The following is a 72089-nucleotide window of genomic DNA, read 5'->3' on the forward strand; positions in this document are numbered from 1 at the left end:
GCAACTCTGCAACCTCAGCAAAAGACATATAATCAAGGACAAACAATCCCACTATATGAAACTCCAAGCCAACCACTCCAAAAACCCCAAACAATTCTGGAACTCCATCAACTCACTCCTTAACCCAGCCACCAAAAACAACCCTTGCCTTGACACTACTAAAACTGATCCAGAAATTGCCACTCTTCAACTCCTTCTTTATTAACTATATAGCTGAACTAAAAAAAGTCCTTCCCAAATACCCCACCCACACAAGTTAGTCAGTCTACCCCAGCCTCTAAACCTAACTCTCCCCCTACTTTTGAACTTAAACCAATTTCAACCTCCTACATAAAAACTCCTTAGCAAGCTGAAACCATGCTCCAATGCCCCATACAACATTCTATCTAACTTCTTAAAAATTGCTGCAGGTGTCATCACCCTCCTCATTAGCATCTTAATCAACAGATCCATACAAGATTCTTATGTCCTCAAACTTTGGCGTGCTGCCTTTATACATCCTCTCCACAAAGGTGGTAAAAATAATAATACCTCAAACTTTCGCCCCATAGCCATCCTCTCCCAAATATCAAAAATATTGGAAAAATGCATTCATACCAAACTAATGCCCTTCCTAAACATAAACCATCTAATCTCTCAAACCCAACATGGCTTCTGCCCTGGCCATAGCACTATTACTGCTCTTCTCTCATTCCTAGATATAATCAACCATGCCCGTGACTCTGGAAAAAATGTTTCTACAGTTTTATTAGACCTCTCCAAGGCTTTCGACACAATCTCCCATACCCATCTTCTCAGCCACCTTGCTAAACTAAACCTTTCTTACAAGACCCTGTCCTGGTTTTCAAGTTACCTATCAGATAGATCTCAAGCTTTAAAATGGAGGAAAGGCACCTCAAATTTCCTTCCCACTCCTGCTGGAGTTCCCCAAAGATCCATTCTTGGCCCAGTGCTGTTTAACATATTTGTCAATGATTTCCACTCTGCCATCCCAAATACTAAAATAGTACAATATGTTGACGACTCCACTTTAATCTGCTGTGCCACCAGCCTCCCAGAACTTCAATCATACACACAAACTGCCTTCTCATGAACTGAGGACTGGATGCTGCAAAACCATCTATCTCTAAATGCTAACAAATCCAAAATACTACTATTCACTCAGTCAAAATCCTCCCCTCATGATAAAAATTCTTTCCAAATTAGAAGTCACAACAATTCTTCTATAGAAATGGCTCCCTATGCCAAACTACTTGGGGTTACCATAGATGAACACCTAAAATTTGACACCCATATTCAAGTAAGCATCAAGAAAGCACATCACAAACTCGGCCTGCTTTACAGAAACATCCACTATCTCGCTTCTTCCACTAGAAATACCCTCGCCACTACCTACCTTCTCCCCTCTCTATTGTATATTGCACCTATACTAATTAACTTATCTGCCTCCATCTCTTCCAAAATGGAAAGTTGTTGCAATAAAATCTCCAAAGTTTCTATAAAAGCCAAATACTCCTCCTACCATTGCTCTGCCCTCCACTTACTTAACTGGCTAGAACTTCTCAACCATCTCAACTTCCTCCAACTTACTAATGTCCATGGGCTGTTATTTAAACCTACTATATGCCCTGCTCTTTCCAACATCCTACAACCATACACCCCTAGCAGGCCACTTAGATCTTCTCACCTAAACCTTATCACAGTCACCAAACCAACCTGCTGGACGACACCTCCTGTCCTTCTCCTTAGCCAAAAAATGGAATTCTCTCCCTCCTTCTCTATGAACTATTGAAAACTTTGACAGCTTCAAATCCCATCTCCATTCCTACTTTTTCTCTAACTGGAAGTGCAATTGCACCTTCCCCACCTAGCCTTCTTCTCTCCCCATTCTAAATTGTATTTTCCTTACTTCCCCTTTGCCTACTACTTAACTCCCCTGGAAATGACTTCCTCTTCAGTGTTATCTCGTGTACATTTTGTATATATTGTATATAGTTTGTTCTCCCTTTTCTCCTCTCCCTATCATTTGTATTTGTTCTGCCATAACTGCCCAAACAAGACACATTTTCTATATAACCATTGAAAATTTTCATCTCAACATACGACTCATATGTTACCAGTTCATGTCTCTGATTTTATAATGTATCTGCATCCTCAATATTAACTGTAATTTGCTTATCTTAATGTATCTGCATCTTGAATTGTAACTTTTTTGTTCAAATAATTTTATTCAGAAAAAAAAACTTTTTTTTTAAAACAATACATAGTAAATATAACAGATAAAATAAAAGTGAATTGAATGAACTATTTACAGAATATACAATGGCCTCAGGTCAGACAAAGTCAAAAGGAATACAATCATAGATACACAGACAAATAATAAAGGTTATTGTACAAGCATTAACAAATTATAACTTGCATTCTTGCTTCCCCTTTTCTTATGAAGATAAAATTGTGTCCATTTTGAGTGTCTCTATTAGGGAGAGAACTTTCTCCCAAGGATTGTTAGTCCATTTCTTCAGAAAGATCCTCATTTCCTTGACTTTAATTTCCAACAGTGTTACTTCTTTCAACAGAGTGAGAAAATCATCAATTGTTGGGGTGATAGATGAGTTCCATTTCCTAGTGATGCATTTTTTTGAGATAGCCATTATAGTCCAAAGAAGATAAAGTTCCTTCTTTTTCATAGTAGTGGTTTCAATTTTATTCAGAAGAATTAATGACTTTGACAAAATGAAAGAGTCAGTAAAAATAGCTTGCAGAAATTCACCAATATCCTCCCAGAATGTTTTTAATATGAATACAGTCATATATAATATGTGACCAATCAGCATTACATTTTAGATTACATCTCCAGCATATTGCCTCATTAGTATTTTTAAATCCAGCTATTTTATTAGGGGTGTAAAAGGCTCTATGCAAGAATTTCCATGCAAAGATTCTCTAACTTTGCATATTTGAAGTTAACTTAATAGAATATAGTATGTTTATTTTTGATTCCTTAGATAACAACAGTGAACAATCTTTATTGATAAAATTCCAAAATTTCTGGTTAGAATTTGTTTTGTAACTAATAATAATTTTATATAACTCTGAAGTTAAATTTGTCCAGTTAAAGTCTCTGTATAATACTTCATGTAGATGAAATATAAATTTAGGTACGGAGTTAAATGAAGAATTTTCTATTGTTCTACACATATCTTGCACATATGGTACCAGACTATTAAAAACTAACCAGTCACCACTTGATAGATTGAATGTATTAATTATCTGATTGACATTCATGACTGTTAGATTTTCTATACATTGATAACAACATGAGAAACTATTTCCTTTCCATGAATTGAGTATTTATGGAAATGTTATTAACAAAGTTTTTTGTAATATTAAAAGGAGTTAATAACTGAAACCATAATTTAATTTCAATATTATTGTTTATGAAGTTCCAGAAAATGTTATAAATGTAATTTATATAATTTAGGTTACTAGGCTTGGTGAAATTGTAATGTAAGTTGATACAGATGATATTCCAGAGTACATTGTTCTGTCCAAGCAGTTGTATATTTTTTGCTAATTTATTTTCTTCCTGAAAAATAGCAGTATGTAATGTTTTCTAAGTGGAAGAACTTTTTGGATCTATCCTATTTATAACTGTTTTAAGAATAGATGCTTTAATGTAAGATTCTAAATCAAGAAAGTTTATGCCCCCCATTTCCCAGGGTCTAATATGGTTTAGGAAAGCAATCCTATTTTTTTGGGATACCAAAGGAATCTTAAAAAGATTCTATTTAATTCTTTTAAAACTTTTTTACTAGGCATAATAGGTATTGCTAAAGTGATGTAGTTTACCTTTGGGAGAAGTACCATCTTTATTAACTGCAATCTGTCTTCAAATGATAGGAACAATTTATTCCATTTCACTATTAATGATTTAAGTGTACCCAAAATATTATTATGATTTGTAGATAAAGTTAATTCTAACGTTTCACATAAAACAATTCCTAAGTAATCTAGAGAAGAAACCTGTTTCCCAACAATTGGATTTATGTTAGGAATTGAATTATTTTTATTATTTAATAACGTGTTTCGATTTCGAAGCATTAATCTTTAAACCTGAGATGTGATAACATTTTTCAGCTAATAAATTTAGTTCACATAGTGACTGTTCTGAATTTAATAAAGTGAGTAGAATATCATGAGCAAAGAGCATAATTTTGGAATGAATTTGATTATTAATTTCAATACCTTTAATTTTAGGGTTAAGAGGAATAGTCGAAGAAAAAAGTTCAATTGCTAATGCAAACAACAGTGGTGACATAGGGCATCCTTGTCTGGTACCCTTAGTAATTTTAATCGCATCTGATGTGAAACAGCCTAATTTTACATAAACTAGATTATCCTTATAAATGTTTTTTATTAAATTAATGAATCTTGAGGGGAAGTTATAAATCTGTAGTATTTTGAAAAGATAATCCCAATTTAGTGAGTCAAATGCCTTTTCAGTGTCTAATGTTACTATTAAAGCTTCAGCTTTATCTCTATTTAAGAGATCTGTAATGGTTAAAATTCTTTGTATGTTGTCTTGAGTGTGTCTATTGTGAATAAACCCCGTTTGATCCTGATTAATGACTTGAGTTAGAGATTTTTTAATCCTGTTAACCAGAATAGACATAACAATTTTATAATCATTATTTAGAAGTGAAATAGGCCTGTATGAACTACACAAGTTGGGATTTTTATTTTCTTTTAAAATAGGTGTAATCAATGCGTATCTCCATGAAGGTGGAATAATGCCTTGTAAATTAATTTAATTTAATACCCTCTGAAGTACTGTTATGACTGATGATGGAAATAATTTATAAATTTCTATAATGATTCTGTCTATGCCTGGAGCTTTGGTATGTTTACCTTCCTTAATTTTCTCTTTAATTTCTTTAAATGTTATTTGTTTCTGAATATTTATGTTTAAACTCTCTGGTATTTTATTTAAATCTGTATAATCTAGTCCTATATCTATTTTGTTATGAGGAGAATCATTAATATTATAATGCTTTGTGAAATGGAATTTGAAGGCATCTATCACCTATATCTGATACATTTTTCTTGTTTTCCCCTTCATGAATTATATTTGTAATATTGTTTGTATTGGAATGACTTTTTAATCTCATTGCAAGGCTATGCATATATTTTGGTGAAACAGCGTATGAATTTAATTTTAATTTTTCCAATGCCAGATTGGTTTTATGCATTATAATGTCATTGTATTTTGTATTCAATTCTCCAATTTCTTTTTTTTTTCAACCAGGTTCTCCACATCCTTGAGGTTAATTTCTATAATGCATTTTTAAATATTAACTAATTCAGACTCCCATTCTTTTACTTTATTGTTAGACCAGGAAATGATTTTACCGTAAAGATATGCTTTTAGTGAATCCCATAAAATAACTACATTTACGTCACCAGTATTATTCACATCTAAATAATATTTTATTTCCAAATCTAACCAAGTCTTAAACTCATTTAATTTAATAAAATATGCAGGAATTATTTTAGTAAGTGTTAGTTTCTTAAGGTTCATTTGAATTCTTAGAGTAAGTGAATTGTGATCAGATATGGGGCAGGGAATTATGGAAGAATGTGATATTTTCATTTTTAAATCTTGGGATACATATAATTTATCAATTCTTGTTTGGGTATTGAATCTATAATCACTATGAGAAAATTGTAATGAACTTTCATTTTTAAGACTAAAGGAATCTAATAACTGCATGTTATCTAACCATTTCTTCAGAGTTCTTCCTGAAGATGTTAAATAAAATGGCCATCTACTTGTAGTCTCCTGACTATCTAAGATGCAATTAAAATCCCTTCCTACAATTAGACTACCTTTTGAAGTCTTATTAATAAGTTCTATGTGCTTCTTAATTGTTCCTACTCCAATACCTGGAAACCAATAAAGATTCACCAATGTCCAAATTCTATTACTATATCTTATTATTACTATTGATAAAAGGCCATCTTTGTCTTCATAAGTATATATTACTTGAGGATTAGTAACACTTTTCCTCCACAATGTTAATACTCCTCTGTTTTTTTACTGTATGAAGAGCTAGAGAGCTTTAAGAAATCATTTGGATTCCAAATGAAATTATCATTAGCTTTAAAGTGAGTTTCTTGTAGAAATATTAATTGTGCTTTGTTTACTTTTAGATATTTAAGTAGGCTAGATCTTTTCCTTGGAATATTTAAACCATTCACATTTAGTGAGAGAAGTTCTATACTCATCCAGTTAATTTATTTATTGAAGAATTCTGATAGGAAACACTAGCAAGTTATTTTGTTACTTATTTGCTGCATATCTTCCATGCATATATTAATAATGTAGTAAATCTTCTTATTTCTGTTTGAGTTGTATAATATGTATACTAGAAGAGGCCAAAAGGTAAGACTAACAAGAGTACAATAGTTAACATGTACAGACAAATATTTAAAATGATCTTTTAACAAACATGGAATGAATATCATTCCTAATCTGAAAGAACTAAAATGTTCAGTCAGATTAACCCTCATTACTAACAATAAATCAAATAACAATGAGAAGTTAGAGGCTCCATTATATGTTATTCTGGAGATAATAAATAATCGACTCCATCATATACTTCTAGTTTGATCCATGCACATAAGTATGCCTTTATTATAAAATTAACTTAATACAAAATTTAGGCGATAACTGGAACAAAATTACTTTATGCATAGTAAATCAAATATGTATTTCAATCAAAATCAAATATTCATAAAATGTAGGTAAAATGTAGGTAAAATGTAGGTAAAATTTCAAGAGATATTTACTACACCAGTTACCTTTAAACTTTCATGAGTTTCTGTAAAGTGACTCATTCATTTAGTAATTATCTTATATAATATACTATGACCAACATTTTAAGACTTAACTACAATAGTATCAACAATCTATCTAGTGAGCCATTGTAAATCCACAAACCACTTGTTCTCTGATGCATTGGTTGAAGAGTTTAAATTGTATTGTTCTAGACATATAGTATTTCAATACATATATAAATACTGCTCCAAACAGTACTATACATAGACATTTAATGTAATAGAGCTCAATATCGTATTTGTACATTACTCCAAACTTCAGTAAAGAGCTCCTTTGCTACTCTTGATGTAGAGCATTAAAATAGAGTAGATCATAAGTGATTGTTCACAGTTATACCTAAATATTAACACAATACCATTCTAGGCATTATAAATTTAATTGAACAGCTGCCATAAATGCTAAATAAATGATACAAAATCTTAAAAATATAGGTAAGATAATCAATCTGTCAGGTTTTTGAAATAATAACTTCACAACCCCGAGCCTTTTTAGCAGTAAATTCCTTTTGAATGCATTTAATGATTAGAATGATTACCTAGATGAATGAGAATGCACAAATTGCTCTTTGTTTGTATTCTGTCACTACAATATCAAGTGAGAAGTAGTGTTACAGATATGGGTGTTCCGATAATATATACCTTCGTAAAAATCAGGTATCAGATAAGACCTCACACTTTCTTTTCATCTTCTTATTGTGAAGTCAATTCCCAATTTTAAACTATCTTCTCTCAAAACCACCACAACATATGCAATATACAGGTGCCTTAGAGTCTTGTTATTATTTATTCATTCATTAAAGAATCCAAGTTCATGAATAATTTGAAAAACCAAAGGTAGTAAAATGAGTCAACTGACGAATGCATCAACTACCCTCTCTATGTTTTAATGGTTACATATGTATATATCTTGTCTTTATATTTCATTTACCTCCGTTTTTTTTTCAAATCTTGAGCAATGTTTAACAATCACTTTTCCCTTCTTTTTTCATATGTGTCAGTACAGACATGTACACAATCCTTCATGTTAACAGATTTCAAGAGTAGAATTAGAATGAATTTGTACAAATCTCAATTTATTACTGTAAGTGCATGTCAACTAATATATTGCATGTATTGTCACCTGTTTAGAGTTCTACTAATCCAGGAATTTCAGGCCTCGTCAGCATATATTCAGTGAACTTGCAGAATATGTTCTATTAGTATACTTTTCCCATTATTACAGTTGCAAGACCAGAACTCACTTCCTTTTGTCCCATACTATAATGTTAATATGAAACTTTAAAGAATGAACCATCCAACTTGCATCTATTGATTATAAACAACTTACATATTCCTGCAGCTCTCCCGTAAGTAGTATACCTGCTATTTTCACTAGACAAACACTCCACATTTTGTCCATCTTTAAATAATTGTAAATGTGGTTCAGAATCAGTGTAAACTGATATTAGTACTAATTTCAACCATCATTGTTCTTAGCCTTCTTTATTTGGATGAGCCCTGTCCATAAATATACCATTATAGGTGTAAACATTATGGGTGTACCTAAAATTATTCTCATGACATCAGTGCAGTATAGAAATAAATAAATCAGGGACAACCTTTACATAGATAAATGAGCATGCACAAACTGCTCTTTGTTTGCATTCTGTCACTACTATATCAAATGAGAAGCAGTGTTACAGGTATGGAGTTTCTGATAATATATAGCTTTGTAAAGATCAAATATCAGATAAGACCTTATACTTTCTCTTCCTCTTCTAATTGTGAAGTCAATATCACACTATTCCTCAGTTTAAAAACGGATCTCTCATGCTTGTTATTTGTGAACGCCACATCTGTTTGCCAGCTATTGTTGTTTTTTTTAAAAGAAAGCATGAGCCCACATCACACTGTACAATTGCTATACATTAGTATTGTTTTTGAGTTAATTGTCCCTAGAGTGTTTGTAGTAGGAACTTGTTTGGTCAATGGGGCATGCATAATTCAATTTGCGTGTTCTAGGACTACTTGCGAGTTAATATGTTCTTCAAACCTGGGTGTCTCACTGTTGTATCCAGGAACTGTATTTGCTGCCATTTTTACTGTGTTACATGCTCCCCAAAGTGCCTCCCATGTAGAAATACAACCACGACCATGACCAAACTTCGTTTGATGTCTGCACTTGTGCCTCTGCTCCTCCGCTGATACACTGCCCAAAGTCCCCTCTATACTCGCTATCGGTGAGAAACACCCAGCCCTGAGTTTGTTAGTCAGGGATAATTAAATTAAAGAATAATTTCTTTCTACCCAAATGCATATCTTAAAGAATGTGTTTTTTACAATAATAATCTGGTGTAATGTCCCCTGCTACACATTTTTCTTTTGCGGTTTCTTAAGATGTAATGTTGGCTTTCTGGAGAGGATTTGATCTATACCAGTGGAAGCTGAAGTGTGTAGTTTGCTTTGCTGAATTTACGAGGCTTGTATATCTTTTGGGAAGAGGTAAGGTAGTCAAACACGTCTCAAAACTTTTTAAGCTTATGTATCTTGAACATTGTGACTGGCAAAAGTTATATCATAATAAGCTCTTTGAACCCACAATGAGAGTTTCCTCAAATTAGGAGGATCTGTCTTTGGCCTGATTGTGTGCGATAACCTCTCCTTCTGTAGACAAACTGCATGAGCACAAAAACCATTACATATGATGATGTTACAAAGAATATGGCCGCTGTTCTAATCCGTAATAAAACTATCTCCACAGTTTCATACCATTTTTTAATATACGTTATGCTGCAGTCCTCTATTAAGTGAAAAGAACTTATAGAGATAGATGTTTATTCTATATTTATAGCCTTTCTTGTTAGCAGTGTCTGTTGTTGTAAGCTGTGTAGGTATGGTGCTTTGGGTCATATTTGAAATTGAATATCTGGTGTCATGTATATTGTTTGAAATTTGTAAAATCAAATCCCTTTTACAGAACATCTGTTGACTAGACAGCCACACAAACACACACACGGTAGCTCACATGCATCATTCCCAAGTGTAATCAAAAAATCCACTCAACTGCACAACTAGGCTAGAATGGGAAAACCCACCCACTAGACCATAAATGGCTGGGGGACAATGAAGAGAGCCCCACACTGAGCTACCACCACACACCAGCACCTAGACACAGTTGTCGAATACGGGAGAGCTGGCAGGAAACCAAATATGTTCTAACGGATGACAGATTGTTTCTCCACAGCATTCTTGGAATGCTCCTTAATGTCAACAATAAAGAAAAGAACTGATCTGTACAGACATTACTGGGTGTTTTGGGAATAGCTTTTGCTCATAACTAGAGGATTTTATGTTCTTTGTCTGTGGGGAACAGGAATATCTTTTCAAAAACCTATGTAAGTCATCATTGGCCACAAGGCACATGCTACATATAAGCGTCAACAACGTTCCATGTCAACTCTGACCCAAGCAAAGACAAAGCAGGCTACTTTTAATATTCCTTCACTTTATACAATGGTGTTCGATAAGGAGACAAAATGAGATTCAAATTAGGGTAACGCTTAGCAATTCAAGACATTTTAACTCCTCAAACAAAAAATTAAAAAAAAAAAAAAAAAAGGAGGAGAAACATCCAAATAAACATTTAAATGTATCGGAAATAAATTCTATGTGATTACACTAACTAGAAGGGCAAAGTGATATTTATTTAATGTGTAGGGTTTATAGTTAGAAGTTAAATGTCAAAAGGGCTCTCTACACTCATGACAGTTTGCAAATGCACTGACAGGCTCCCGTAAAGGGAACTGAAGATTTCCCTACAAGTCAAATGCACTGACAGGCTCGCGTAAAGGGAACTGAAGATTTCCCTACAAGTCTCGTGCATTTAAAAAGCTTCACTTCTTACATTCATGACAGTTCACAAATGCACTGACAGGCTCACGTAAAGGGAACTGAAGATTTCCCTACAAGTCTCGTGCATTTAAAAAGCTTCACTTCTTCGTTTTAAAAATAAACGTTCAACTGAAATCATGAAATTGTTGGCTATAATAAGCTCCAGTGAATTTGCAAAGACTTTGTATAAATTAATCATAAAACATTATCAATGACTGAAATTAGTCATAAATACAACTAAACCCCACTAACTAGCGACTAATATTAAGAAAATTAAATTAACTAAAGCATAGCTGTTATTGTACTAAAAAGTACAATGTATATTTAGCATTTCCTACTCAGCAAATAATTTCTTTTCTCCTATAAAATACTGTCATGAACAAAAGTAGACTAACAGAGTCAATTAAATTATTGATGTAATATGTCACTTATGAACTAAACTTTGACTTTAAAGTATGCAATAGGTGTATGATAAGTTTATAACATAGAATTTACATATTTAAAGAAAGAACAAACAATATTAAATTGTTACCTTTAGCATATATTTTTAGTTTTAGTTGATACTTTGAGAGAGGTAGTGGAAGGGATACTTTTTGAGTCAGTTCTTTGCTTCTTTTTTTTACATCAATCCAGTTATTTTTTTCCGGAGATCTTTTCAGTGATGTAGTTAAAGCCCAGTCTATTTCCTCCGGGACTGTAACTATATTATTGTTTTTGACAAATGTTACTGCTTCTTCAATGTCATTAAAAGTTTTTATTTCATTTGAAGTAAAAATCCTTATTTTTGCAGGGTATGCCAGTTGTGCCTTTATTTTATTCTGTTTAAGTAATTTAACAAGTGGCCAGGCTTTCTTTCTCATTTCCAAAACTCTAGAGGAAAAGTCATTGTCAAATCTAATTATATTTTGCTTGTATTTCAGTGGGGATCTTCTCCAAGCACATTTAAGGACAAGTTCTTTATCAAGATAAGAGAGAAATTTAACCACTACTGACCTGGGAGTGGATGATGGTGATAAAGGAATAGGTATCCCAATGGCTGTATGAGCTCTTTCTATACCATAAGAGAATCCTTCTTTTAGATCTAGGATTTCGGGTAACCATGAATTAAGAAGATTTTTCAGGTAAACCAAAAATTCTCACAATAGTCCTCCTTTCTCTATTTTCCATGTCATCCAACTTGGTGATAAGCCATTTATTTTGCTGCTGAAGGACATCTCCCTGGATTTCTTCCTCCTTGAGCCTTCCATCTATGTCAGATAAAGACTCTTCAATGTTTAATATTTATTTTGATGCTGTTGAAGTAACTCTTTAAAGGATTCAGTTTGTTTGTGACAGCTTTCTCTCAAGTTTTCTAAGTTGTTATTGAAGCTGTCCATTTTAATAGATAGTTCTTGTAAAGTAGAAGACAACTGAATTTCTTTCTTCAAAGTAAATTCTGAATGTGAGTTCTTTGAGCTACTCATCTTCAGAGAGCAGTTTTAAACTCCAGATATTTCTGACAGGAAATTTTTGAAGAATATATTCCAAACTCGGTATAATGATAGCATAAATGTTAAAGAACAATAGTTAACTGTTTTTTCTGTGAAAAAATGATTATTTCCTGTTATTTTAAGTATTTTTGAGGAGCTCTATAAAAGTGCTGCTTTCAGAGTGCCATCCAGGCTCCGCCCCCATTGAATTGTAACTTTAATCTGAAAATTTTATGTTTACTATGTGATGTGGAGCTTTTCTGCCCGGGTGTCCACTGAAAATGGGCTCCTGAGCCCAGTGGACCCCCTCCCCCCAGTCATCAAACTGAAATAAATAAATAGTTTGAGTACCTGTTGAGAATACTTCAACAAAGGCAGAGCCTTCCTATGCTGAATCCAAACTATTTACTTCCTTCCAAAACTTCAGTTAATAAATGTTTACAAATAACCGATTCTTCATTGTGAAAATGTCCTCCTTTAAACGTGTTATAAAATGTAACAGTATACTACCAGCAGCCAAAACAGCTCATCTGGCAGTTTGATATACTCCTTTATTTTTGCATATTCTCAGAGGTTCCTTTCCCACTCTTAATGCTAGCACTGCAGCTTATTTTATATTCCACTTTTGTTCCCATAAAACTTCTCAGGGAAGGAGATAAGTTAGTAAGAGACTTTTCTATTCTAAGAGAAATTTTCTAAAGATCCCTGGTCCTATCATTCTCCATGAAATGTATGGGATATATTGCCAAAGCAAAATTATTGAATGTCACTCCTGTAAGGGTGTGATAAGCTCATCTGGTTTGGTGTGACATAAGTCTGTCAGGTTTCTGTTACTCAAGATTTCTACTTTATCCACATCTTTTTTATTTAAAGATCCAAGTTTAATAAACATTCAACAGGCCAGACAAGTCAACATTTGTTTAACATCATAATTAACATTAACCAAAAACAAAGAAAAGAAAGAAAGGCAGAACATACTAATTCTCATAAGTTGGGATTCCACCTAACTTTCTAGATCTCAGCTTTCCAGAACATGCTTTCATTTCCAGACTAAATAGTTGATTCATCGACTGTAGAATTATCATTATTATGGCTCTCTGTTTTCATCTTTTCATAATGTCTTTTTTGGCCAAAAACAGAAAAAATCTACCATACCTTCCGATTGCCTGTGTACATGCCATCAAGCCATGTAGTCAGAAAATATAATGCTGATGTCAACAATATCCTTTTATCCTAAATCTTGTGACTCATACTATCCAATTTAGAACATTCCCAAAAGGTAAAAGCTCAGTATCCTAACATCTTATTACTGCACTTCTACCAGTACGGAGAGGAACCGTGAGAAACCAGCCAACCTGGTTTGGATATAAAAAAAAATACATGAAAAGGCATTGATAATCAAATCTATGTTTACATGACTTTCTGGCATGTTTACTTAAATTCATAATTTTATATCAAAGGTCCTGAGGTATTTAGCAGTCCAGATATTTTTCCATATGCTTGTTTGAAAGATTTATCATCTCTTCACTTAAAACAGAGTACATCTCTATTATCAATTTCCTTAGAGGTGGCTGGTCATTTCCTGAATTCATTATCCAAATTATCTAGCGTGCTGGTTCAATGCTGTTGTAGCAAACATAATCTGTCTAGCGGGACTCTAGCCTAATTTTCAAGCAGCCTTTACCAAGACTTACCCCGCTTAGAGTGCTCATATTTAACACAAAACTCATCCTACACATATAGTCCCATATATATAAAGCACCATTATAAGGGATGAAGCACTCTATCTGAAGTCTGCTTAATTTCAAAGATGGGGCCAGGGGCCAAAAGTTCAGAACCAATACCACCCACCAGTCCCTAATATCACTAATACCTATGGCTTCCATGACTGTTATAACTAAAGCCTCTACCAAGGAGTACATCAGCTGAAAATAACCCCAACCTTGTGCATGACTCCTTTCATGTAAGCACACATCCTATAGGAGCATCATCTTTCATATATGTTGAGCTTATGAAAATCCTAGCAGATGACCTGTAAAGACCATAATGAGTGGCACACAACCCTTGTTATGCAATGAAAGTGACATTTCTCATAATCTCTGAGATTTCTTTCCAACTCATAGGAAGGAAGAAGAAAGGTTCTTCAGACTCCAGTTAGCCTGTATGAGTAGGGGGCCACCTGACACCACATAAAGCACATGAATATGAACAACTTAAGAGCTTGTATACACTGCAATATAGCCAAAAATAAATCCTTCTAGTGAGTGAACAATTCCTTAGATTTAGATACCATTCCTGGAAAAGCCAACCCTAATCCCTGGATATTTAAATTTAGAGTATTAGCTTAAGTAAGGGTACCTAGTGGTGTTATGATTGGAAGGGATGTAATTCATGCATACGTCAGTTTTCCCTAGGTTTAACTATATTGTCCCAACTTACTAAAGTTAAAATTTTCATGTACTACAAGAACCACTAATAATCCTACCTGAGGATTCCTAAGGTATAGCAACAGGTCTTCAGCATGTAGAGATTATTTTTGCTAGCAAGAATGGTAGATTATGTCCTCATGCCACCCTCCTAAACGCCTCTACTAGTGTTCAATTTACAGTGCAAAACTCAACAGAGAAAGGGGGCAGCCTAACTGAATGTTATTAATATGAAGAGGCTGGGATAACGTGGCAGTATTCTTAGTCCCAGCTTGTTATCCATGGTATAATCACCTTAGTAACTGGATAAAACTAAGGACTGATATGATAGTGAAGAGATTCTTAGCAGCATGTTCTGGTTCTTCAGTGCTTGGAACTAAAAATCACATGTCCATCTGATAAGCAGGGTCGGTACTGTTCTGAGCAATAGAAAACAAAAATGGTTGCATCTCCAAATATACAATCGACAATAGAAGAAGATATAGTAAGAGGTGGGTGCAGCCAGAGACCATGATTACAATGTTATCCCACAGCATAGCATAATTCCCATACCACTACAGATACTGATATTGTGAGTTCTTCAACTTAGTTTTTATGGAGCACTACTCTTTGAATGGCATCCATGAGTACGCTTGTTAGTCCATTATACCAGTTAGTATAAGAGTTTTAAAAATGAAAAATTTTAAAGTCTACAAAAAAAAAAACTTCAATCACTTTCATTCAGTGGATATCTAATGCCCTATGCATTCCTAATGGTAATGATTTACTGTCAACATGTATTCTGACTCTGTTATAAATATTATTTTCCAATACCTCTCAAGACTGGAAGGTACCATTTTATGAACAACACATTCCATTAAAGCACGGTCTGATGTTACTATAGGATGCTTCATCACTGTTAGCTGTACATGTTCACTCATCATTTATCATATGTCTATATGAGACCCTGTCTAGTACCAACCTGACTTCTATGTGCATTGCTCCATAGATGAGTTAATATCATACATAGATAAGTCCCATTGTCTTCATATACACCGGCACATATCTCTCCATTATTGGGGCAGATCTCTTTCCACGACCCATTCTCATATCTGCAGTGTAAATAACTACACTACAGTTCTCATGTAAATGATAAATGCTTCTTGAAATCCAGTCATTTCATTTATGCTCTTTTGAAATTCTGTTTATACAGTCACAGGCATAATATTTATACTAAAGTCACAGGGTCTATTTTATAAGATCGACATTTGAAAACATCGAACAACATGTGGTCGACACCATATGGTCGATGTCTTCAAACATTGACCTTATAAAAAGACAAAAAAAAGAAAAAGAAAAAAGCACCCTAACGGGTTTAAGCAGGCTGAGCAAGCCCCGCTGCACCCCCCACACCCCCCTGCTACTTAAATATACCAACTCAGAGACCGCACTACATTACAGTAAATGGAAATCTTCCCTTACGGCGTTTTCCATTTACATGCCAGAGATTCTGAGCGTTCGATATTCTCGTGTCGACAATGTCAGATTCTACATTGTCGGCTTTCGAGAATATAATATAGACCCAAGTCACAAGCACTGCTGTCAAGTAGTCCTTTACCCCTTTCCAACATCCCATTGGCATTCATTATAATATAATGTAAAATAGCATCACCAGAAAAGTAATATGATCATGTCCTTTTTCCTGTGCCCCCAAAGGAAGATGCCACTCCCTTTGCCTATCATTTGTATTAATGTATCATGTGTATTTTGTTCCAAGTGAGTTTCTTGTAATGTCACGACTCATGGTTCTAGCAGTGTTATGTAGAATAGTCACCAGTAATTTGATTAACTGCTTTTACCCCATATCCATATTGCTGAAAACCACTTTCAGCAATAAACAAACACATTTTGCAGGGATGAAACCCACCTTGCACCCCATTTGTACAGAAATTTAAAACAACCCCAGCCTACATTTAGTAACTCTAAGTGGGGATGCTCTACATCCTTTCAGCATCATTAATATATTTTTCTAGCCCATTAAGGTATCTATAACTTGTAGGAAAAAAAATGTATATACGAGACAGTCTGAAAAAATGCCCAATTTTAATATATACCTCACTTTACTTGTACAATTTGCCTGTTCAGTTATTCTAAGAGCTCTAACCTGCAAAAGTCACAATATTTTTTAGATACCCTCAGGATACTCTCTTCCATAAAAGTTTTCAGTTTTCAAAATTACAGTCATTAAATGTTTAACTACATATTTTAGTGCAGTTTACTAACCCTTACTGCCCATCACATGTTGAACTCCTTAACGTTTGACTTTCTAATGGAAGTCCAAATGTATTTTGATTTAGTCACAAAACTGGGATCACAGAACCTTGGAATAAGTTGACTGTAAATCACATTCAGGAGTAGTAAATAAACAAAACCATTTCTGCAGGGGTAAGCTCACCCTCTAACCTGTGAACACATAGGGCTGTATTCCCACACCACTTTCTACTTATATGTAAGAAATCTGAACTCAAATGATCTTGGGGGTAAAGAAAAATCTCTGAGATAGCCTAATGCTGATCTTAGGGAATTGCCCAGAATTGCACATTAATGATCAGTGATACATCAGTCACTAATGTAATGGTATTAAACCTGATATCCAAAAAAGTCACTGTCTGTCTAGCTGACCTCATATGTGAAAGCAAGTTTCATTACCCATCTACTCACTGATCTCAGTGTGGCTAACTTTATCGCCATAAAAATATGTGGTACCATTTCTCAGATATATAAAGGCTAACCACTACTGCTCAATACACATGAATATATTTTCAGTTTTGAAGGCAGTAATTAGCCAACAACAGATTTTTTTAATTTTTTCAACATATTAGCAAGGTAGAACAAAGTACACTTAAATTAGTTATGACCCTTTTTCCTTTCTTCACACAGACTTCTTGTGCAAACAGTTTTTCTACAGTTTGCTTAATATGATCTACACATGTTCTCGAGTCTTTTCCTTGCACTGATCTCTGATACTGCTTCAGTTTATTCCTTGCTACAGCCTAGTCATTTTCCACCCCATTCATACATCTCCTCATCATGTCTAGTCATTTCATCCCACTACATTCCTTCCATTACACTTACACATGCACTCTCTTATACACTGAGCATCTTTGTGTGATTCACTCACGGTTTAAAGCAAACCTGGAAAAGCACTCAAAGCACAGCCAGACAGATCAAATTAAATTTCAGGTTCTACAATCTGCATTCCTTCATGGACATCCCACATTGTTTTTACCTCCACATACTGCTACCACATATGCAGATTGTCATCTTCTGCCTCATCTCATTTCCAAGACTTAACCATGTAGCGACCTGCATTCCTTCCTTAATTCCCTAGGTGTTCATTGCCATCTATGTATAAGTCTTAAATACATGTCATGAACCAGACTGGTTCTTCTGAACTGCATGCTCATTTCATTGGCTTGTTTGCAAACATTGATTTCCTTCCATCTATCTATCGTCTATTTTCTTGTAACCAGGTTAGTCCCACTGGGCTAGTAGCCTTTTTGCAGGAGAGACCTGAGGTAATATTTTTACTACTATTTGTTGTGCCCATCTAGTCCTCAGTTTCTTTATCTTACTGTTTTTTTTTTCTAGCACCCACTACTTCCTTTCCCTAAAGAAGTCCATTTCTCTTCCCTTACTGCCTCTTTTGCCCCTGCCACTGGATTATTCCTTCTCTACTCTAAACTTTTGTTTATCATTACCAACCTATTTAATCCCTATCAACCTTCCTTTAATCCATATCTGTTCAGTAATATTGCAGATTTTTGGACACTCTCTTCTTCTTCTTTATCATGAAGGTCTTGCCCTTGCTCTTAACCTGCCTCCTTTCATTTTTCAGCACATCTACAATGTATTCCCAGCTCTCCTTTACATACAAGAAAATTTGCCCTTCTTTCTTCTTGGCCTTGAAAATGTTTCCCCATTAAAAGTATTGTACCTTTAAACATACCAATGTATTGCAAAGTACTCTTTGAACTGAAGCAAAATGACCATATTACTCTCTCACACTCTATTACTCATTGGCCTGTGATTTAAGAAAAGTTATGCAGTATCAGAGCCATAATTATGGTGCAGAAAAAGGAGTGACTGCTGCGGGCTTAGGTTGTTAGGGGATGATTATCAGTTTTGATAAGACATAAGTGTAGTGCTAAGATTCATTAAAACAAAGTGTGAGTGATATTGAAGAGTCTTAAGTTAATGTACTTAATAGTTTAATGTCTTACTATCTTATAGCAAAGAGCTTGCATAAGCTTTTTAGCTAAAATTATTTTTGAAAAAGCATTTCTTTATCAGTTTTGGAGGGACTTTCTTATTATCTGGTCCTCAACTTCAGCTTGAGGAAGGTTCCAGTCTCATAAGTACCAAGGGTGCCAGTTGACTTGGCTATAGCTCTTTGTAGTATAATTCTACAAAACATCATGGTGAATTACTTTGGAAGAACTGAGCCTGAGCATATTAGGGACTATTTAACTTTTTAATTGGGCGGGCTCACCAAACGCTGAAGTTCCTTTACAGAGCTGACCCCTCAAGTACATGGACATTAAGCCTCTTAGTTGGGTTCAAAGACTTTTTAAGTGGTTTGTGATTACAATCAAGCTTCACCACATTTGTAAATGATGCTGTGCTATCACTTTGACCACCCAACTCTTGCCTCTTTTTGTGTTCATATTTAGAACTTTATAATTTGTTCTTATTAATTTGCATGTTTATCTCTGGTATACTGCTTGGAATTATTCAAGATTTTTTTTTATGAATGGAAGGGCAACTATGGAAAAGGAAAGCTTGCACAATCAATTAGTGAAGGGTTAGATAATATAATGATAATATATTGCACTGCTTCTGGGGTGTGATGTTTGTATAACATGGAAATCCTCCAAATGCCTACTATGTGTGTGTGTGTGTGTGTGTGTGTGTGTGTGTGGGAGGAAAGGGGGCTGGTATCCCATTCAATATAAATTTCTCTACTTTGTGCTAGGATAAAATTCAGGTCTTCATTGACAATGAACTGAACTGAGTCATTGATATGAATGAATAAATGAAAAATAAAGAAAGCTAAACATAATGTGTTTCCTCAATTTCCTTTAATGAATGACCATGAAACATTGGAACCCAAACATCAAAGGCATCATAATCTAAGAAAAGGTACCAAGTCTATATACATGAACATATATATGTGTGTGTGTGTGTGTGTGTGTGTGTGTATATATATATATATATATATATATATATATATATATACATATATATATATATACATGTGCATGTATATACATATAATTACACATCAAAAGATAGATATACATATATATCTGTACATATATAAATTGGAAAAAGGGATTGTGGATGGTTTGATATATATATTAACTAAAATTAGAGCATGTTTTTATCAGTGGAAACCTAAAAATGAGAACAAAACTGCTGGTAAGCAAAGATATTTTAGAACTGAAATAAAACACAAACTAAAGGCCAAGTGAGAAAAAGACAAACTGATATATATGCTCTCTTGCTATGCCTCTGTTTCCCACCACTAACTCTACTGTGTTAAGCATACGCACACAGACTGGAAAACTTGAAATTCAGAGCTACAAGCTCAGAGCAGCTGCTGTTCCTCTCATCCTTTGTAACTCGTCTGATTTCTAACATTTATGAAGTGTGTCAGGCAAATGAAAGTACGACAGGCAGCACATGGTAGCAAACAGAAACAAAATGACAGCGAGCCATAACAGCAGTTCTGTGAATGAATATTCTTCAGTTGTTGCTGTCTTTTGTCATATTGTTTAAGAAGGTGACATCTACACAACAGTGCTAATTCAAGAATGTAATTACTCTTAATAACATGCAAATCTAATAAGAGATGCAGTTTTACAGTGGTTACAGTTTACTGCACATATGCACACATGTATCCGTGTATATGTTGGCAGCACCATGTGACTAGCTTGCCGATGCTGCACATAATATTTCATTGATCACGTGTGCTGCACTGATAAATAATTTTCTTTGCAAGTATATCACGACTGATGTACTGAAGTGGTGTTTCAGTGAATCTTAAGTCTGTTTCAAATTATACTATATTATGATATTTTAAACATTGCTTTATGTGCCAATAATTATCAAATTCAACTGTAAATGAAACAGAGATATCACAACAGTAAAAAATGAAACTGTAACAGGAAGTTAGTCTGATGTCTTTAAAAATAGCATAGTTTCCAACAGTTTAAAAATTGCAGCTTGTTATAATCAGCATAACATTTTCACTTGATAGCATGACTTATTATTCTAATTTTAGGATCAGTGTTATTTTTGCTCATGCTACCTTTGCCCTGATGCAGTTCTCTCTCTGAGAGGAGGAAACAGGCATAATGTCTCTCCACTGAAGTGTGAATTAAACAACACTCTGTTGGGACTGCTAAGACTCTTAAATAATTGAGCGGTCAACAGATTGGTTATTTCGGGTTTGATTGCCCATATTGATTTAGGTGTAGTTAATCCTTTCAAATGTCTGTGGTACACTAAGCTTGATGACTCTCTTTAGAGCAATATTGTTCTTCAGCATAGATTATTTGACATCAGACATGGGAAGATCTCACATAAATCCATCACATTTACTGCTCTTCAGAGGAAAATTCCAAAAACATTTTTTAACTCTTGCACTGAACCACTGTTTATTCAATCTCTACAACTCTGCATTTTTGCATACATTTTTATCAGACTTTGTTGCTGAAACAGTGGACTACACTGCCTTGTTTATGCAGTGTCATATTCTATACCATATCATATAAATAAAGTACAGAGACGGCATAAGGAAAATAATATTGTTTTATTTAGTTCTTATATAGCTGGGAGAGATGCATCTTATTTTTATAATTACATTTTTATAAAGTGACAAAAGAATGCGAATGATATGCAGACCACATTCATTGTATAGTTTAGTTATATATGTACAACTATTCCATATTTAAGCATTTCACATGTATCCAGTCTCTGTATTCATTTCTTGTTTGTCTTGATACATTTACCTTACAGAACCCCACCCCCCCCAAAAAAAAAAAAAAAAAAGATTATAACCATTTTCTGTTTGATGGGAAAAAATAACAGGAAAGCATTCAATCATCAATTTGTTTTTAGCTTGCATACATTTGATGTGTTATATTTTGCACAAAGTAGAAAAAAATCTTTCCCCTGGAAGTAGCAGAAGAAAGTAAGTCTTGGAAATAATGTACAATATTTTTTGCTATGCAATACCTGAGTTTTGAATAAAACAAATGTGCTGGTTAGTTTTAGGATTTGTAAGGTTCTAATGATTTCAAATACTTACAACAATAATACTGGCAAATAGTGGATTACCCTAATTTCTGCAGTTAGCATAACATAGTGTAAAATGAAACTGTGGAAGATGTATTTTTAATAGACATTGACGTGAGGTTCTTTTGCTTAAGAAGTTAAATAGAAATGTATGTCTTATTCTAATATTTTTGAAAATTCTTATTATTGACTAGTGTCTCTCCTAATAAAGATTTAACATCTATATAGCTCAATGTAGCTGAAAGGTTTCATGAAGCATGAACTTTTTTTTTCTTTTTAGAAAAACAAATGTCAACGTGGAAGTGTACTGTGCAAGTACACCCATTAATGAATAAACAGAAGCACATTTATTTTATGGCATGATCAATGGGAAAATTGGCTTTATTCATTGACTTGCAAATTGACTCTGTTTTACACAGAAAATATATTAATCAGTTGCAGTAGCATTTGTTAACATACAGTGACATCCTTTGTTAAAATACTGTACAGCCACTGCTCTCTACACATATACATTATAAGCAGAATACTTCACAATTATACTCATTTTAAACGGAACATTTTACATTTTTGTGGTCTTCTGCAGCATCACAGTTGAGTGACATAAATGTTTCCATTTGTAATTGCTTCAATAATTATTACATCTTGTATATTGTAGATTTTGTAGCATGCAGTATTACACATTATATATTACAAATGTTATAATAGATGATATAGCATATATCTTGTAAACTGTTATAATAGATATATATCTTGAAATTTTATATTAGATGATAAAACACATCTTGCAAATGTTATAATTTATTGTTATGATGAAGCTGAACTGTGAAACTAAAGGATACATGTTTGAGTCCTCTGGCAGTATGAAAGATGAAAATGTGATGTCATTCCTGACCCGTCTATGCAGTGCAGCTGCTACCTATAAAACTTAGCAAACACGTTTGTCTTAATCCTGGCATTTCTAACAGCCTGCTTCTTATATTTTCTGTGTCTGTATATGCAGTTTCAACATTGTATAAGGGCTAGTGTTACCATCACACAGCTCCCAGTTTTGTAGTTTGGGTATCAGCAGAAGTGCCTTCTGGGAAGTCTGCACGCCTCCCCGTCTCTCTCTGGGTCTCTGCTTGCTACTTTTCTTTTCTATATCACAAAGACTTGTCATTAGGTGAAATGGTGGTTTTCTAAATTGCCCCTACATGTCCACATTGTGTTTGTGTGTGTTTATACACTGCACATCTGTATGTTCATCACACCATGAACTAATAGCTATTCCAAAGCCAGTTCTGTGATATTTACTAGGATAGATAGACTCTTGCTTCTGTCTTATTACGTATGTTATTTTTTATATAATTACAAGTCTGATTCCTTTTCCTTGTTCCATGTTTAAGTTATTTTATAAATCCTGGAATCCTTATGAAGTTAATTTCCTTTTATATGTATGTGTATAGTTTTAATAGTAGAAGTAGCAAATATTTTTTAGCATACTGAATTAATTCACTTCATTAGAGTTCTCATGGCTGTCTAGATCCCTACTCATTTCAACAAAATACGTTGCAAATAATAAGACATGGAATTATTCCCCATATAAATTAGAAATTAGCATGAAGTTTATGTATTCTACACTACTCAAAACTAAAAATGTATCATGTATATTTTAAAAGAACCAGAGTTTAAGTTTGCATATTATTAATTAAATAACAATAAAGCTCTTCATATCCCTGTTGAAATGTAAAAAGCTGTAAAAACAGTGGAAACAAAAGCAATATAATCCACTGTAGAAATGATCCACTCATTTAAAGCCAAATTTGGAAAAGTTAAGTTATGAGAAATTATTTTGGAAGAACAAAGTGCTAACCCAGGTACAGAGTACCTCTGGGCTACCTTAGAGATACAAGACTTCCCAAAGCCAGCAGGAACAGGATGGTTTGCAATCCGAGTGAAGTGTTGAACTTAACAGGAACAGTATGGGATGGAATGACCCAAAAATGTATAAGCATTTATGACACGAAAGTTGATGTTGCCTGACACTATACTTGGTGTTGTCATGTGAGGTGTGATAAAACCTCTCAACTGTCCAGAATGTCAAAGAATTCCAAGATTTTTGCCTAATATTGTTTGATGTGTTCCTTGGGGCAGCCATGGTGGTGCAGTGGTTAGCGTTGCCACCTCACAGCAAGAGGTTCTCCGATTCGATCCTCGGCTGGGGTGCCTTCTGTGCGGAGTCTGCATGTCCTCCCTGTGGTCACGTGGGTTTCCTCTGGGTGCTCCAGTTTCCTCCCACTTCCCAAAGACATGCTGTAGGTGGATTGGACACTCTAAATTGACCCTAGGTGTGAGTGTGTGCCTTCTGTGGAAGGTTGGGTGCTGGGCTGGCAACTCAATATGTAAAACTTCACTGACAATCATGATAGGTGATCTGCTGTGGCGACCCCTAACCGGGAAAAGCCAAAAGAAGATTGTTTGATGTGTTCCTTTTAAAAGTCATGTTTTTAGACAAGTCATTATGGAGTGAAGTCACTAAATAATTACAGACATTTGAGTTTCAGACTTCATATTCTTAGAAATGCATGATTCTGTTGACTTTGGATCTTTGTCCCCATTACTTTTTACTTTTAATTTTGTTCAGAATTCTTGCAGTAAGAAGTTAATAAGTATGTGTAAAGCATGGCAAGGCAGAACAGATTTGTAAGTGCCCAAGCATGGATGACTACTTAACTGTCTATACTGAGAAACATAGTACAGAAACTTTAGAAGTCCAACAGTATATGCTGTTGTAAATGGCAGACATCTGTCTTTAGGCTGCTTGGCTATAGCACATTAGGGGCATATGTCCCATACAAAGTTTGTTTTTTCTAAAAGTGGGGGTGGCTGTGCTATGTCACACACTGGTGTGGCTGGTAAAAGTATACCTGTGGAGTGATAGCATCAGTGTGGCAGTTCATGCATTGTTTTGGGGGGGGTCTCCATAAATGCTTTTGTTTCAGTTTCCCTCACAATGTTACTGTAGCACCCTAATCTGAACATGAACTGCTTTGTAACCAGGCTAATAATTTTGCTGTAATATGCCTGAATGTGTGGTATGCCTTACAATCCATGGAGTTTGCATTGCCTTAACAAATATTTTTATAATATTTTAATGAGCAATACTGAAGAAGCTAGTATTTTGCAGTTTAATTTTCAGACTAGTTATTCTTTAAACAAATTTGCCATTTGTGTACAGAAAAAATGTATAACTACTAGGGCTAGTCAAGACTTTATATTTTCAACAAAGGTTTTATAAAGTCGGAAAACACTAAGCATTGACCCATACTGAAAACTAATGGCAGATGAAAGATTTATTAATTAATTAATTTATTTTCTATAATTAATTTAGGAGAACATGACTGGCAGACTGAAACCTGAAACTCCTAACAGCTAAAAATCTGAGCACTGTGCAAGGCATACAACCAATTTATGAAAGCACATTGTACACGTAGCTTCTCCCAGCATCCTTCATTTATCTTCTTATACCTCCCTTTAAAGCAGTAAATCACGTAACCTTCTTATCCCATCTAATACTTCATTTATTGTAGTACTTGTACTACTATACCTGCTACTTATTAGCAACACCAAGTTTCATTTCCGTCAAAACGTCTATATTAACACTTAAACTTGTTTATCCCTTCTAATTCCTCACTCTAATGTATTTCTTAAACAGCTCCTACCTATCTGATACATCTTATATCTGTAAATTCTCAGTACAATGTTTGTATATTAATTTTTGTGAACATCAATACAAATTTATTACATTGACTACTATGCTGTGTAGCCACTGAAAATGCATTATAAAAGGTGGTGTTCTAAATATTGATTGCTTTAAATTGTTACCTTGAAGCTTTCTTCACCAGGCCTCTGCTGAAAAAGGGCACCTGTGCCCTGTCAGATATTTCCAGTAAAACAAATGTTAGTTGATAAATAAAGAGATATTGTACATGCATTTGAAAATATGTATGCATATGTTATTTGAAAGAATAATTGTAACAGATTAAGATCAACTCAAGACAAAAAGTAGGGAACTGTTTTCACTAAAATTAGGGGACAGGTGTGTGTGTGTGTGTGTGTGTGTGTGTGTGTGTGTGTGTGTGTGTGTGTGTGTATTTATACACACAAAACTAAAGGACTTGTTCAAGTAAAAATAATGTAAATCACTACAGATAAACTACGTATCTAAATACTTAAACTTTTATGTGCAAAAAATCTAGACAAAATTAAAAGTAACATCAGGAAAGGTGTCAAAATCAGAGACAATATTTATATGTCGCTCTTATAAACTAAAAATGTTTCCTGTAAAATAGGTCTTCGTTAGCATGCATTTTCTGATGCAAATAGTCTGAAACTAAAATGAATGTCATTACTTTGTGAAAACCACAAATTTTACAAGAAACAGACCAAAAATAAGAAGCTGAGGTATGCCTAGATCAGTCTGTATATGGTACAACTTAAAACAACTTTGAATATTTGTGTTGTAAAAGACACTGCATTAACAATCATATATGCTTGTTCATAGTAGAAAAGTTTGCACAACCATGATGTATTTCTTTGTCAGCCATGTTTATTAAAAACATATAATACAACCTAATAGATGTATTATAGTGTTTCCCTGTCACTACATGGTTTTGTGTCAGCCAGACATTTATTAGTTAGGCCACTTGTGTTAACAGACATACTTAGCCATATACTTCTGCAAAGACCATCCAATCTATTCCCTATTAGCCAGTGATCTGCTACCCATGATACTTTAACTAGCTACTTTTTACCTTAAATACAGCATACAGTATGCTTTAGTTTCTTATCACCATTCCACCCTCCACTCCTCCAATGATGTTTATCAGCACCATAGACAGCCCACCTAGCATAACCCTGCATTTTTACATAGTGAGATATCTCTTATGCTAATTCACACTTCTATTTCCCCCTCCCCCTCTTAAGTAATCCCATTGCTTTCGGGCAGGTTGAATGAAAAGGTTTGATATTAAATGGTGTCACCTTTTTTCTTTGAAGCTCAGTAAATATCTTCATGTCTTTATAGTAATCTTTCAAAACTTAGACTGTTAGGCCCACACATTTTCTTCTTTCTTTATTTCTTTTAGATAGCTAAACTACACAAACCATTCATACATTCTAAGCTAGTATCGTCTTCTCCTTTTAGAGAATGGGTGAACTGTACATCAGCACCCTTTGTGGAGAATGAGCATTCTCCAGCAGGGTATTAATGTACAAGAAGTGCTCACTGAAAAAGGAGTCCGCTGCTTAATGGCAGCATATCAAGCTGCCATAGAGCTCAGACAGAAAAAAACAAATGGCCGCCATTATTTTACACTCACTAAGCAGCGCATTTGCTGTATAGCGAGTTTGAAGTAAAAAATAAAAAAGTTAAACTAAAAAGGTGCGTGTGTGTATGTGTGTCAGAGAGAGTGAAGAGTAATAGTGATCCCTGGCAGCAGCAGTAGTTAAAAGGTCTGTAAACCTCTCGACATACCTTTCAGCTTTACATATTTTTGCAGAATGTTTAGTTTTTTGCCTCATATGTTTGGTATGGTCCTCATAAAATTTTGTTTTTCTGTTCAATCATTGGCAAATCATTGAGAACTGAAGTAAGAAAATGACAGGCATTTGAATTTCAGACTTCATTCCCTTCAGAAAATGCATGCTAGTGCAAAACCTCTTATTCTAGCAACTTTCTATTTTTGCAAAAGCAGTATTCAAAAATTGTCCCTATTTTTTGGCCCTTTGTTGCCCCATTATTTATGGCTTTGTCCAGATTTCTTGTTCTAAAAAGCTGAGAGGTATGCTCTCAACCTCATATCTCAGCATATGTTTTTATATGTTTTTGATGTAAAATGATTCCTCCGACTGCATTAACATATACTACAGCAAGTTTGAAACATTAGGCAGAGAAACTATTTTACATCAAAAATATATAAAAAAAATATATATTGTACTTAAAGTAAGTAAAACACAACACGTTTACAGGGTGTATGTTAATGATGTGTAATTAATGCCCTTCCAGGGGTGTACAGGACCTCCACCTGCAGCATCTGGCTTCATAACAACCATGGGTGGGCGTTAATTACAAATTAGCACACACCCTGTCAGGCATTATTGCTTGCATATTCCCTCCCTTTTTTGTAATGCATTGCTTCACAATGACCAGGATGTTTTTTGCAATTATCACATTTTCTTTTAACCAAGCCATCTGTCTCACAATGTCTGGATATGAAGACAGGCTAAATAATCTTCCTGAATACCCATCTTAAGTGTGATTTATTTTCCTATTAAATGTTAAAGTAGTTGCCTTGAGATGTTTTCTTCTCTGCTAAATGAATACTAACTATAGCGAAATGTTCAGAGAAAGCATTTTAGATTTATGTGATCCATAGTCTGGTCTTGTAAACTTTTAAATGAGTATCACACACACACGCACACACAGACACACACACACACACACACACACACACACACACACACACACACACAGTCTGTCTGAAATATAGTTACCATGGTAAGTACATTAGCTGAACTAAGTTTTCCCGCTATTATTTTGGAAATTACTTTTTCAGCCAGTAAAAAAGAAGTGATGTACAGAAGTGATGTACTCCATTTTCTAGGTACAGGTGGATATCTAACATCAGTAACTTAACTCCTGTTGAAGAATTCCAGGTAGTTTGAAAGCCCAAGTAATTGTAAAATATGTTGGTCTAGTAAAAGACATTTGAGCTACATTCCAGTGTATTTCTGTAAATGTCTACTATGAACTGATCATCCCTGTGTAGTAATTTCACTCCAAATTCACACTCTTTCCTACACCTAAGATCATCTCAACTGTTTTCTCCCTTTCTGTTGTAATATTTTCCTCTGGTCTCTATTTTTAGGACACCATGCTATCTTCTCTCTCTACCATTCTATTGAATGCAAATGTCAGGCTTTTGAGAGAATATTTCTGCAGCATTAAAGATTTGACATGACCATGATTTTTTATCAAAATCAAATCCATGCAACTTTTCTTGAAATATTATTTACTTTTTGTTGAAAATGTTTCTAGAAAATCAGCAGATATCCTGATTCAGATGGAAAGCCATTAAGTACATAAGGAAAATAGAAAATTGGTACTAGACACATGGTGCAAACTCGGAGCTGAGATAAAGCAGTTATTTATGTGATGAAAGTAAATAACAGTTACTCTTAGGAGAGGGACAGCAGTAATAGTGCAGCTGCACTTTTTTCTTAATATGGTCTGTGGAAGGAATGCAAACTATCAAATTTATAAAGTAAAATTGTATCCAGTCTGTACCTGCAAATGGTCTGTATTGATCAGTGTACTACCTCAGTAAACAAACCAAAATAAATAAATAAATAACAGTTACCATTTGCAGGTAAGTTGATGCATTTCTGTTGAATAATGGTATCTGCATTGCTTACAAATTAAGGTGATAAGTAGATAGAAATACTGCATATGTGATTGTGTTGACATGATGATTAAGGTACTTATCTTGCACAGAAGGTACAGGGTTTGATTCTCAACACTGAAGGGGAACTGGTTAGGCTTAAAATGGTTTGCAAAGGCAACTTACCTAGCTCTTAACTATGAGCCTGTGTGTGGTACCTAAGCCCCTTTCATCCAAGGTCACTACTGGATTTGAGGTGCAGTACTCCTACATTTGGTCAGTAAAGCTTCAGTGAGTTGTGGGAGTTCTCCAGAGCACAGAGTTTGGTTTGCTTGTCATTAGGATGTGGAAAAGGATCTAGTACTATATGACATATTTCCCTATTCACTCATTAATTTTTCACAGTTCCAAAGCTTGCAGTTCCAGTAGTTGAACTTACAACATGAATCCATCTAACATATAGGTAATAGTTTGTATACATTCTCATGATGCTGTGATCAATCTGCTAACATTTGTACAGCTACACGCTATTTGAGGTGCAAATATGCTGGGTCATATTGCAAGCGCTGGAACCCTCTTATTTGGAGGGGATTGCCTATGTTGCCATTATATCAGTACAGCATATATAATTCATCATTATAAAAGACATCAAAGCCTGGTAAGTGCCTCAGACTTGCAGTCAAGAAATGAAAGGCAGATTTTGAACATTGGATTATAACTAATTCTGCTTACAGCTATATAAGGAAGCTTAAAGGTGTTTAATGTTACTATTCTTGTGGGAAATTTTTCTTTCAGATTCATCCTACCTACCTTTCATTCTGTCCTCCTAATTCATCATCATATATGCCTCCCAAACTCTCTTTGGATGAAATAATTTTAGCAATTTCCAAAATTAAAAATACCCATTCCATGGGTTCTGTAAATATCTTTCCTGAGACATGTTAAGTACAACTAAGTAAAATCCCTCTATTAACACTTACCCTGGTTTTCCCCATAGATTACACCCCCAAGGTGTGGAGAATGGCTGTTGTAGTGCCGTTGCATAAAAACAATCCTCCTACTGACCCTGGAATTTGCAGGGCTATTAGTTTGGCAAGTATTATTTGTAAGGCTAGGAAATGCATTAACAGTCAAACTAATAATCAGTAATGCAGGTGACTTTAAATTCCTGGATACATATCAGTTCAATTTAAAAAAAAAATCATGTGTGTTATAGCTGAGTTTTTCAAAGACGGGCACAGAAATCATGGGTACTGGGTCTGCAGTCCATACTACTCAGCTGGACCTTGTTAAGGCTTTTGACATTACCTGCCATACTGGGATTATCGGTACTATCTCAAAACTCAACATCAACCTACATATAGTTCACTGGATATATAATTGGCTGTTGGGCAGATCCAATACCAGTAAAATCAGTGACATTTTCCCTAGCCAGAAAAATATTCATTGATGTTCACAAGGCTCTGTCATGGGTCCCTTCCTCTTTGGTAAATACTTACTTGACTGGAGAGCTGAAATCAATTGACTATGGCTAATTATGTCTGTTGATGATTGCAAACAGGAGAGGTTATCAGGTTCCATTCTGATACTCAAATTCTCCAGCACTGATTAGACTGAACAAGTGCTTGGTATGTTGATTATGAGCTTGCCCATAATATCAAAAAATATAGCATAGATTTCCTTGCTAAATCAGGCAGTACTACAACTTACCATGTAAATAATATTTCACATGAGTTTGACACAGTCATCAAAGACATGAGTACCTATGTTAATAACAGACTCTCCTTTGATCACTGTCTCTCTGTGGTGGTTAGAAAATCCTTTTACCTTGCACAGCTCTGCCTTTATTTTATCTCCTCAAAGATGTTAGAGTCCAAATTTAGTCCTCATTTACTAGGCCCATCATTAAACAGAATGTTTCTGTCAAACATACCTTACTAAGCAACCAAACCAACCAAAGAGACCTCAACATACCTTCTCCAAAAAGTCTAGGATTGCAGTGTGATTATCCACCCTGTACCTTTACTTAGTGTCATAGAGACTCCTGAGGGTGATGTCTGCTTCATTATTTGTGCTCAGCACCCTTTGGACTCCTCCATCTAAACTGAGATGGTGGTAAAGGAAACACACTGCCTGGAGACATAAACCTATACTCCCCGATCAACAACACCGGACAGTCAAACAGGTGCCAAAACCTACATATCCCTCATTGGGGAAATAGACTGTTCTTGCATTTCAAACTGAGTACTTCCCAAGAAATCTTAAAAAAGTCTGGGTGATTGAATGGGTGCTCTCAACTTTTTATATCTACCTAAGGGAGGACATTGTTAGTGTCCTGTCAGTACTGTGAGATGTGACTTAGCTTCTTAGTAATAGCTGCTTATTTTTATTGTGCAACATAGTAATTGTCAATTTTTATCATAATTTGTTGTAGAGGACGGATTATGTACTTACTTTGAAACTGAATATTTATTTGCAAGTTCACAGGTAAGTACAAGGATAGCTGTCCTTGTGAACCATTTTTAAGCCTAGCTAATTTCCCTTAGTGAGAATCAAACTCTGTACCTCTTGTCTGTGAGGTAAATACCTTAACTGTTATGCCAATCCCCGGCTTGCAGAAAGTTTAACAAGGTACATTTTTATACTGCAACTTAACTCAGCCTGCCCAGCCTCAGGATGTCATTGTCACAGCAATCTAATTCTGCATTGACATTATTCTCTGGGTGTGAGCCATTGGTAAAAATGGAACAAAAGGTTTCCACTATTTACAAGTACCTGCAGCTGACCATCTCCAATGATAAAGTAATGGGCGTGTGTTGTTTTTTTTTTTTTCTAGGTGTTGTGTTGCAAAGCAAATGTTTGCTGGCAGTGCGGTCCTGGCTTGCAGTTAAGAGTTATTTGTATCTCAGCAATGCAGATTTTCTGTTATGAATCTGGCAGCTTACCCCAGACTTGGTATTATGCACAAACTTGCATTTTTATCACAGCCATTCACGTGTGGTTGGGTTAGCTTTTGTTACCCAGGCAGCTAATGCAAAACTAAATGTTAGTTGATGAAAGTGATGGGATGCTTTAGGTTAGGCAGGGCCAGTGCCAGGTTTTAAATGTTTTAATTATTATTACCTGTATTATGTATTTACTTATTTATTGCATTTGTTTCCATTGAAATATTGTTTCATGGCTGAGAAACATACACTGAGCAGAATGAATCACCACAGTGATTAGCTAGCTTTTTGGAAACCGTTTTTGATTTAATTATTTTAAAAGTTTTACTGACTTGTATTTTTGCGCTGGATTAATTAATGCCAGATATGTACTGAATTTTAATAGAATAGTATGTAGTACTTTGACTTGGGGAACTAATTAGTATATTACGTATCGCAAGCCATACATTTTTCTACAGTGCATGTAATGTAGGCCATAATATGATGGATTCAGCATGTAGTTTACTCTTATATGACTAAAAAAGTTCCCTCTTGTACCTCCTGACATATACTGTTAGAGGAAATACTGCCATTTGTTTTCTGACCTGCAGTAGGCTTTTCTAGTACCTGACAACAGTAACCTTAAAACGTACTGTGACCTGCATATTCAAATTCTCTAAGATCTATTTGTTTTACAAAAAATGTTGGTCAAACCTAGTATCCAAAGTTACTGGAGGCAGGGAAGGTATAAGTATAAAAAAACAGGACACACTATTAGAGACCTGTTACCATGTGCTTAGTACTGGAAAAACTGCCAAAACTTGTGTTCTAGGTCAGCCAGGGATATGTCACAGTTAGTACACTGGGCTGAGGTACAAAAGTTTTGCTAAGGTTATGAGAAGCTGTTGAATGTTCATATACTATGATAAAAGGATCTGACTTTCCTCAGCTATGGGGGGCAGCTCAAGGAGTTGGGTGGGTCTCCAGTGTCTGATGCTGAGCTGAGACTGGGCATCATGATTTATTCTAAACATTATATGCTGAATCATGATTGGGTTCGGGATCTGGTCCAGCCATTTAATTGCCAAAGTCAGTAACCTTCATTGATTTGAGAGCTGTAAGTAAGGGTCCATAGCCACTCATATTTTAAAACATTGTAGTAATGGGCGTGTAGTGTAGCTTAAAGGAAAGACTAGAACGCATGACTACTGAGCAGATCTGGAAATCCAGGCATAAACATGGCATAATTATTTTAACTGAATCTCTTGTATAAGAAGCCACATGTTGCAATATGTGAATGTCTGACCTCTGTTGTTGGATTAGTTCCTGTAACCTTTGGATCTTAAAGGGGCAGTATCATTCATTATATGCCATATTCAGTTTTGGATGATTCAAGAACCCCAGAGAAGTGAAACTTTAAGTTGTTTCTGGAAAGGCTTACCCAGACTCTGCTACACTTTGCTGTGAGGGAAAGGTTAGTTTGCTTTTCATTTGTTGTATTACTTTATTGCCTTTTTCTATTTTGAATACTGTGATTTGTTTTATTTACCTTGTGTTTTACTTGCATTCTGCTTTTAACTGCATATTAAAACTTGAAAAGGGACCACAGCTCTGTCTCTTGTGAGTCAGGCAGAAATTAGTACAGGTCAGTTAAGGTTAATCATCTGTGAACTGAGGGGGTGGAACTAGGAACTAAACCTTCTATTTAAGGGGTAAAATAAAACATGTCAGAGCTTTACTAGAAAGGCTCAAACAGACTCTGCTACACTTTGCTGTGAGGGAAAGGTTAGTTTGCTTTTTATTTGTTGTATTACTTTATTGCCTTTTTCTATTTTGAATACTGTGATTTGTTTTATTTACCTTGTGTTTTACTTGTATTCTGCTTTTAAATGCATATTAAAATTTGAAAAGAGACCACAGCTCTGTCTCTTATGAGTCAGTCAGAAATGTTTTCCTCACCCACCAACTCAGTTACTGTAGTGTTCTTAAACACCACTGTCTTTCTAGTTGCCTTCCCCTTATGTTAATTTGACCATATATCTCATTTCCTCTCTGTTTTTACTGGCTTGTGTGAGTAAGCATAAAATTATCATTTTGTGAAATCACTCCACTTCAACTACATAAAGTTATTGGCCATCATATTGTATTCCATAGTACCAGAATACAAAAGTGACCACCCCCTTTCAATCTATCTTGCTGTTTTAAAAATAGTGACTCTCCACTAAAACTTAACTTTTTAGACAGGTAAACCTTAAGTTACCTACTTCTAACTCCTCTAGTGCACACTGCAGTGTTTAGGATAAACCATTTGTTTTCATCTTACCTTTAAGCATCCCTGTGACTAGCACTTGCTCTAATACATGCTGGAAAGCACTAGGAAGTCATAAACTGATACAAGCACTCCACGAATTGTGCCATCCCCAATAGAACCAAGACGCTCTCCTCCAAAAAAAGGAAGCCAGTCTGGTGGTCCCTTGCCATAAACAAGCTTTACAACAAGAAACTGTTGCAGAAAAGAGGAAAATCCCATGATGCAAAAAACTCCCTTACCAGCCTCAGTAAGAAGCTGACATCCCTCATAAAATCCTCCAAAGCTAGTTATGAAAACAAAATTGCCAAATATTCCAAAGACAGGTACAAGGCATTCTATAGCTTTGTAAAAATCTAAATGGCAATGCTCAGATCTGCTCTGAACTACAACAGAAAGGCATTAAATATACTGATCCCAAGGATATTGCCAATATCCTGGCAGATCGATTCAGTGCAAACTTCACCCCTTTCTCACCCCCTAAAGGGCCCATCTCAATACTGAAAGATTGCCAAGTTCCGGTAATAATAGCCACACAGGTAAAAAATGCACTCCCCAAAGCTAAGAATACAGCATCCATGGGACCATATGACATCCCAGGCTGTGTACTACATGAACTACAAAAATGAACTGGCACCTCACCTAAGTGTCATGTTTAATCATAGCCTCAACTCAGGCTTCATGCCCACTGAGTGGTGCACAGCTAGAGTTATCCCACTCCACAAGGGGTGATCCACACTGGATCCCGTGAAATACCACCCCATCAGTCTAACAAGCCTGATCTGCAAGGCCATAGAACGTATTATCATGGAACTTATAAACAAAGATATTGGCAACCTTCAAACACTGGACCCCATGCAGTTTGGGTTTGTAAAGGCCGATCTTGTCTCCTGAACCTGATTGACTTCTTTGAATCAATCTCCAGAGTCGTGGACAAGGGTAAGGTTGTCCACACAGCCTATCTGGACCTTGCCAAGGCCTTTGACACCATCCCCCACTCTAGAATCATAGATAAACTTACTAAGCTGGGCATTAATCCCTACATCACTCAGTGGGTTTGCCAACTGGCTTACTGACAAAACCCACAATGTAAAAGTAGCCGACTCCAAATCCAGCTTCAGACAAGTGGAGTACCTTAGGGTTCAGTCCTGGGACTGCTCTTGTTTGGCATCTACTTCTGCGAAGTACAGGCCAACACTAAGGGACTCTGGCTAACAAATTTCACAGATTACTGCAAACTGGGAGCCATTGTTAAATCCCCAAATGATGTGGATATTCTACAAAAGGGCCTTACAGAAACAGATGCTTGGTGCCAGAGCCATGGGCTCAAGCTCAATGCCAAGAAATGTATAGTTATCCCCTTTGGGAAAAAACATGTACCCGTGAATTACCACATAGGTGGTAGTACACTAAACATCGAAAGTGTGATAAGAGACTTATGGACACAGGTGGACAGTGGTCTCACCTTCAATAACCACATCGCCACGTCAGTCAGGAAATCCTTCTATGTGGCACACCTCATCACTAAGGGCTTTTCATCCAGGAAAAAAGGAGGTCATTGTCCCACTGTACTCATCCCTCATGAGCCCCATTATACAATACAATGCCCTGTTTGGTATGTACCTCTGAAGACATCTGCAACAACTGGAAAGGTCGCAGAAATACCTCAATAAAAGAATCACAGGTCTAAAGCAGATGCCCTCTGCTGACCGTCTAAAAAAGCTCCACCTATACTATGTCGCATATCGTCTACTCAGAGGCGATCTCTGCTTAACATACAAGGCCATGTCAAACCCAGAGCTGTTGGACATGCTACACTTAAAGAAATCCCAATCCCTCAGAGAGACATGCTCCAGGGATCTAAACCTTGTCATTACAATGAACAAAACATGCTGGAGGGATAGGTTCCTGACCCAGAGACTCCACAGACTCTGGAATAGCCCATACATGTCAAGCAGAGCACCTCTTTGGCCCTCTTCAAAAGGATCCTTGATGATTGGATGGGAGATAGGAAATTCACCCCAGGATCACTTCAGTCGCCCTGCTAGACAGGGGTTCAGGGAAGTAAATACTGTGGGAAGAAATAGCCAGGGAATTGTTATGGGTAGGCTTGCATAGGCCCTAGGGCCGATAGCCTAGTACCAACCTATGAACCTATGGAACCATTTTAGAGCTATGTGGACAGAAGTGGCAGAGTGCCAAGCCTTCAGCTGCACAGATAAAGATTTATAGTACCATTTTATCATAAGGTGCATGAGGATGCAATTATACAGCTTACAGCTTGACCCATAATAGGGTATCTGTGACATGGGACCGCATCAAGTCATTGAACACAATTTCAACAAACACAAAAACAGTGAGTGCTGTTAGCTGAAATTACTTTCGCTAACAGTGGAGGTTGCTTTTTTCTCCACTGCTGTGCACCTTTGGAGTTGGTATACATTCATCTGGGGGGGGGGGGGGTGTGCAGAAAACCATTTAAAAAAAAAAGTTGTTGAGTTGTTCATCGAATGTGGTTTCAGCAAATGTTTTTTGTCTGTTTACCGAAATTGCTTTTGAGGACTCAACATGAATTCCTGTGACACAGGGAATAAAACCAGTTTTAAGGGTAAAAGCCCGAGCATATAGCTTCCAAGTTGGACATCCCTAACCTTTTTTTTATTATTTCATACTGTCTATGATATATCCACCCAGTTCAAGAATGTTACCATCCTATATAGATTCCTTAGCACTTTGACAGGTGTACATTGGCAATAATATATAAATGTGTTATATCACATAATAAAGACATACAAGGAAAAATGTAGCAAAGCTAGACTTTCCACTGTGACACTTTAAACCTCTTGTATTAGAGGCAACATGTGATATATGCAAATTACCCTTTAAGGACATCAGGTGTTTCAGCTAAATGGCAATTCTGAATGTCCATGACTTTTTTGATGTAATGAAGACATGGAACAATCCTTACATATATGATTACAATTTTCCTTATATAGATAAAAAAGTATATGTAATAAGTGTAAGCAGATATAAGCTTGTCTTAAAAATGTTTTTAGTTGTAAAGAAAGCATACCTATTGACATCAGTGGATGAACACCATCTATGAATTTTGGAGAAGTGGGTGCACAGAGGAAGAAAGGTTACTGCATTATAAATCCTCTGAAATTTTGCCAACAGATGAGACAAGAGTTATGTTAACATTTTCCTCAGCCTGAAAAATGTTTAAATGCTGTAGATGTGCTGCAGTACTTGGAGATCCCTAGTAGGATCTGCTACTGTTGCTATATGGTCATGAATGATTATAAAAGATCTGATTTTGTGCCCATGCATAGCTTAACTTTGAAGCCTGTCATCCCGGCCAGTTAGCCTAATCATACATTTGATCACCATAATAAAAAGGACAGGGTGGAGAAGTCATCCCTGCTTTGTGCCACTTCCCACTAAAAGGAGGAGAAATGTTCTGACTTTGTGACACTACTGGCTTGGAAGTTGTTATATAGTGTTTTGCTGGTTGCTAAGCAAGGGGAAGGGCATTTAGTAGATTCCAAAAATTATGTAATTAAATTAAATACCATTTCATAGTCTGCGAAAATATTCTCCACATGCTGCAATTGAGAACTCGTATCTTGACATAAAAGAGGAAATATTCCTAAGTTTTTCACTATTAAAAAGGGAAATAATCCATCTGTTGGATAAAAATCAGCCATGGCAAGAAGAATTTCAACAATGGCACCAAACCCTCACATGACCTTCATCTTCATATTTAATAAGGTAATGGGACAGTACCTACCAATATTACATCACTCAATATAAAGATCATCATAAGTACCTTAGATGGGGGAAGAAATAGCAGCAGCATAACTAAAAAGCTTCATCAAAGAATTCTACAAGTCAAGGAGGAGTGGGTATGTGCACTTATCATTTCAGGCTGTCAGGGCTTGAGACTTTCCTCTTTATGCATTCTGCACAGTGTCTTTTTTAGTTCATTTCTTATTAGAAGGTAAACTCTTTTTAAGATCCTTTAGTTAAGTCAAAACTCCCCAAAAACTGTTTTATGGGTGCAAGGAGCACCACTGTCATAGTCTGTTCCTTTTAATGTACCCTCACAAAGTCATCATTTGAGAAACATTAACATAAATGCTGGTGATTCAGTGTCTGAGCAGGATGGATCTGATAAAATCCTACCTCTGAAGTGTACCATATTATGAGGAATTGTCATCACTTTGAGTCTTAAAAAATCCATGTTCATTGCAGATCCATACTAAAAGAATCTGTCACACATTCACTGCTAAGAATTTAACTGATATCCATGTAAACAATATTGAATCATGCTCCTTCATCAGAAGAGCTTTACATATAAATTAACTCATTATAAACATCCTGTTAGCTTCCTAGTTCAACTTGCTGTTAATAAATATTCCACATTTTAGCCATTTGTTCCATATTTTACCCATTTATGACAGGTAGTCTTCCACATTTTGGAGATGAAAGGTTGAGAGATATCAGTACAGTTGCCCAGTTGAGAGCATTAATGCCTTCCGCAGTTTGTATTATTCGTTGTAGAACATTGAGGCTGATTCTTTATACAAGAGAGAAGACAGTACAGAAATGAACACCATGCAGAATGTGTTATAAATAGGATTTTTCTTGGCAATGCTCATGCTAACTTAAACTAAGTAAGAAGCTTTAGAAATCTTTTATGATTCCTCTCAGTGGTCATATATCATGCTCCCTGATAAATGTTGATTTTGTTTTATGTTCTTTTGTGTGTGTGTGTGTGTGTGTGTGTGTGTGTGTGTGTGTGTGTGTGTGTGTGTGTGTGTATTTAAATCAATCTTTGCTTTTTTTGCATCCTTCCCTGGAACTCAGTGTATGTACAAATTCTGCCTCCTTTAGAGACTTAGTCCTCCATTTATATCAGCTGTTTTCACACAGGTTTTAGCTGGAAGCTAACAGTTATGGGAAAAATACTCTAGTTGCTTAGCATTTCAAGAAATTTAGTATTTGTTGTAATTTCACTTTAAGGATGCCCATCAAATTTCATAACTCCAGTTCTCTGTTTAATGAGATCTGTGTGTGCTGTAGCATAATTGTCATGTTCTGCCCCCAGGCAAAAGCTTTTGGCACAGAAGCTTCTGAACATTGGCTAAGATTCAAAAAGATTATCTTCAATTGCGTAGTGCTTGTGTATGGACTAAATCAAATAGCAGAGCCCTGTGCAATTTGTAAAAGAATCTTAATGCCTTGGAGTAGTGAGATGTAGCACTGGGTGCCTGAATGAGTCCAGACACACAGTAGGTATGCAAATTAAGATCCATAGCATGATCCACGATATACAATCATATGAATTGCAGACTTGTGCACTGCAATATATAGGGGAGATCTTGCTGGAAGTTACAACTGCAGCTCCATGTGTGAGACTGACTGACAATGATGGTACAGGATACAGCTGCAGTCTACCAGGGAAGAGTCATCATAGCTATAGCAAAGGAGGCACTAGTTGTGATAGTAGGGAAGTTACAATATGTCACAGTGTCAGAAACTGTGTGCAGTCAATGTCCACTGTCCTTGTGTATTGGGCCCTCAAGCATCTGATGATCTAGTACTAGAGTTTTGTTTTATGAATTGCTTCATCAGAATGTGTGTGGCACATTGTGCAGATTCCATTTAAGGGTCAGTGCAGTATGAGTATGGATAGAGTGGTTTGACAGAATTCCTTACACTTAGGGCACTCGTACTCTGTCTTCCAGGATGGAAAAGGAGTTATTGGAATAAATAATACACATATTTCAGAGTCGACTCTTCTAAATGTTTGTTGCATTGCTGAGTTTAGGTCAGGACATACTATATGAGACAGGTGTCCTGTTTCTATACCTTTTAGTCAACATTAAGTTGTCACTGCTGTTTCATGTAGTTTGGATAACCTTTTTACCAGGTATTTCTCCAATTCTCGGTTCAAAAAATAAATTCCACTTCCATATACAATTCTGTGGTATTTACTATATCCCAAAGCAGCAGCAGCAGGTTTTCCAAACATATTTTCCTCTCCTTAATTTGTACTGAGTTACATTTCCTTTCAGCAATAGATGAAGCTAAATAATATTGTTCTGCTGCCTTTCATAATGCCATGTATTTTTCCATAGAGCTGTGCCAAAAGGATTCCATGAAATTCCCCAAATAGAATTTGCAGGAAAATGTAGCCTTTGTTGGATAATTTTCTCCAGAGAAAATGGTACACTTTCCTGTACTGCCATCATTTTTTACACTATATATCTTCTGTGCTAAATACATAGATCTTTTTTTATTCTACCACCAAAATGAAATTTGAGTATTAGTCTATGCGCATCCTGCTTTTCTATTGCTTCTGAAGAAATTCCCTGTCTCTTTCCTTCACTATAGATGCATTCCATTCTGCTGTTTGTATAAGAGTAAATAAGACCTCACACATTTCCTTCACAAAGATAACATTACCTTAAGGTTATACTAATCAAAATCTCTTCACATATTCCAGAATAATTTATTTTTTAAGACTATTTCTTTCTCAAACATCACCTCTTTACAACAATCCACATTTGTAATAATTCACTAACAGCCAAACACAGAATAGAATGTTATGCTACTGAGTATTCAGGAATTATGTGGTGTGTCTGGTCACATGACTAGTTACAAGTGAGCACCTAAACTCTTAACCCCAGATCTAGGAACAAATCAAGAAGTTTAGCATTAGGCTAAAACACAAATTTTATTTTAAGTAAATAAACTGAAAAAGAATCAAATGTTGCCTAGGTGGCAAGCAGTTAGAATGACCCAACACTGAGCAATTTGCACATTTTAATGAAAGATACATCCTTTTAAAACGTGAATGTGTGCATCACATATTAAATACCTGCTTAAGTAGAGCAATAGATATCTTACAGCAGGGTAAGGTCAATAGATATACTAGCAAAATAAAAATAATTTATACAATGGAAATAGTATGCAGAGAAGAAAAAAAATGTAATTGTTGGTACACAATATTTTCATTAATAAAACTATTATCTGATTGGCAGAAATGTTCTTTCAGTTATAACTTAGTGCTACCAGACCATTAAAAGCACCTGGCAGCAGATATTGCATGAACTTGCAGACCATGATGCCTGCAAACTAATTAGGGGTTAACATCATAGCAAACCTGCCAAGGCACATATAAAAGGTATTCCAGAATATTGTTTACTTCTAGGTTTTAAAGCAGAACTGAAAGGTGCTGCAAAATAAAAGTACCAAATTGTCCTCAACAATATGAAATAGCTTCATTGACATGATTATAAAACTGGCAAAAACAGCACTGTTCCCATATTTATACACATTCTTTGATACACATTAATTTATGTTGTTCATAGGTTGGTACTAGGCTATCGGCCCTAGGGCCTATACAAGCCTAGCAACTAGAATTCCCTGGTTATTTCTTCCCACAATATTTACTTCCCTGGACCCCTTTCTAGCAGGGTGACTGACGTGATCCCCGGGGTGAATTTCCTATCTCCCATCCAATCATCAAGGTTCCTTTTGAAGAGGGCCAAAGAGGCGCTCTGCTTGACATGTATGGGCAGTCTATTCCAGAGTATGGGGAGTCTCTGGGTCAGGAACCTATCCCTCCAGCATGTTTTGTTCATTGTGATGGCAAGGTGTAGGTCCCTGGAGTGTGTGGCTCTGAGGGATTGGCATTTCTTTAAGTGTAGCATGTCCAGCAGCTCTGGGTTTGACATGGCCTTGTATATGTATTTAACAGCTCATCATTTAGGCATAGTGATAGACAACTTAGCAAGAAGAACCCCTTTATAAAATGCATCTATTTAAAGATATCTAAAATAGATTTTTTGTATACTTTTTGGATCCCATCCATAAAACCACTAAACTTTTCCCAGCACCCCACATACATTTCTCTCTTTCATCTCAGCTGGCCATATCCATTGCCAACATGGACAAGAGTCAAGCAATAATGGGCTAGCATCCTGGTCATTTATTTATTTATTCATTAATTTATGAGTGTATCCATTTGAAACGACTTCTCCCTGGAACACTACAGAAATGCCTTCAGTGTACGTATTGGTATGTCACTCATTCACACAGCTGGATGCCTTTCTATGGCAGCACGATTCTCCTAGGAAGCCAATACTTTCTCCTGAACTCCACTGGAAAAACATATTCTAGGAAATGTATTATGCATAACTCAAACACATCTCCTTGGGATACAGATGACCACTATGGTCACTCGTTTTCATCCCGTCTTCTCATTCCTGCTAATTGCACCAGCATCACTGGGCTGTATTCCTCTATACCATGCAGCCAGCTTCATTTACATATCTGTTTAAACAAACACATTGTATAAAAAGTAGTGTTATTACAGGGCATGGCTAATGATGTAGTTATCCAGTTTCTTTTTACATTTATATCCAGAAACCTCACTGCTGGAGGCAAATCGCACCAATCAAGGAGCAAGTAAACACGGTATCAAAATCCTGTTTGATTTATACATAATTATGATGTGATGAAGGCTAGAACTTGATTTGCTACTTTGCTTATAAACTGTGATGGCACCACAGTACAGTATCATAGGTGACAGAAAAGATTTATTTAGCACACTTTAGCTCCGTTCTAAAACTCTGAAATTCTGATAAAGCAACAGACAACCTTTAATCCATCACAGTCATTTCTTTACCCTTTCATAGTAAATGAGGAAATTCTATGTAAGAATAAATTAATATAACAACAGAAATAAATAATACAGAGAGGCAATCATCTCCCCAGCACAAGTCATCAAAGTTTATCCATCATTTAGCAGCATGATGTACTTATTACAAAGCAGTAAAGTTAGAAAATACACATTTATAGATTTGTTCCTGTTTTATTGAAATATAGACTCCATTAAAGATAACTGCATAAGAATGCATATTTAGTAATAGTATTTAACATGTTTGGTTCAATAGAACCTCACTGTGTGTGTGAGACTAACTCTACTGACCGTCTCCTCTGCTTCACCGGCAACTGACTGACAAACATTGAAAAAGCAGTTAGCACAGCACTGTAAGCATTCCAAGTGGATTTGGCCTGTGACTTCTGTATTAGCCATCTTACAGTGGATCTGCATTGTCCCACTCTGTGTCTGGAATGACTACTAGCCTCTGACTTATTGTTGGCATCACTGCCTGGAAAACTGAAACTGAGAGAGGCTGCAGCTACCTGGTTAACCCTGCTGGGTACATATCTAGCTGAAAACATAAAATTGATTATTAAGCTCTACAAAACCAACTTCCATAACAATAACAACAATAATGGGGATTTGAAAGTTTTTTTAGCCAACACTTGCATGAAAACCTTATTGTTTGAATAAAACATCACATTTCTGTTTGCCAGTTTACTTTTTCACTCCATGCGGCTGTCCAAATTGGAATAATCTCTAAAACTGCCTCATCCTTTCTCAACTCTTCTGCCCAACCTTCCAGCCGCTGAGCTGCAAATCATTCTCCAGCAAAAAAGGCTCCTATGATGTGTGCCCCACCTGCATTGGTAAATAAGCTCAACTGCTGCAAAACCCACTCACTCTGCCAAAATGATACCTCATTAAAGGACTTGAGAAATGATGCCCACAAATTCAAATCTTTTTTGACTAGCTTTTTTCCACCCATTAGTAAATAGGCAATTGATCTACAAAACATCCTACCTGGACTGATATCCCTACAGGAAAAGTTTAGCAAGCCCAGTAATTCCATCACCTCTCTAATCCTTACCTTGTCCCTCACTTGAAAATGACCAATCTTTTACCACAACTTTACCAGCTTATCCTGTGGTAAACAAAATATGCTTGTTTTGTATCTACTGCCAACCCCAGGAAATTCAAAGTTTTTGTGGGACCTTCGTACTTGTCAGATGCTAACGGAACTCCTAGCACATTGCATATGGCAATGAACTCCCCCAACACTACCTGTGCAGTGTCCTTACCCGCCCTAATTAACAAAAAATTGTCCAAATAGTGAACTGCCTATGGTTCACCACCTACTGTTGCCATATCCATTGTAACATGGGACTAAACTTCTCGAACATAGCACAAGTGATAGCACAGCCCATTGGCATAGGCCTGTCAAATAAAATTTTCCATTAACAGACATACCTAACATTGGCCAATCAACCACCCTCACCGGCAATAAATGAAAGGCAGCTTCAATGTCCAGTTCCACTAACTATGGGTCTGTAAACTCTCTAATAAAACAAACAGCATTGTCAAGTAATCAATACTGAACGTTTGTTTTCATCTTCATAATATAATCATTAATCAAATGCCCACTTGAGAAAGACAAATAATGTATCAGTTGAAATTCCCCTTGTCTCTTCTTGGGTAGAAGCCCAAAGGAGACACCCTGAATGACTCAAATAGGAGTTTCTCAAATGGACATAATATCCCCTAATGACTTCTTTATTAATAAAAGCATGCAAAATATCTGCCTTGCCTTGAGTGGATCATAAATTTCTACATGCCTTATTGCTTCCGTTAACCATGGATTTTACAGAAAACCCATACAGAAACCCTTATATGACCTCCTTCGCCATGTCCTGGCTTGGACAATCCTTTAAATAGTGTCTCAACACTGACACTGTAATAGAGGTGTAATAACACTCATCTCTGAGAGAAGTCTTGATAGGGAGCTGAACCCCTTTGGCCTCAAAAATTCACCCTACCCCTAATTTTCTGATAAGCCAATCCTGCCTGCTTCCTTCATTATGCCAACATTTCTGTGCAGCATGTGCCCCCCCACACACACATAGAACGTGTGTGCGCAAAATAGCATACTGGCCACATGCACTTACCACAATTAAAGGACCAACATATCTCTGTCCTGCCTCCCGACTCCTTCACGAAATGTGGCTGACCACCAGCTTTGTCAAGTAGGAGCTAACCAGATGTTGGCATGTCTAACCTCTTATCCGCTGCCTTCCTCTTCCTAAAATGTTGGTCATAGCTTTAGCCATGCATTGCTTGGCCATAACCACTGTGACTCCATAACTGTCAGAAAATAAGCCAGGAGTGGTAAAGCCTGCAAACTGCCCTTTTCCACCATAACCTCCACATAATACACAAAGCCTAATGTGCAATTGTCCCATCTCCATATTGTGAACTTACCCTGTCTTTTCCTAACTAATGCTACCAAAGCTGTCAACAAATTCTTTGTTACCGGCATGTCAGTATCTCCTTTTCTTTGCAACCCCCAGCATCAAACAGTTCGAACATGTCAACAAAATCACCTCTCCAAATAATTTTCTTTAATGCAGTGGTGATGTGCAGGGTTATGAAAACCCCCAAACAACCTGTCAAGAAAGACTCCATATCAACCATTCCCCTTGCCTCAAACCAAGATCCTCATTTATCTCGTGTTGCTGGCTGTTGGCACCTAGCTTCTGCAAAGACTTTATCTAAATCAGCTGTTCCAACTTTACCCTCACCTGGCTCATAACCTCATGTACTTGCTGCTCAAATGTCATAAAATCCCTGAACCAATTACAGTCCTCTTCCTCCATACCATGCAACAACTCACCTACTCATTCTAACCTCTCATTGTCATTTAACAAAAGAGACTGGACATTGTTATTGTTACCTGCTGGTATCTACCAATTTGTAGCTTGACTGCCCTCTGGAACTAGCGCTGCTCTCTGTCTTGCAGGCTTTCCTCCCACTGGTTCTGACTGATGATCCACCTCCTTATGTTTTCTTCACCCTCTGGTCTTGACTAACCTTCATCCTCTTTAAACAACTCTTGTGCCTGTGCAACAATTCACACCTATCATTCCTTCATTGATAGAAATGACATGTGTAATATAAAACACAAATGTTAGTAAACCACTCCACTGCCCTTCCCCCAATGCGCACTTCAAGTATCGGCAGCCCACTTCACAATGAATCAAGATTAATATCCAGTTTAGACTCTGTGCCTAAAGCCAATACCAACAAGAGAAAATATCATTTAATAATACATTCCCCACCTTAAATACAACTGTAAGTGTATGTGGTAGCCTTATTTTTGCAATGTGCTTTACCTTCCCTGAAAATCATCTGATAACAGGAAAATGTTAATTTTGTTTATAATTCTCCAATAAGAAGGGACAGATGGCAACCAAATCAGGGACAAGTTGAACTCTAAATCCAAGTCACTTTTTTTTTAAATATTGATACTACTATCCTGAACTTTGACATAATAAGAGAATGAATTACTCTACCTTTTCTGAATTAAAATAAGTCTATAAGTGTGGTTATTGGCACTGTTATTGTTAGTTCACTTCCTTTCCCTAAAAGTCACCAGTTCTGGGAGGTATGAAAAGAGGGACAGAACTAAACTTAAAACTTGACCAGTTGAGCAGTATGCTCAATTGAAAACAATGAGGCCAAGGCCAACACCACCCCAACCCTGGGACACCAATATTCCTGTTTCATCCTCTGTTTGTATAATTGAGCTCCATTTTGAGCTCATCCCTCACAAACACCTGCGTGTGACTGTGCTCATGCACATGGGCTGCATGCCTGATGTTAAACGTCTAGGACAGCCCCCTTCCTCAACGCCTTTCTCTCTCTCTCTCTTTCTATATATACTTTTTTTTTTATTTTTTTTTATAGATGTTCTAACAAAACTTTTCCACTGAGTCAACACAACCTCCGCAGGCTTTCAAACACCCCTGAGACAACCAAAGCACCAGAACAACTGCAAAGTTCCACCATGCTGGGACAGCAAGCCATCCAAAAGTATGTGGGGCCAAGATAGCGAGACCACTCAATACCTAGTATTTTAGGAGATAAAGATGAAAAGAGAAGAGTGACTTGGTTAGCAATATTTCCTACTTGTAACTATTGAGGTGAGTCCCAGTGCGCCATAGTGCCTGCACAAAGGTTTACCTACAATCAAAAACTCCGTGTTATACCTCTCAAAATCTCTCTTAAATAACAAGTTTCTACCCCACTGCTTGAAGTGATAGGACTACAAAAGTAAGTGAAATTCATTTAACTATTGCACTCATCTTCCAGGTGACACAAGTCAGCATTACCAACTGCCCAGGAAAGCACTATTACAAAATGAAACTACCTCAATGCCAGTCAGTCAGCACTACCAACTGCCCAGGAAAGCACCATTACAAAATGAAACTACCTCAATGCCAGTCAGTCAGCACTACCAGCTGCCCAGGAAAGCACTATTACAAAATGAAACGACCTCAATGCCAGTCAGTCAGCACTACCAACTGCCCAGGAAAGCACTATTACAAAATGAAACTGCCTCAATGCCAGTCAGTCAGCACTACCAACTGCCCAGGAAAGCACTATTACAAAATGAAACAACCTCAATGCCAGTCAGTCAGCACTACCAACTGTCCAGGAAAGCACTATTACAAAATGAAACGACCTCAATGCCAGTCTAAGAGCAAAGCAAATCCTGACAGCACCGCAGCGAGCAACATGCAAAATGGTCACAGACAGATAAACTACAAAACTGACTTACATTTAAATCACAACTCTACAAGAATATTCCCTATATAATGTGCATCCCCCACCCCCCCAACTACAGAGCAAAAAATAAATCAAATAAAATATAGCATCTCTCACACCTGCCTCCTCACGTCACAATCTCTCATGCTCTTACTTTATTCTACTTAAGACTAGACCTAACCCCTTGTTTGCTTCGGCATGGAAAGATACTGAATAAATAACAGTCCTTTACCAAAACGCTGAGCTAAACCTAGAATCTGTCTTTTAACCAAAACAGACCCACCCCTATTGATCTCACTTCCTCCAAGTCTATTCCTTGTTTTAAACTTGCAAACCCAGCATACCCAACCCTCAATCGTTATTCTCTGGCTTAAATCCTACTTTTGACACCCTTCCCCCTGCATCTTTATTGCCACCTTTGCTTCCTTGAAGTCCCTTGGACAAATACATCTTTGTCCAAACTACATTTTTTCAAATAGATCTTACATCTTAAATGAGTTTGTTCCAGCATTTGGTAATGGAAACTGCTAACAAGGGGTTAATCCAAATCAGTAATCCAAACATGAGTTATTCTGCTAGGGGTGTTCTAAGATCTTTATGATTTTTTTTCCTACAGTTCATTATTTTAGATAGGGAAGGCTAATTCAGTATATAGTACTTAGCCAGTTTGCCAGATTAGGCTGTATAAATTTAAGAAGCAGGTCAATTGTAATCCTGAATAACTTAGGGGCAAGGGGAAGTTGTGTCATGGTGACCAACTGTAAAATATGCAGTTCTTTGTATTCCATTATATCCCTGTTCCAATTTTGTACTTCAGAGATTATGATAATCCACTTAATAAGTGCTCAATTTATGGCAGGGTGGGAGAAGAGCAGAGCTGGCAGTTGTTATTTTTAGCAGGGTCAGATAAAATGCTGAAGCTCTTTAAATGCATCCAGGGTTTTCTTTTTGTTTGAAAGGCAACATTAGCTTTGCATGAATTGCATGTGGTTAAATGTCAGATAGTTTGATAACACTATTTCAGTTAAAACATTGTCTAAATCCTGACAATGTGTCACCACTGGATTAAGGGAAGTATTAGAAGCTTGTATGTCAGAATTGTGCTGGGGACTTGTCTTAATACAATTGAGAAAGCCATTCAACAACCTGACGGTGTTACAGACACCCCCCCCTCCTTTCTTGGTGTTGTCCGGATTTTGGGGCCGGAACGCATGATATGAGGTGAAACCTGTTAGTGCTGGGGTGCTCTCAGGAGCCTTGAACCAGGTTTCTGTCACAGCACAGACATCGATGTTCTCCATATTGAGAAGGGCCTCGAGTGCATGCATCTTGAGAGTGAGACTTCTGGCATTGAGCAGCATTACCCTTAGTTTTTTTCCTTTTTGGTGTTCTAGGGTGGTAGGTTTAGAATTTGAGCCTTGCCTAAAAAAGGCACTATGGGGGTGGCAAGAGCCTTTGCCAATATCCGCAAGCCCAGGGTGACAGGTGCAAGCCGCCCTTGAAGCAGCGTGGCTTGTCCAGCATGTCATCCCAGGCAGACAGACATTGGATCCCCTTTGAATGACACCAGAATTTAAGCCAATTATTAAAGCTGATCATCTTATCACTGTATTGTGGCATCAATCTAGGTGAAGGTAGGATACTGCTCAAGGTCAGGGTCATACCTGCCTGGGCTACATAATCAGAGAGCTTCTCGATGTCCTTTTACATGTAGTCCAAGGAGGTACGCCTCAGGTCGTTGACACGGGCGTGGACAATCACCGAGTCGCACTTGTACCTGCTGTTGAGAGACCTGAGTGCTTGCTATGTGGTGGATTCTAGCGCCCGACAGGCAGCTTACTGTGACCTTCTCCTTACTCAGTCTGGTGAGCGGACGCCAGTGTGTCTGACTATGGAATCACCAATGACAAGTGTGTCTGGCATTTTGTTTGGCCTTAAGGGCTGTGACTGTTTGACACTCTGACTGTGTGGTCTATGTGTTGCATGTGTTGGGTCGTGAGGTGGTAGTTGTTTGGGTGTCTGCTTTGGTGGCCTCTGCTGTTTTGGTAAATTTTGATCAGAGCCTCCAGTATGTCTTTGTGTGAGTATGTGTATGATTTGAAGTTGTGATGGTACCATGTGTGACTGGGTATGTATTGTGTGTGGTTACCTTCTCCTCCTGTCTGGTCTTGCCAGTCCTATGTTGAGAGAGCTCAGCCTCCAGTTTGGCCATATAGTTGCATCTCTCACATGTATTTGTGTTTTGTGGGAGAAGGAGAGGATTGTTCAGGTACATGAGGCAATTGTAACATTGCCTCAATATTCCCAGGTTCACCAGTTGAGCTGGAGAGGACACTAGCAACTGATCCCTCGACATACTAGAAGTAGTAGATAAAGAGACTATCAAAGGACTCCGGGGAAGTGGGTTTTAGGCTGGTGGGGTACTATCTATAATAAGAGTGCTTTATCAAGGTGCAAGTACTGTAGGAGTAAGTGCTAGGCTTTACAGATAGAGAATAGTCTACTTGGGAATCAAGTAGAGATGAACTTTTCAGTTATAGGATATGCTGGTTAGATCAGCAGTACAGCTCGAGGAAGGTAGTTCTAAGGGAAAATTTGAAGAGTGGAATTTAGATGGCCTGAATAGTTTAACCTTGTTTAACCGCTGCTCTTGTGTGCAACAGTGGCAACTCAGCTAACGCGCTTAGCGTGTTTTATAGCAGGGGCTGAAGGAGCTAGGAATTGGCCCAAAACGACCAATGGACTACTAGTTTCTGGCTGAAACTTCACCAAATCGGACAAAAGGCGCTCAGTGCTTCCCACTCCCACTGGTAAGCAAAGAAACTTCCTCCTTCCTAATAAGGCAATGGATCAGTAACAGGAACTAAAAACAAAGCCCAGGGATCAGCAACTGTGAAACTGGACTACTCTAGTTCAGTAAGGGGAAAACAAGAGATTTTTTGTTTTATTACAGAGATAAGGAAAAAACAGACAGTAAATGCTATAATGTTGTAAATCGGCTAGCACACTTTAGTGTGTAGCCTACAGAAACAATTTGCAACAATTAGTAACTTAAAGTGCAATAAACAGCGTAAAATGCAGAAATCACTTAAAGTAGCAGTAAAACAGGCGAAATGCAGTCGCTAGCTTAATAACAGTGGGAAAGCCACAAAAAATACTTATATCTGGTAGAAAGTCACTCTTTAGCTCTCTGCTGCTTGGATCACTCTGCAGGCCACCACGAGGATCTGTGCTGAGTTGGTACAAGCTGGAAAACGCGTGTTTAGCGTGTTTTATAGCAGGGGCTGAAAGGAGCTAGGACTTGCCTCTAAACGACCAATGGACTACTAGTTTCTGGCTGAAACTTCACCAATTCGGACCAAAAGGCTGCTCAGTGCTTCCCACTCCCACTGGTAAGCAAAGAAACTTCCCTCCTTCCTAATAAGGCAATGGATCAGTAACAGGAACTAAAAACAAAGCCCAGGGATCAGCAACTCTGAAACTGGACTACTCTAGTTCAGTAAGGTGGGAAAACAAGAGATTTTTTTTTTTTTACAGAGACAAGGAAAAAAACAGACAGTAAATGCTATAAATGCTTTTAAGCGGTTAGCACACTTGAGTGTGTTAGCCTACAGGTAAAATTAAGCAACAAATAACTTTTTAAGAGTGCAAAACAGTTAATCAACACAAAAACAGTTTAAATAGAATGCAGAGCTGTATAAACAGGCTAAGATGCAGTCGCTAAGCAGTAAATATTCAAAAGCCAGAAAAAATACTTAAATCAGTTATAGCAAATACAGTTATAACAAATGCTCTGAAATATACTGTATATTTCCAATATGTTTGAGAAGGACAGTCAGAACACAAGAAGGTTCAGGCGAAAAAGAAAAAAAAAAGTTTTGTTTTACTTTTTGAAAAGGGAAAAAGGAAGAACAGAAGGCCTTATCAAATGTTCTCTCTGTATTAAGAAGAATGAGCCAATGACACCAGACTGGGAGGTGTGTCACAGTAGGGGCGGGCAACTGCAAAGACACCAAGTATAAGAGCAAGACACCAACAGGGACGGAGGGTGGGACAAAATAAAAGCACTACAGAGTCAAATGAAAGTTTTTAAACAGATAAGGATTTGTGAAGATTCTGAATAGACAAAGTGCTTTATATATATTAAATTATAAAAACAGTAATCTGTAAAAATAATCAAAAGATACTTATATTTTGTAGCTCAGTTGCGGTCAAACAACTTCTCCAGCCTGCACTGTGTGCAAATACAGAGACCTACCAAAGTTAGGGCAAGACCAGAACAACAACTTTTTTTACAAGAACACAAAAGAACCAGCCCCACTAGCCAAGAGATAATTACACAGAGTAAATGTTTCAGTTTATACAATAGCCTAAGACAGCAAAGCACTACAGAGTCAAATGAAAGTTTTTAAACAGATAAGGATTTGTGAAGATTCTGAATAGACAAAGTGCTTTATATATATTAAATTATAAAAACAGTAATCTGTAAAAATAATCAAAAGATACTTATATTTTGTAGCTCAGTTGTGGTCAAACAACTTCTCCAGCCTGCACTGTGTGCAAAATCCACCCACACCTCAAGGTTGGTGGCAACGCACGATGCATCGGAGACCATCCAGGTGCAATTAACCATAGGCAAGACTGCTCTGCAATTTGTAGCATGTTACAGGCCACCCTCTCAAACTCAGGAACCTCACATGGCCTTCCTGAAAACATTGGAGGGGATAAATGTATCTCCAAACACCATCATACTAGGTGACTTCAACTACCCTAATATAGACTGGGAACACTACTCAAGCCCAAACACTCTAACCCAAAGATTCCTGGAGTTCATAAACTCAAATGCCATGGAACAACTAGTCACCATCCCCACAAGAGGAGAAAACATACTTGATCTCATCATCACGAACATGGGATCAAAATGTTCAACACCGGAAGTATACCCCTCACTGGTGAGATCAGATCATAAACTAATCTCGCTGGAGGTCCTCATCCCGCCCCCACCTGAAACAAAAAAGACCACAGTGAAAAACTTCTCAAAAGCCGATTTCACACTTCTAAAAACTAGTGTGGTCTCCTTTAAGGCCCCTGAGCCAGTGGTAAACATTACTCAAACCGCTGGATCAGGCAATCCCAAACAAAACTAAGACTCTCTGTACCAAAGGCAAGCGTCCAGTCTGGTGGACCCCAGCCATAAACAAGCTCTACAACAAAAGGAGGAAGCTACTACAAGATAGAGCAAAATCCTTGAAAGGTAAGACACCTTTGATCATTATAAGTAAAAAACTAAGAGCTCTCATAAAATCATCCAAGGCAAATTTTGAGAGAAAAATCGCCAAGGACTCTAAAGACAATCATAAGGCCTTCTTTAGCTATGTTAGAAACCTAGGAGGAAACTCCCAGATATGCTCAGAATTAGTTCAAAATGATGTGAAAATTACTGAACCTACACACATTGCTAACATACTGGCTGACAGGTTCAGTGCAAACTTCTCCCCCAAAAGGAGAGACATCTATTCCAGAGGATTGTAGCCCCCAAACATCTCCAACGCCCAGGTGAGAACTGCCCTCACTAAGGCAAAAACACAGCATCCATGGGACCGGATGGTGTCCCCGGCTGTGTGCTTCATGAACTCAACGAGGAATTAAACTCACAGTTAGGACAGCTGTTTAATCTTAGCCTCACCTCAGGATACGCACTCAAGGAGTGGCGACGGTGACTGTGGTCCCACTTCATAAGGGCGGTGCCTCCACAGACCCTGGAAATTACCGCCCCATTAGCTTGACAAGCCTTATCTGCAAAGCCATGGAGAGGATCATAATGGAACTCATAAATAAAGACATAGGAACTTGCAGACTTTGGATCCAACCCAGTTTGGCTTTGTCAAAGGCAGATCCTGCCTCTTAAACTTGGTTGACTTTTCGAGACAGTCACCAAGGCCATTGATGAGGGAAAGGCAGTCCATACAGCCTACCTCGACCTGGCAAAGGCCTTCACACAATACCCCACTCAGGTATCATCGAAAAACTCATCAGCTTGAATGTAAACCCATACATCACAAGATGGGTTGCAAACTGGCTAAGTGACAGAACCCACAGGGTCAGAGTTGCTGGAGCCATGTCAGACTCAAAGCCTGTCACAAGTGGTGTCCCACAGGGCTCAGTCCTGGGTCCACTCTTGTTCGGCATCTACTTTTCTGAAGTACAAGAAAACACAGGAGGGTTATGGCTGACAAAGTTTGCAGATGACTGCAAACTGGGCGCTATAGTCGAAAACACATCTGACACAGATATCCTCCAGAAGGGCCTCACAGAAATGGATAACTGGTGCCAGAGCCATGGCCTGAAGTTAAACGCCAAAAAATGCATAGTCATACCCTTCGGGAAAAACAAGGTTACCCAGAGCTACCATATAGGTGGCAATCCACTGAGCACAGAAAAAGTCATCAGGGATCTGGGGACCCAAGTTGACAGTAGCCTTTCGTTTGACACTCATGTTGCTAAAGTAGTTAGGAAAACCTTCTATATCGCTCACCTGATCATGAAGGGATTCACATCTAGATCAAGGGAGGTCATCGTCCCCCTGTACTCATCACTCATTAGACCTATGATTGAGTACAATGCCCCATTTGGAATGTATCTGACCAGACACCTGCTGCAGCTTGAAAGGCCCCAAAAGTTCCTCACCAAAAGGATAAAGGGTCTCAAAAATATGTCTTATGCTGCCCGACTGAAAGAACTCCAGCTCTATTCAGTCTCATACCGCTTGCTCAGAGGTGACCTGTGCCTGACATATAAGGCCATGTCAAACCCAGATTTGATGAATATGCTTCACCTCAAAAAATCTAGATCCCTCAGAACCACAAGGACGGGAGACTTAAACCTTGACACGGTTATAAATAGAACGTGCTGGAGGGACAGATTCATCACCCAGAGACTCCCTATGCTGTGGAACAAAATCCCGGTACATGTGAGGCAGAGCACCTCGCTGGCCTTGTTCAAGAGGAATCTTGACCAATGGATGGGAGATCGCAGATATACCCCAGGGATTACTTCAGTGTCACTGCTTGACAGAGGCACAGAAAAATGATAGGCATAGTTTTTATTCAAACTGAAGGGGTGGCGAAAGCCACATAACTATGGGCTAGGCTTATAAATGCCCTTGGGCAGATAGCCTAGTATGAACCTATGAACCTAAGTTTATAGCTTAAATTCAGTAGTTCAGACTGAATTAGCTAACAAAACATTGATGGAGTCCTCCACATGTTGGACAAGCTTAACATTGCTATTGTGGGTCACCATTTTGTTTACAAAGATGCTAAGTAACAATGAACCCAGAATGGAACCATGGTGAACACCAACATGTGCTGGAGTGACTTCATTTGACAGCTATTTGGTAGGTGCCGATAATCACACCCAAGCACACTTTATTTTTATTTATTCTTTTTTTTTTTCTGAAATGAAATACTCTAATGCAATCATGGATTTTTGCCCTAGCTATAATTTTTTTTTTCATGTGGTGTACTTATCTCATTGCTTTTTTGAGTTAAATATGATATATATAACTTTTGCCTCATAAGCTCAGTATCCTTAGATGAAGGCAGGTATGGGAGAATCTAATAAACCAGTACAGGATGGAGCTTGATGGTTAAAAGGAAGTCAGGTCCAGAAAGACAGTACAAGAGAATTTAAGGTAGCAGCCTTACCAAAATAAGAAAAAAAAAATTTATAAACACTGCATCATCTTGAATGAGAAATGCTTAGCTATCATGGTTACTGGATTAACTCGGTCACAAATCTACAGTTGCATGCTACAGTATTCAATAGTATTCGGAAAGCATTCATTTCTGAAAGTCATCAAAGCCGCATTATATCAGGATTATTTATCCAAGACCTATCGTACCACAAACATTAACACCTCAGATAAGATGATGCTTGACACTTTCTCAGATCATCCTTTGTTCTTTCACGTAACACCAAGCAGTGTGCCATCTCTCTCTCTCCATTTACAGTAACCATATAATGCATCTTGCTGCATTGCAATTGCAGTTCAGACTGATTCCTAATCTAATACTGGTGACAGTGAGCCAAAAGTTCCTAATGCAACTTTATGAAGATGACTTTCTGATCCTTAAAAATTCACACATTTACCTCATGAAAGTCCATGAAACTTTGATGACTTCTGAAAATCTCTAGAACTTAATAATTGAACAGGACAGAATTCAATGTTAGTTAAAATGAAAACCAGACCCCTGAGATATGTCACCATTTTCACTGTTATGACTGAAGCTGAGACTTTGAACATGGCTGTGTCTATTTCCTCAAGAAATGAACTTTTTCCAGCTCTTTAACAAATTCCACATATTCACAGGAACAACTAAGAAAATGGAGATTACAGTATCTCAGCAAATATACACCCTTTTTACCTGTTTCTCTTTCTCCTCATTCCGTACTGTTAGCAAAAATACAAAATGCTCCCCTCGGTTTTATACAGAGCCAGACATTTGCCATGCTAGTTAAAAATTTTGACTAATCTGTTTTGTGCCACCAGATGAGAATCACTTTTGCAACTTATGCAAAAGCTGAGCAAGTCATGCTGACATTTTGTTTGAATGATCTACCCTTCTAGTACCACCACATATAGTTGGTATAGCCAGGCCATGACATGGCTGATAGTGTGTGTCCCTTACCACTTATTACTTTGTTGAAGTTGTTAAACTAAACATTTACCCTTCTAAAAATCACATCCATTCACCTGGCAAAGAAAATCAACAAACTTAATGCTCTGTTTCTAGTCCTCCAACTTGCATATCTCTCAGATGTGCCTCATTATGAGGAGCATCCCTCATTTTCAATAAGTCCATGTCCTTCACTTGTCCTCATTGTGAAGATTTGTCGCACATTTAATAAGAAGAATATTTTAGAAGATAACAGTAGAAAACAATATCAAATCATATAGTCATCAAAAAAAAAACTTTTTGCAAATATAAACTAGCACATTTTAACTATCTTGTCAGCATCCTATCTGAAGTTGTTTAGTAAGTTGTTTGTAAATATTCCACATCTTGCCCATTTGTTACACATTATTAGATGTAGTGTTCCGCATTTTAAAGATCGAAGGTTGAGAACTATGCCCAGCTGACTCCTCAGTGATTGGACTTGCTAGTCAAACTTGAATCTCTTCTATTATAGTCATAGCCCATTCTTCAACACCACCACTGGCAACTCAAACTGTAATCTTTCTGGAGGATGGAGGGTAGAAAACCCCCGAAGTTAAGTTGTATGATGTAGTAACAGTATTAGAGTACTAGTAGTAGTTGTAAATTTTTCCTTGCTAGTTAGTTATTTTAAAAAACATAACATGAGTTGGCTGTAAGTAGAAATGCACGTGAGACAAGCTTATGTTTCATTGAAGTGGCTGCTGTTGTCAACATTGTGAAGGATATAGAGACTGTTGCAACCTTAAAAAACTACAGGATTGTTTGATTTTCACATCACTAAGGATCACCAAAAGGGAGAATTATGTACTCCTCTATGAGCCATTCAGCATCTTCATCGGGTGCTGTAGTTCTGCCCCATTACTACAGATAAATCCCTTATACTGGAAAAATATTTTGAATATTGACTATGTCTGACTCTTAAAACCATATCCTCACAAACAGGCTCAAGTTGGTCAAGTTATAACCTGCTTGAAGTGTGAGCTCTCACTTGGAATGTAATTTAATTTCACAGAAGCACAAATGGAAACAAGATCTGAGGGCTGCAATTGTCATGATGTATGATTATATATCCTGCCAAGCACAGATACAACTGAAATTTTTGCCAGATGATACAAAGGGCCAACTCTGAAGTATGAGAGCATATTTATTTCCTTGAGTTGGATTCCTAATAGGTTCATAGGTATGTACTAGGCTATTGGCCCTGGGGCCTATACAAGCCCAGCCAAAAAGGTACCCTGGCTTTTGCCACCCGAGAAAATTATTTTCCTGTGCCACTGTTGAGCAGAGCCACAGAGGTGATCCCCAGGGTGAATTTCCTATTTCCCATCCAATCATCAAGATTTTTCTTGAACAGTGCTGATGAGGAGCTTTGTTTGATATAGATAGGTAGTTTATTCCAGAGTATGGGAAGTCTCTGGGACAGGAATCTATCCCTCCGGCATATTCTGTTTATTTTGGTGACAAGGTTTAGGTCCCTAGAGCGTGTAGCTCAGAGGGATTGGGATTTCTTTAAGTGGAGCATGTCCAACAGCTCTGGGTTTGACATAGCTTTGTATGTTAGGCAGAGATCACCTCTGAGTAGGCGATATGCGACGGAGTAAAACTGGAGTTTTTTGTGACGGTCTGCGTTGTACTCTATAATGGGTCTAATGAGTGATGAGTAGAGGGGAAGAATGACCTCTTTTTTTCTGGATGAGAAACCTTTTGTGATGAGGTGTGCCATGTAGAAGGATTTCCTGACTACTGTGGCAATGTGATTATCAAAGGAGAGACTACTGTCCACCTGTGTCCCAAGGTCTCTTATCACACTTTCATTGTTAAGTATACTACCACCTATGTTGTAGTTCATGGGTACAGAGTTTTGACCAAAGGGGATGACAGTGCAAATCACATGTTAGTGACTGTGATATACGTGAATGAGGCTGGCTGACAGAGTACCGTACATGGTGAACAGTAATGTCTCTACATGCAGTACATACTGGTGTCATCAAAATTGTGAAATAGTACTCATTTAAGTGTCCAGCAACAGAGAACGGCTAGATAGGTAGGGCTGAAATGTACAGGAAGTATGGGGGGGGGTTAAGTACTAGTTGAAAAAGAATAAACAAGGGAGCCCTGAGCTGATGGAATTACAAGACAAGCCTAGATTGAGAGAATATACTAGAATGATTGATGCAGAGTATAATCATTCAACACTAGACACAGGGGGGAAAGGTTTAGAAGACAGGTGTGATGTGTGAGGTCAGGAAGTGTATACAGGATAAATGCTTTTCTTTGGCAAGTGAGATCCAAACCTATTAACCTCTTAGCCAAGAAAGCTGAAGAGGGACAAACATAATGTGGAGCAAAGGCCCAAAATCTGGGACAGAGATTTAACTATTGCACTTGAAAGTTGGTTGAATAGCAAGTTTTTGCTGAAGAATGCATTTATCTGAAGGATGTAGTCTGAAACCTATATGTCTGCCATTATTTGATTACTTTAATCATTGATGATTTGCCAGAAAACCTCATATTTTGAAGAACAAAGTAAAAATATGAGATAAAAATCTGGGCAGTTGAGAGGTATGGTGAGATAATATTCTTGCTTGGATAAATGACTGTAGTTTTAAAGGAAGGAGGAGTATGCATTCCATAACTTAAAAAAAAGAAAAAACTACACGTGTGAAAATTGATCCTCTGCGTTTGATGGGAGAAAGTGGACAGCAAATGAGCTCCTATTGAAAGGATGAAAGGTTCTTGTTGAAATATACCATTTCATGAGATGGGACAGAACTAATAAGAGAACATAATGGGGTATGGATGAAGCGGTAGAAACAAGACGGTGGTAGAAGTGTAATTACTGATATCTGGTGGCGGTTCCATAAAGAAAGATTGGCTACACATCTAGCAATTTTGTTAGTAGTCTAATGGTACTTGAAAAAGGAATGTGGAAGTTAAAAAATTGACACAATAGATCAAAGCAGGAATTATATAAAAGTTACAAGAGATGGTTTAAACATTTTTACTGAGGAAAGGTTTGACTCTGTATAGTAAGGATGGCCTTTAGAGTTAGTTAAACTTTAAATTATTGAGGTCATTTCCCAGTGACAGTTCTCATTTGAGAGTTTTGTTTAGTGGAGTTTATTCTTTTTGTGTGAGTGATTGTCAGAATTGATCATTTTAATTAGAGGAGCTGTATTTACATGACAGAAGGAGTTTTTCAATACTATTAGTTTGATTTTCTCAGTTATGATGAAACACAGAAGCATACAGGCAATATTGCATTTTACTAAAGCCATTCTTGGACTTCAGTAGTTATTGTAGGATCGTACTGAGATGATAGTCTCCAGCAAATTAAAGAAGATGGTCTTTACCACAGTGCTGTAACACTGACTATGAATATAATGAAGAAGATAAGACTCTGTATAGATCTTTGTGAAACTGTGTTCACAACTTGAGGATATGCTGTCTCAGCCCAGATTACAACTTTATTTCAGTCATAGAAAATGTTACCCCATAAAGATAATTCAACTTTGATTTCTCCTTCCCATATTACACTAATTACAGGAAAGAATAAAATGCATAAAGCATTAGTACTTGGACTCTTACAGCCAAACTTGAACTGTAATCAACAAATGTGATCATCTGTTTATATAATTTGTAGTAATGTTAAGTATGTAAAATGTTTGTCCTTATACAAGTATAAAGTTGACTGTTCTTGATCTGCGACATGATTGTTTTCAATGAACCATGCTGATTTCTCACATTGTAAGAGTCTCAAGTGATGCATCCCGACCTTGCATCTTGGACCCCTCTTTTAAGGGAGTTTGAGAAAAAATGAGAGAGATGTATTTTCTTAGTTACATATCAGTATTTCTCAGTTGTCTGACTAAAACATGAGTTGGCACTAGATATAGATAGGTACTAGACTGATATTCACATTATCAGAATTAAAACTTAATATGGATCCACAAATGTATTTCAAATGATGCATTTTGTACACTTGTACTTACGTACTAGGACTGTACTGTTACAGTTATCCCTAACTTCTGTCCATTTGAAATGGAAAGACATAATTTATAATGTTATCGTTGTAGCTGCAGTTACTTCTTACTTATAAGTCAATAAGTCCAAGGCTGAATAACATTTCTGTTTCCAGTGCTTCTGCAGCTTGACCTATGACCTTTACTGATGCTGGTAAAATAAAGGAGCTTTGTTACAAATTTGTTCTAAGCTTTGCCTCTAATAGATTTAATATTATTTTGTGTTGATTCACTATTGAAAGAGTTGTACATGTTTGTTTTATTTTGTGGTGTTTATACCTTTTCTCGTTGGATAAGTTAATGACAAGCATTTTGTATTTATTACTTTGGTCCTGGTCAAATGCTTGACAGTTCATGTCTTTATCTAGCAAATTATGTATTTATTTAATTGCTAAAGCACTTTGATTTACCTAGTTTTTTTTATTTTGTTTTGTGTGCAATGCAATATGTACATTTACTGTTGTTCAGCAATTGCCTTGGTCTGAGATTGCAGATGTTTCGTTCTAATGAAGTAGCTGTCAGTTAACTTTATTATACAAAATGGATGGTGAATTGTAGGGTTATACACAAAGGTCATTAGTACTATAGAATGCCTCTAGCCTTGCAGTACTCTTTTAACTTCAAAGACTTTTCTTACATTCCCGAATCTTATATGAATAAATGATAACAATGCAAAAAATGAAAGCAAGGCAGATGTCTCTAATCGTACTGGATGCTTGGTTCTATGCACATACCTCTAGGCATAAGAGAGTAAAATCTTCTTCTGTTTTGCATAATGCTGTTTTACACTGTGGTAATGCTACTGGAATGTTTCCATTGGTTCTAGCCCATTTCACTGCTGACAGACTGCTGCTTATATCCACTTAAAAAACTAATGAAAATGTCAGTTAAAATGTCCCACAACTATAAACTGTTATTTTAACAAAGTTTAAATTGACACGGTATGTTACTTTAAAAAAATAAAAGAAAAATAATTGTTTATGTTTTGGGATTAAAACTGTCATGTGGTATTGACAGATTTTTCCCTAAATGTGTTACTTTAATGTTTTTCTTCTTTTTCTTTTTCTGATGTTTTGCAATGAGCTTAGCATCTGTGAATGGAGAAAGATTCCTAGTAAGATAAACATAAGACCTGATGCTTAACCACAGATTTTGAACAGTTTAAGTCATTACAATACATTATGCAACACTTTAAGATTCAACAACTATATTCATGATTCAGTGTATTAAACACAGCATCAAAACTGAAACAGAAAATAAACTGGATTGGGTATGTTCACACACATGTGCGTGCACACACACAAAGGTTCAGTATAGCAGTAGTCACTGTCTGTCTGTGGGTGATATAGGACATAACACAGGCTTCTATGGTTTACCCATCAGTTTGAAGCCAGAGCTAGAAAATGTCACAAGGACTAAGTAAAAAATCCTTTTTCAACAGTGTAAAAATCCTGTTTCACCAGTGTAAAAATCCTGTTTCATCAGTGGCTGATGTGACGCTTATTAGTATTATGCAACAAAGTTGTTTAAAAATGTATCTCTTACTTTCTTTAACTAGCCCTATTGTACAATTAATATTACTCTTTCATCTTTGGTATTTATACAAACTGATGAATATTCATGCATCCTCTCATGTGGACTTCTTTATGAGAAATATTCCTAATTCTGACTCATACAATGTCCGTGTTCCTCATTGTTCCACATTGACAAGGCCAGTCACACATTGTGTTAAGAATTTTTTTTAACTAATATCCATGGTATATAATAGTGGTAATTTCATTCAACATTTTATAAATATAAAATAACTTTTAACCATTTTGTGAGCTTCTTAGTTCAAGTTGTTAATGAGCTCTGTTAGTAAGTGCTCCACATTTTTCCCATTTGTTCCATGTTATCAGAGATAGTGTGCCACATTTTGGAGACAAGAGAGTTGAGATCTATAGGTTCATAAATGCATACTAGGCTAACTGACATAGCTTTATAAGCCTAGACATGCAACCCAAATGTATCCCAAGAGTTATTGTGCCTTAGAGGTTATTTTACGATGTGTATATTAGTTAGGCCATGCTTTAGTGGTGCCTCAATCCATCAGAGCATAGGTGTCAGACCAGAGTGAATTTCTGATTTCCCATCCACTGATCCAGGTTGCACTTCAATAGGGTTAGGGAAGGGCTTTGCTTCATATGGATAGAAAGCAAATGGGGATTTATTGACATACATACCTGTCCTTCCAACATGTCCTCTTTGAATCACAAGCAAAGTTTAAATCCTTAGATCTAGTAGTTCTGGTGCTGCTCATTTTGTGGATATGCAAAAGGTCCATCAGACTGGCATTCAAAGATGCCTCATATGCCAAGCATAAATTGCCTCTCAGCAGTCTGTAGGAAAGAAAGTATAGAGATAAGGCTTCGAGGCAATCAGTGTAGGACATTGTTTTAATGCCCGGTATTGTTTTTGTGAGGAATCTTTGTGGGATTCCAGCTGCTCCATGTGCCTGGTCAGGAATGTACTGAAGGAGTCATTATACTCAATGATGCATCTGATGAGGGCTGAGTACAATGGCATAATGAGTTCCCTGGATCTACATGCCATGTTCTCATAAACTGAGTAACATGGAATGATGTTCTTACTATCTTAGATACACATTGGTCAAAAGGCAGGTTACTATCTACATGGGTGTCCAAACCCCTGACTACGGAGTCTACTTTTAGGAGTGTTTTATAATGTGAGAGTTTTCCTGGGTGGCCAAATTCCCACCCAGGAATTTCTTGGCATTAAGTTTTAAGCAGTGGTTTTGGCACCAGTCATTTGTCTGTGTTAGACCTCCCTGTACTATATTAGTATCTTGGAAGGGGTATCTATGATAGCTCCTAACTTGCAATTATCTGCAAACTTGGTAAGCCAGAGGCCTTAACATTGGCCTTCACTTCTGAAAAATAGATGCAAGGGGGACTAGACCTAGCACAGAACCCTTCAGGGACTCTGTGGTTGACAAGCCTTTTTGTGGAGGTGGTCTCTTTCCAATATCTTTTAACTTTCTCAGTCCTTTGTGTGAACCAGCTAACTATCCAGTGAGTTACATAGGGCTTATGCCTAATTCCATGAGTTTGTTTACAATGCCAGGATAGGGTATTGTATCAAATGCCTTAGCTAGATAATGGTAGGCAGTATGCACCATTTTGCCCTCATGCATTGCCTTGGTGACCTTCTCAAAGGAGTCTGCCATATTCAGTAGGCATGTCCTTCCTTTAACAAAACCAATCTGGGTTATGCCCAGTGTCTGAAGGTGTCTTTGTTAATCATTTCCATGATAATTCTTTCCATGGCTATCCATATGGGACTAATTAGGCTAATGGATCTGTAATTACTAGAATCAGTTGATGGTCCACCCTTGTGCAAATGGATGACTGATGCAGTTCTCCATACATGTGGCACAAAACCTGTGCACAGCCTTTGGTTAAATAGTGACTCCAGTGTAGGGTTGCCACCTTTTCAAATGGCCAAAGTGGGACATGTTCGGGACACACATCAGATTTTACAGGCCGACACATACCCACGGTCAGTACAAAGGATAGAACTTAACTTTTTTGCCCAAATAAAAGCTTATTCTTGTAGCAGTTTAGTTGCTTATTCTGTTTCTTGTAACATTTAGGTATTTTAGATACAGAAATAACTATTTTATGCAACTATTACATAAAATATGGGACATAATTATGTCTTACAATCTCAGGACATTTGCCATTTTTAATATTTTTTTGTCAGGACACAACTGCCCAAAGAGCGACTGTCCCTCGCAAAGTGGAACAGGTGGTAACCCTACTCCTGTGCCCCTGATAGATCATATTTCTGGCTCTTTAAGAGGCATGCTGGGAGATTACCGAGGCCCATTGAAGCTGTATTTTTGACCTTAGAAAGTGTATCTAAGCTCTGCTTCCTACTGGAGGGGTTATGTTAGAAGGTATTTCCTATGGGTGAGAGGGGAGTAAGGTTGGAGCAGAATTTGTCAGCTACAGGATTTGCTATATCTCCGGGTTCTGTGAATCTGCCTCCATTTACCAACAGTCCGGCACACTGTGCTGCCTTTGAGTTTTTGAACATAACTAAAGAAGACCTTGTAGCTGTCCTTGGCCTGTGGTGCCACCTTTACCTCAAAATTTGCTTTGTTAGAATTAATTACTCCTCTGAGTTTGTCTGTTCAGTTTGAGGATAGTTTAATTTTTTTTTGGTATTGCACTTCATAATTTTTGCTAGAACTTTATTTCTTTTGTTATCAGAACTGTTTAATTTTGGATTTGTTCAGGGTGTTTTTTTTTTTAGTTAGTTTTGCACTTACTTCTGGAAGGCACAGCAGCCTCTACATGGTTGAACATAGTACAGAGCTTCTGCAAATAATTCTGTATGTCTTCATATGCACATTTTACATAAAATGTACATTATACATGTAAACAGACAATGCAACATTTATATGTAGTCTGTGACCCTGACCTGTGGAATTAATGGTGCTAGATTTCAAGACTCCTTTACTAAAGCACATTTTCTTGCTGTCAGCAGCATAAACTGACTTTCAAAAAAGTTTTCTTGGGGAAGGGACAAAGCCATGGCTATGCCCTCTGAACCCCCTTACTAATGTAATGACACCAAAACCAAGTTCTGTTTTTTACTCCAGAAAGCCCATTCTATCTGCAAGCAGAACTAATCTAACCAATACATTATCTAACAATTAAATACTGACATTAAGCAAGTGTCTTTGACCAATTTGTAAACTGTTTTCAGTTTAAAAATGACTAGAACTGGAATAATAACTAGCAGAAATTAAATTACTTTTTGCTTGCAGTGCAGAAGTGGAGGCAATTACGTTTGTTTATGATATGCACTTTCAGACACTTGGTTCTAGTTTCTTTGAGAAGTGGGTCAATATTATGCCTCTTTGTCAATTTTCAGACGTTTGAGCAGTGAAATTATTAGCTAAATGGGTCTTTTTGTGGTGGCAGTTATATTTTGCTACCACAAAAAAGTATATTAGAAATTCATACTCACTCAGGACCCCCGACACTAAACTTTTGTGCATAAAACACAGTGTATCAGTATATGGGTTCAAACTCTGGGAATCACTTCTACCACATCTTAAAATTCTTACCTGTATGTTAAATTAAAAGCTTGCCTTCTTAAATGGAACAATACAACTGATTTCCTTCCCACTAGTCATAAGAGTTAAAACCTTCTGTTTTCACTACCACTGTTTCCCTCAGTTGTATTCCTTCATAACTAATAAATGCATTTCATTTGATATTAAAAACTTCTCCATCTCTCTCAATTTACAGTTTTACATATACCTATGGAATCTGCTATAATTGTTTGGTGTTGGTGCATATGTACCTTGTGAATTGATATTCATAACTTTAACGTGTTATAGTAGGTATGTTTATACTCATTTTCTTATATCATCCTTATTACCTTTGGATACATGCCTCTGTTTCTTCCTTCATGTTTTCGCAATATACTGGAATGAGACTGAAACACGTCTTTTGTGATCAACACCCTACTCTATATAACTGAACAGGATATGACAATCCTTTTCAGTGGATCATTTCTGTATTCTGATAGTGTTACATAAGAAATCTACATGACTTTCACGTTACTGTTTTTCCTTAAAAGTTTTAGGGCTGGGCACTGCCTTTTTGACTTGACCGTTAGAATCTGCATAGTTGACACTGGATGTAGCATATTGAAATTCACTTTGTTCCAAAATATATTGACTTCCATCCTGGCATAACGTAACCCATTATCTCATTATTAATTTCTGGAATGCACTGTTCAAGAATCATAGCTTTACATGCATTCAACATCTTTCTACTCATAATATCTGATAACTTACTGTCAGACAGCACTGTGGGTTGTTGATGTAATGCTTGCCTCATAACTCCAGTGAATGGAGTTCAACCCAGACATTACTGTCAGTGCAGAGTCTGCCATATTCCCTCTATGTGTACATGTGTTTTCTAAGAGCTCATTCCACCCTCCAAAAGCATTCTGGTTGACTGGATGAAGTAAAAAAAAATAATATATATATATATATATATATATATATATATATATATATATATATATATATATATATATATATTCTCAGATGGGCCTTGTTTTTGTGTCCTGGAACATAGCTAAAGAGAACATGAAAGGGACAAGTTCATTAACCTGTCTTCTTCATCTTCATTTTTCCAGCAATTTTCTTAATGGAACATTTATTTTGACTTATTTATAATAAATTTTGAAAGCTATCCAGTGCCTTGGCAAATTAGGATAAGACCCTGAATATGGCCCAGGTGACCTATGATCAATTTGCAGTTCTGGTAATTGAGGTGTCTGCAGAGAATGATGGGCGTGCTCATTCATGTGGGGAACACATTCACCTAGATGCCACTCACAACTGATTCCTAGTGGAGGCCAGGGATATTGGGGGGGGGGGTATTCTCCTTAGTCAAAAGGGTAGAGAAGATTTGCTGAGTGACAGCAGAGGTGGTACATTATGACGTCAGATGTCAGCAGGTGATAATGCTGGGATATGGGAAGATAGGGCATAAGTAAAAAAACAAAAAAAAAAAAACAAAATGACACTGCACCAGGGCAACCCAATTTCTTCTCCAGCCCTGACAATGGGTTGGAATGTAATGTTAGATGTGAGATCATCGGGAAACCCTGTGGATGAAGAAAGGCACTGGTAGCAGCTAGTGGTCAGCTGTGAAAAAAAAATTAACTTTGAAAAATACTGTCATGCCAAGAAGCCTTACATGCTTGCTTATCTGTTGGTGATGGCACTTTTTTCAGTGCTATAACTTTCTCATCATCTAGTTTTAGGCTCTATACGACATCAAAACAAGACCTATGTCTAACTCTGATTTTGTGATTACTGTTGCACAAGTTCAGATTATATTTTGATGAATAAAGCGAAGTCCTTGCCAAAGCAAGGAATGTGAACTGTTAAGAACTATGTTTAGTAACCGTGGTTATCCAAACCAAATGTTATGTGACTTGATAGGTGAGGTGTCCAGAAAAAGGACTAGTGGGTTTTACAAACCTCTACTATCGCAGGGTGAGCCCATGGCCAGTGACTCACCAATTTATGAAATAACAACGGGAAGTGAGCTCGATCATAATGAAGCAAGGAAAAATGCACAAGGAGGTGAAGAAATAGATTATTCCCTGAGTTTTATTACTACATTTAGTTTGAATTCTAGGGGTATCTTGGCAATAATAAATAAAAATTGGCACCTGATATCCACAAATTCATACTTGGTGGATAAACTTGGTAGAAAACCAAGATTTATATTTAAGAGACCTAATAACTTGAAGGACCTACTCCAAAGAGAGATAACCCAAAAACCCTTTTATAAGCGATATGGGATGTCCAAATGTGGTTTCTGTAGGTACTGTCAGGAGGTGAGAATAGGTGAAACATTTATGATTAGGGACAAGAAGTACCGGATACGTTTTGCCTTAAATTGTGACAGCAAATCCATTATCTACACTGCTTTGTGTAGTTGCTGTGACGCGTTTTACATAGGTAAAACGGATCGGCGGTTGAGGGACCGAATATACGAACATCTTTATGCCATAAAAAATAACAAGAGCGAAAACGCTTTAGCAAAGCATATAGGTTCCAACCCTGGTCATAGTTTCTTATTTATGGCCATTGATCATGTCCCTATTAATACTAGGGGAGGTCCATTCTCATTGATTTTAGAAAACAGGGAGCTTGAATGGCAATTACGCCTGGACTCATTTAGGGATCCAGGATTAAATAGTAATTGTAACATAGCCCCTGTTTTAAAACTTAAAAGTTATCTTAGGTGAAAAACATCCTTGGTTATATGTTACAAGCATAGTTAAATAAATAATATTACATATTAAACAGAGAATAACAATAAAAAACAGAAGTATTTAGTTGATTGTTATGACCCCAAGGAGAGGTAAAACAACCTCTTGGGCACCAAATAGAAGAAAACAAAAATCATAATGACTTCTGGTATGTTGGTCAACGTGTGGTATTATTTAAGTTATAATGTTATATTTTTTTGGTATTCAAACATTATATATACATATACACACTATTAATATACAATGCACACTTGGAGTTCATGGTTGCACGAAGGGTTATATTTTTTCTATACTGACATTTTGTCAGGATGATACATACAGATTTCCTTAATACATTTTAAAAAAGTGTTGTATTGGGTTACTGGTACGTTTAACAAAGGCTGTCATGTTTTTAAAATTTTTTTAAAAAATTTTTTAAATGTTTAATAGATATAATTTACTGACGCTGCTTTGAGGAAAATTGATGATGTCACTTCCTCTATTTCCTGTTTTTAAACAGTGTTTTGTAGTGTTGATTTACTTTCTGATGAAGCTGCGGGCTGCCGTGGTGAAAACGTTAATGTTTTAATAAACACGTTAAAGCAGTATTTTGGCTGAGTTTGCTTTGGCAAGGACTTCGCTTTATTCATCATCGGTTTGGTTTCTTTTTTCTTTTTTCAGATTTTATTTTATCAAGCTTACTTAGTAACCAGTTCAGTCTCTAATCTTGGTCTTCCTTGATCACATCTTACACTAAATATATCTTGACCGTCATGTCACTCAGTCTGTAAGTTCTCTGAAACACTAAAGATGCTGATAAAATAGCAAATGTAAGTCTTTAATATCCAGATTTTTGTATAGCTGAATTCACTGTGAACAGCTTACGACTGTCCAGCAAGTTTAATGTACAAAAATCCCTCATTAACATCATTAATTTATTAATTTTCCAGCTGCCAACTGAATCCGTTAGAGGATGGCGATGACAATTAATAGGTACAAAATAGATAAACTTTACCTACTGTTTCTCAACTTATTAAGATTGTTAAGGCTATAATGCCATTTCTGTATTCTTCTAGTTACACCCATAGTTCATTATGGTGCCCAGATCTATTTTGGGCCTGGCTTCTTTAACCAAGTGACTTGTCAGCTGCATTAGCCTTGGAAAGTGCAAATAGTTATTAACAAAATTACACTAAGATTGATAATCTAGGATGCCCTGCAGTAGAGAAATTAATCAAATAATGTGCCACTCATTTGTGTTTTCATATTTACATTCATATTTTTATAAATGAGAGCCCTACATGTTATTGAGGGGTATGGTGTGAAATGGCATGGGGGCAGGAAAATCTGTTGCCAGTGTTTATGTATATCACACTGTACCTGGGATACTGCTTCGGTTTGTTAGTAATGATGAAAATATACATTTTTATATATCCTTAATTTTTCAGAAACTAAGTGACTTATATACTGTTGCATGATATCAGATAAAATCATAGATGTTCTTGAAATAAGCTGTCTTTGATATTTGTACTGTAAGTTGTACATTTTTACAGATATTTGGTGTTTACATTGATATTTATACAAATAAGCATACATTTCACATTTCAAAAACATGCACCTATAGAAGAATTTCTTGTTTTCATTCGAAAGCTTATGTCTGGTTAACAAAAATGTTATAGCAATATATGTGTAGGTAGTACAGTTTCCAAGATATGACAATTTGTGAAAGTTTAACAAAAATATATTTTTATATTACATAATACATAATATAAAATATATTATAGCATTAATGGAAAGACTATGAATGCACTATTACCATTGCAAAGTGTACTTCTTACTGATAACATTATTGTTTGTACTGTTCAGTAGCTTAAATTGTTCACAATATATTTACATATGTTTATCTTATGCTTTATAAGTTTATTTAGCAGAAAAAATGCTATGGAAAGCAAGCTGTATGTAGGCTGCTAGAGGAGTGACATTCCACACCACATAAGTGTTAATAAAATACTAAATGCTTCTATGCTGGTGGGCTAAACAAGTGACTAACTGAAGCTCTGAAAAGAAAAAAATGCAACAAGATAAGGAAGGCTTTAAATTGACAATTAAAATGGCATTTTCTTTTATTTGTTCAATTAAAAGCATTTTGTTCACTTATAATTTGTTCTGTCATGATAATGATGGCCACAATATCAGTACTGTGCTTACATTACAGCTTTATAAGCTGCACTGTGCAAACTGCCTTTAAAGTTTTTAGGGTATGCTATAGTGAACAACAGACACTCAAATAGTTCTGTGGGCTCAAAGTTGTACAGAACTATTAGTACTACAGTTGTGGGATAATCAGACTCATTTTCTCAATTCAGCTGAATGTCTTTTCAGTTTCTTATCATGGCTACTGAAAGGTTTTCTGCATCACAGGAGCCAGAAAGATCTTTGTAGACATGACACATTCCTGGCAGACAGCAGAGGCTAATATGATTTATAGTTAAGAAGAAAATCAGTACTCTGTACAAGCACCTACCACTAAAAATCCTTGTGAAATAAATGTTCTTGGCTGCTGTATATACAAATGCACCATTTCCCCTTTTGCTTCCAGCACAGAGCCCACTGTACTTGAGTAAATACATATATATACTGGACTCTTAATGTATTCCCAAAAAGGGGCTGTGAGCCTTTTTTCATATTTAACTGATACACATCACCCCAGATTTAGAAAATGGAAGTGAAACTCAAATATGTTAATTACTAGTAATAGTATTATTTCTGTTATTGGGCTTCCAGTGGAATCTTATTGTGGGCCTTGCCAATAGCCATTGTATAAGAAGTGACTAATCAAGCAGTTCATTCCATTTTAGAAATGACGACCTGTAGAACTAAGAAGTGTGGACTCTGTTTATGCCTTTAAGAAATAAGATACCATATTCAGAAATGGTAACATCTGGTACAAGTGATCAGACAGTTGTGGAGGTATGACATTATAACTCCATGTCTCAAAGCTGTGCGCATGTATATGTAAGTTATGCAGATAATAAACCAGACAATTAGTAAGCTGGACATCTGGTTGTGGTGTTTGTGAGCCATGATCAGGAATGAGACTTGCTGCCAATAGAATCTCCAAATGAAAGTCTGACTGAGCAGAGTTTGTAAACGGAATGTTTGAAAAATGGTGGAAAATTAGTGAGGTGATCATACTATGGGAAACAATTAAGGGACCTGCAATGCAACGAACTGAAAAAAGTATTCATGGTGCAGAGAAGGCTAAAAGAACAACAGTGTATGTAAAACACAAAGTAAAACCATTGCAAGTGGGAAGGAAAGGGCCTGCAGGTTGTT

This window comes from Protopterus annectens, chromosome 16.part0 (assembly GCF_019279795.1).
Source record: "Protopterus annectens isolate FY-2018-M chromosome 16.part0, PAN1.0, whole genome shotgun sequence".
Taxonomy (NCBI): domain Eukaryota; kingdom Metazoa; phylum Chordata; order Ceratodontiformes; family Protopteridae; genus Protopterus; species Protopterus annectens.